The 72,089-nt window shown below is 40.8% G+C and overlaps 1 pseudogene; it reads right to left on the reverse strand.

Moving 5' to 3' along the window:
* Positions 1-21,340: 21,340 nt before the first annotated feature.
* On the reverse strand, positions 21,341-49,735 carry LOC127238290 (60 kDa heat shock protein, mitochondrial-like; annotated as a pseudogene).
* Positions 49,736-72,089: the final 22,354 nt, after the last annotated feature.

Raw genomic sequence — 72,089 nt, forward strand, 5'->3', positions numbered from 1 at the left:
TGCTTGACCCCCTAGCCACTCTGTTGGCTTTCACAGGTGTCCTGTAGAGGTGTGGAGAAGCAGAGTGCTTGAAGATTGCTGGAGACTCAGCCTAACATCAGACAATACCAAAGCTGTGGAAAACCAGCAGAAGAATCTGGAGCAGTTAATCTGTGAAACTCTTCAACGAAGGAGGTCTGCTGTGGACCAGGGATGGGGATGAAGGCAGACCCAGGAACATCGTAGACAGAGGCTTATTTTCTATGGATTAGCTGAGGACAGAATCGGTTTGCCTCAAGCCTGGCTGCTGCATTGTTGTTTGCCCTTGACTTTATCATAACTTCTACACATTAAATCATCTCTCACATAGGAGCAGGTTGTTCCCAGACTCAGGCTACAGTCAAGAGGAAGTCAGTATCTTTGTTCTGGGAAATGTTTCAGACAGTCTTGAAGGACTCTGATTTACCTCCCTCATGAGTTTGACCTTGGCTCAGAATTCATGTGGCAATGAGCCCTGGATTTCCTAAGGATTTCTCTGCCATGCTCCTTGTTCCCTGTTGTGTGTTGTATTCACAGCATATTTAATTCTCTGTTTGAGGAAAGCGAGAGAGGCTTTTTCCTGTTCATTGTCTACTTTGTGAACCACAGGGACACATTTTAGACTACTTTCTCTTTGAAACAACAGGTGCCGGAAAAGGCACATTCCCTTTAATACCAACTTAAAATCAGTAGAAATAAAGACTGGCTGCACAAAGGTTAATAATGCATTTCAAATTCATATGAAATATTTCCATTATTATTCACTTCTTCATTGTCAGTACCTTTATTAAATGGATAATTTTGGCTTTACCTTACGATTTCCTGAGTAAGTAAAATAACAATGGCACAAAACATAATTATCTTTTAAAAAGGTTTTCAAATGACAAGTTCATGTTTGCTAGCAACTGCATAGCTTTGTTTTATTATATTTTTAACATTACTGTGATCTGAGAGTTTGTAGACTATTCTAATCAACATAAATACACACATTTAAAATATGCATACATTGTTGAACTAGCTGGTCCAGTTCCATCAAGTTGATATCCCAAGGGACTTATTTCATCATTTAATTCTGGTTCTTCATTGGCAAACAGTCCCTGCAATGTGGGAGCTGTCAGAGAATGAACAGTGGCTCATGCTGTTCAGCTTCATGCATCTATTGGCAAATATTTGTTCCTTATTCATGCCATGGCAGAGGAGGAGCACGGCTTGCCTTATCTTATGTAAGAGTGTCTCTGCTGCCATGCTGAGAACAGATTGTAGACAGCAAGGGTGGAAGCAGGAAGGTCAGTTAGGAATCTGTTGAGCAAAACAAGCAAGAGATGAGTGGTTGTGGATCAGAATGTCAGGCCAGATGAGATGGGATCCTGATCAACTTTTGAAAGATGAGCCAGCCCCACAGGTATGAGAAAACCTGAAAAGTTGACAAATGTCAAGTCATCTGAAGAGGCAGTTAAAGGATTCTGTGGAGCCATCCATGGGACCAACCTGGGGGATGGGGAAAGTATATCTCCTTAGCTAACCAGAGGAAGTTTGCTTTGCTGTGGTGTTTATCAGCTTGCTGCTAATACAGTTAATCTTGACGCTGACTGAACATGAAAACCATGCAGAGACCTTTAAAGGACGCGATGTCTGAGCCCTACCATCCAAATTCCAACCTCATTTGTTTGGGTTTTGGCCTTTGGGCTATGGGACAGACACCTTCAGCAACCACGACTGAGAAGCCCCTGTTCCAACATTTTGAGGGCTAGTGTTAGCCCTCAAAGTAAGTAATGGCTTTTACATTTAAAATTCTTACTGTTCTACACCAGGCACGTAATACCTTCTGGATTTCTTTGAAGGATTATCTTCTGCTCCTTGCCTTAATGGCAGGGATGCCTTTCCTTCTGTCACTCAAAGCCATCACCCAGGATCTCTAGTCTCCCTCTCCTGGTTAAGACAGATGGTCACTTTGACTACAGTCCAACTGGTTGGACACCTAAATGTCAAAAACAGTGACTTGCTGGAGCAATGGCAGCTTTGGTATCATAGTTCTGCCCATGATTTTCCAACTATTTAATGATTCTTGAGTCCTGTTTCATGTTTCTCAACCCCTGAGAGTCCTTGGCCTTTATAATCAATTCTGAAGCTAGCTTCTGGTTGATTCTTCTTCTTCCCACCCTCAATCACATTGGTAAATTAAATTCCCTGCTACTTAAGTGAAGCCAGAACTTGTAGCCAAGGTCCCCATTGACATGGATGTTTAGGTGGCCCTCTTTTCTGCCTTTGTATCATGCCATTATTCCAGCCCATTCACTTGGCAACTGTACACTGTGATTCATTTGTTGGAAAAGAGCAAACAACAAGAATAATGGTCTATTGAACTCTGCTTATTCAATGGGGAATAGATAGCTATGAGCCGGTGCCAGGATCTTTCAGAAGTTATGACAATCGTTTACAAACTAGCACAGCTACCAATAACAGTAATTTTTAAAAATTATCTACTCCTAGAAAGTACAAAAATTTGATTTAACACTTTTTATATGCCAAGTGTTTGGTTGAAAAACAATGTGATATGTGTAAGATAAAGACTGATACTGGTGTGCTGGCAGGACACCAATTGCGGGGCACATCCTGGGTCTCCATAGCACAGTGCTAGCTGTGATTTCTGGGAAACAGAGTTCAGAGTGGAATTAAAAGTGTGATAGATTTGTTGGAGGAGTCTATCTGGGGATGCTAAAGGAAGGGATCACAGAGGAGTCAGGCCCTTCAGGTCAGGCTGCAAGCATGAAATGAGAGGGATAGCAAAAAGGATTTATTTTTAGCATCTCATGTTACACTGCAGTTCTGAGACTGTGCTAGTTAGGATTTTGTCAACATGACACAAGCTAGAGTTGTCTGGAAAGAGGGAACCTCAGCTGAGGAAATGCCTCAGCCTGTTTGAGGGGGCACACTCTTGATTGATGATTGATGTGGGATAGCTTAGCTCACTTAGGTGGGTGATCCTGAGTTGTGCAAAAAAACAGCAAGGTGGGCAAGCCATGGAGGACAAGCCAGTAAGCACATTTCTTTGTGTTCTCTGCTTCAGTTTCCGCCTTCAGCTTCCTGCTTGAGTTTCTGTACTGACTTATAAGGATATATCGCTAGATGGAACTGTGATGTGAAACAAACCTTTTCCTTCCCAAGTTACTTTTGCTTATGGTGTTTATCACAGAAATAGAAAGTTAAGACACCAGGCTGATGGGATCTTTAGTGTTGGGCTGGTAGCCCTTTGGAACTATCATTGACTGGCAGCTGCCCGGGAAGGTGTAGTCTCCATGTGAGCACTTGCATGATCACAAAAATGTTGCCACTGGACTGCCTTCCTGGTAGCAAATGGTTTCCTGAAATGACATGCATGCTGCACAGAAGACCTTGGGCGGTGAGGGAGGAGAAATTTACTCTTCTAGCTTCAAGGTCTCCCTCTCCCACTTGCCTTGACTATTATTGCAAATCTCACAGGGCAAGAATTGAATCCCGTGTGTGCTGTCACTCTGTTTTTGTGGGGCTTAGCAGGGAGTCTTTTAACCTGTTACTTAGGGAAGGTAATTTTTTTTCTGAAACATTGATGTGGTTTCCTTCCTTTGAGGAGGGGACAGAGGCGAGCTTCTGGGAAGATCCTGTTTTACCCTCTGAGGACTCCGGCCTTGCTGAAGGGCATTTGAGAGCTCTGGGCCCACCCTTGTCACCTGCTCAGGTCACTCTTTCTGCCCTCTCTTCTGGTGCACCAATTTGGGCTCTTTCTGTGGGAAAGAAATTTTTACCATTACCTTCATACATGCTTTAAAATTCCCTCTGGTCTCACACTCTTTGCCAGTCACTCTCCTTTTATTCTGCACCTTTTCAAACACACGAGCTGCCTCGTCATTCCTTGAGTTTCACGGTTCTGCAACCTACTTTAGGCTGACGTCTCTCACTGCTCTTTGGAATTCTGTGTGTCAGGGGCACCAAGGACTCTCTTAGTGGCTTTCCCTTCTTTGACCTCAGCCCCATCAAACACAGCAAGCGCCCCTTAAAACAAAACAAAACCATTTCTGTGCTTTCTATTCATCACACTGTTCTGGCTGCTGCCTCTTATGTTCTCTCTCTGCAGATTTTCCCTCAACCAAATCTAAATTTAAGTTAAATCTTGTTTGGGTTTTTGGATCCTAGATGAGTTTTTGTTTTGTTTTATTTTCTTTTGTTTTGTTTGAGACAGGGTTTCTCTGTACTGCTTTGGAGGCTGTCCTGGAACTAGTAGACCAGGCTGGCCTTGAGCTCACAGAGATCTGCCTGCCTCTGCCTCCCAAGTACTGGGATTAAAGGTGTGCTCCACCAGTGCCTGGCTGTAGATGAGGTTTTTTTTTTTTTTTTTTTTTTGCTTTGTTTTGTTTTGTTTGTTTTTTGTTTTTGTTTTGAACAGGTTTGGATTTGCACCCTGGCACTTTTTAATCAGAATGTATGGCCCCTTGGAGGAGAGGATGCCTTTTTCTATGTGGAATTTTCTGTGCTTTGGAGGTTTCCTCATCTCTGTTCCCCAACCAGTTTATTGCTGTCAGTCCTTTTGGTTGCTCTTGCTTCCAGAAGCAAACCCTGGAGAAAGAGTTTGTACAAAGAGGAAGAGATGCAGGAAAACTGGATGAAGATGAGGAGAATAAGACAAGATTGTGGAGAATCAAGGAAGAGTAATGAGTGGATCTGCTTTTACAGGTAAAACAAGGCCTACCTCCAGCAGTCACCAAGAAAGGGCTGTTCCAATACATGGTTGTCATATGTGTGTGGTTTTTAGGGTGTGTTAGTGTATGGTTGTTGGTGTGTTTGTGTTTCATTATTGGTGTGTGTGTGTGTGCTTGATAGTGTGTTCAACTTTTCTTTCTTTTTTTAAAGAATTTATCTATTTTTATTTTATGTGCGTTGGTGTTTGGCCTGCATGCATATCTGTATGACAATGTCAGATTTTGGAGCTACAGGCAGTTGTGAAGTGCCATGTGCATGCTGGGAATTGAACCTGGGTCTTTTGGAAGACCAGTCAGTGCTCTTAACTACTGAGCCATCTCTCCAGCCTCCCCACCATGGTGTGTTTGTGAATATGTGCTTGGTTATTGGTGTGTGTGTGTGTGTGTGTGTGTGTGTGTGAATCATAGTGGTGATGGTGTTTAATGTGAATGTGACAAATGTGAACTCCCAAGCACTTTCAGGAGCTTGTGCTTCTAGTCAATATAGTCCAGCAGCTCCAAAGAGATGCTGGAGACTGTAGCAGCTACAAGCTCTTCTGAGAATACACAATGAAACAAAACCACTCAGACACGGGAGCACAGCTGCCCAGCATTAATAATAAAGATTCCAGAGGCCCGGTGCAGAGCACAAGCAGGGCTGGCTCTGAGGGTCTCAGTGGGAGCTAGGGTGGCACAGGCTGGGTGGGAGTGTGAAGCAGAAGGAGGAGGGGCTGAGTTTCACTGATCCTGGAGTGGCTTCCTGTTGACCTGTTTTCTGGAAACTCACAGTGGGGTGCCCAAGAGAAACAGCTATAGGAACCCCAGGGTGGCTCCTGGTAACTGGTGCAGGGGAACACTTTTAGCCTCTGGTCCAGGAATTTCTTTCTGAAGTTGCTATGTACTTGACTTATCCTTAGACAGCTGGCCTGCAGCTGCCAATCAATGCATGTGTCTCCTCCCCTCAGCTGCCTGACAGGACCCCTGTGAGTATAGTAAAATTGCTGTGAATGAACTCATCCATGCATGAGTTCCCGACACTTCTGGCAATAACTAGAAATGATTGTTTTGCTGTGTTGTTGGTCATTTTACTTGTTTGCTCTTTTGGAGACTTGTTATTACTTATAAATGCTTGAACTTAGCTTGGCTTATTTCTAGCTAGCCTTTCTTAACTTAAAATTTCCTGTTGTCTTTTGCTCTGGGCCTTTTCCTGCTTCTGTAATCTTACTTTCACTCTTACTCCATGGCTGGCTGTGTGGCTGTGTGGCTGTGTGGCTGTGTGGCTGTGTGGCTGTGTGGTGTGTGGCTGTGTGGCTGTGTGGCTGTGTGGCTGTGTGGCTGTGTGGCTGTGTGGCTGTGTGGCTGTGTGGCTGTGTGGCTGTGTGGCTGTGTGGCTGTGTGGCTGTGTGGCTGTGTGGCTGTGTGGCTGCGTGACTGGCCCCTAACATCCTCCTCTCCTTGCTCTCTTGCTCTGTGATCCTCTTTTCTCTCATTTTCTCCTATTTATTTTCTCTGCCTGTTAGCCCTGCCCATCCTTGCTCCTGCCTTACTATTGGCCATTTAGCTCTCTATCAGATCAATAAGGTGTTTTAGACAGGCAAAGTAACACAGCTTCACAGAGTTAAACAAATGCAACACATCTTTGTGTCATTAAACAAATGATCCATGGCATAAACAAGTTAACACATTTAAAATAATATTCTACAACATTGCTGTGTCATTTGGGTTGAGGTTTTATAATTTTTTAAATCATGAACTTTATTTGATAGTTTTAAAATGGAAAAGAGAAATCCTCCTATTAAATAACAGGAAACTCACAAATAAAACATAATATTTATAAGTTTTAAAAGAGTGTTGAATACAGGCTGCATAGCAACACACGCCAGGCTCAGAGTAGAGCACAGTGGATGTGCTCTTGTGTAGAATATTGAAAGCAGATGGATAAAATAGGCATTCAATTCCAGTACATAAAGGTGACTACTTTTAATATTTAACTTTTATTTTTTAACATTTATTTTTCACCTACATTTTCTTATATGTTATAATAGATCTTTTTTTGTTTTTTTTTTTTTGTTTTGTCTTTTTGACTTTTTTTTTTTAATTTTTCATATCGATCCCAGTTCCCTCTTATCCTCCCATTCTCCCATTCAGTCCCTACCCCTCCACCCCCTCTCCCATTGGATTTTTTTGAGACAGGGTTTCCTCTTTCTTGCTTTGGAGCCTGTCTTGGAACTAGCTCTGTAGACCAGGCTGGCTTTGAACTCACAGAGATCTGCTTGCCTCTGCCTCCCAAGTGCTGGGATTAAAGGTGTGCCCCACCAATACCCAGTATAATAGAAGTTTTTTGTGATAATAAAATTTCTTTTATAGTCTTTCCTTCAAATAATGACCCATGTTTTCTCCTCTGCAGTGTGAGAAGGAGTGACCGACTCACCTTTTAATGGATAAATAGTGGTGGAACCAAGGGTATATATGATGTTGGGTATTATGTCACCAGAAGCCTGCTGCTGGGTTATTTGTCCTGTGAAAGCCGATTAACATGTTGCAGAGTGTGCTCGGGCCTCTTCATTAGCTGGACCTGTGGAGAGAGCCATGTGTTGACTGTCTGCAATCTAGGTAAGATAGCCGTTTTAGAAACAGATATTATAGGCACAGAAAAGATCTTAGGTGAACTCAGCCCTGGCCAATGTTCTGACCATGGCTTCCTGAAAAACCCCAACTACCCAATCCTTACCCATGGAAGAACGAGAGACAATGTCTTGTCTGGTGGTAATACTTGATGGAACAATAGATACCCAAGATAGTGGTATATCCTGTTACATTTTCAAAAGGTTCCACAAGTTTATTTACTCATTACAAATAGATAAGGCACTCTTTCACCTTGTCTTTTTCAGTTGATTTTAAAGATTAAAACATAATTTTGCCAGTGCAGAAATAAAATTGCTATAAATTCTAGCTTCATTCATTCTCCTTTGGTTAAGCTACAGTTGAAGGAATTTCGGTGTTAACTGGTTAGAGAGAGAGAGAGAGAGAGAGAGAGAGAGAGAGAGAGAGAGAGAGAGAGAGAAGAATTGGCATAAGGACTCCAGGGATGGAAAGCATTGGTTTAGAATTGCCCTTCATTGAGAGGAGGCCAAAGGGGAGAAAACGTCTTTCTACACTTGTTCTATCACTTACATAAATGTACTCATTTATCTTGACACTGTAAAGTGGGCCTTTTGCCTAAAATATGTCTACTAAGAATGGCAAAACTTCATGCAATCTTTTCTTTAGTAAACTCAATGACTACTGATAGAAAACTGTTTTGTTTTTGAGAAGGGACATTGGATGTTTATTCTGTTACATTTTCTTTCACATTTAAATATCTGATAACAATTCTTTCTGTTTTCCTCATTTTTAAAACTATTTTATGCATCAACCACAGTTTCCCCTTCCTCCTTTCCTCCCTGCCCCATGTATCCCTCCTCAGTCTCCACTCAGCTGGGTTACGGCCTCCCATGGGAATCTACAAAGCACGGCACATCAAGCTGAGGCAGGACCAAGCTCCTCTCCACTGATTTAAAATTGGTAATATTTCTTCAGGGTTATTACATTTTGTGAATTTGGGGAGACAGAATGGCTATTGTTATTGGCAGCTATTTTTTTTTTTATTAAAGCCAGTGGATGTCTCAGTTACTGTTCTCTTGCTGTGAAGAGATGTCATGATCAAGGCACCTTATAAAAGAAAGCATCTAACTAGGGCACCGACTGCAGTTTCAGAGGGTCAATCCATGATCATCATGGCAGGAAGCATGGTGGCAGACAGGTAGATATGGTACTAGGGCAGTAGCTGAGAGCTTACGTCTGGTCCATAAAGGTATGGCAGAAAGAAAATTTTGAAAGTGGGATGGGTATAGACTTTTAAAACCTCAAAGATTATGCCCAGTGACACATCTTCTCCAAACAAGGCCACACCTCCTCCAATCTCCAATCATCTCACGTCCTAATCTTTCCTAAACAATCCACCAACTGGGGCCCAATCATTCAAACATATGAGCCTATGGGGGCCACTTACAAACACCACGGTGGCTTTACTCCTCCATCTCTGAAGTAATTGACTACTATGATAGTTAATCTCTACTGGATTTGAAGTCACCTAAGAGTCACACGTCTGAGTATGTTTGTGCAGGCATTTCTGGAGAGGTTTAACTGAGTAGGTGCCACTATCCGATGGACTCGGGTCTCAGAATGAATAAGAAGGAGTTGAGTGCCAGCATCCATTACACTTTTCTGACTGGGTAAAATGTGACCAGCTGCCATGGCTTTCTTGCCATGATGGACTGTACCCCCAAGGCGTGACCCAAAGTCAATTCCTCCTGCTTCGAGTTGCTTTTATCAGCTGCTTGTCAAGAAAATGAGAAAAATAGCTAATCTAACGATAAATGTGCTGTGTCTCACAAAACTGTAAGCTACACCCAGCAGGTTTCAAAAGTCTTGGAGCAGAGAAAATACAAGCTTTTCTTTTTTCATAAATCATACAGGTCAAATGAAATGTTAGAACAGAATCAGTTCTGTATTGAGTTGACAGAGTCAGGTCTTACAATGACGTCACAACCTTTTACATACACCCTAGAAAGGAAGTGTGTCCACAGTGTCCACACCATGTGAAGCTAGCATGCACTGGGAGGAACTGATGAAGCCCCACCCCTGGGGAGGAGCTATTGTCAGTGGATGACCACTGTGGGGAGGGAGAATCAGTTTTCTTCTAGGATACAACTCCTGAAAGGCTATTCCTGTTCCTGCAGATGTTCCCATACCCATGAAGCCTAAGTGGACTCAGTGGGTTAAAAGGACATGAAGTTGGGGGGAAGGGGTGATGCTGGAGATGAAGAGGAACTGGAGGTGATGGGTGGAGTGGATTTGACTAAAGCACATTGTATGTTCGCACAAAATCCTCAAACAATGGAGCAAAGTTTTAAAAAAACACGAAGGGAATTCATGTATTATGTCACTGGGAAAGCTTTGAGAAAATACAAAGTCTGTAGTTTTTCAATACTCTCACCTGTGGAAACACAGGCTTCGTGATTTCTGCCTCCCCAGCTCCTTTCTCTCCCCATACTTTGAGCTTCCAGAGAGAGCCCTTGAGTACTTTAGGGCTGCTTGCTGAAGGGGGGCGGAGTCAGCACTCTGTATCACCCTAAAGTTTAACAACATGGACTAATTGATGTTTTACTCAGGACTCTTGAAAAGCAAGAGGATAATCCATACCCTCAAAATTATTTCTGTGTAGAGTGTCAATCAGGATGTTCCAATGCTTTGTTCCTATGGATTTATCTAGTAAAACTACTTTGAATAAAACCGTTTTATTTTCATCTAAATGTTCAAGTAAAAAAATTAACACCTCCAGCAACTACACATAGTGTCCATAAGGCCTTAAATGAAGTGTGTCCCCTTCTTAGTATTTTTTAAAAAAATATTTTATGTTTAAATCCAAATACTTTCATTTAAATCAATCTATCTGTTTATCTACCCATCGATCATCTACCCATCACACTTCATTTTGAGACAGATCTTACTGTGTAGTCCACCAATGTCACACTTGTGACCCTTCTCTTTCTATTTCCAATCTGGGACCACATGTCTGTGCCACCATACTCAGGTTATTTAAATACATTTTAATTCATTAGTTCTGTGTCTTAACTATGGGCCGAGCATTTTTACTGAAGAATTTCAAAACCCAAAATGCTTCAAAATCTCAACATTTTTGGAGCATCAGCATTGGCACATAAGAGGAAAATTCAACATCTGACCTCATGTGACCAATCTCCTTCAAAACCCCATCTGCACTAATGATGCTCTGTAAGGCCATCTTCTAAAGATGCTGTGTAAGACCATCTCCGAATGATATATAAGACCACTTTCAGGTGGGGGACATGAGGAGGATACAAAAGGTAAATGAACTTGGGTCCTAGCCTGAACACATATCATTGCTTATGTACAATTACTTTAAAACCTGAAAAAATATTCTAAATCCTAAACACTTCTATCCAGCACCTTAGATAAAGGATCCTCAGCCCATACGTATCTAAAGAAGATGGCATGTGAATTGTGTTGCATTTGTTCACCTGGAGAAACTATCTAATACCCATGGAGCAAGGTGTGACCAATGAAAGGCAAGTAAATAAATACAAAAATAAATAAAACCTTAAATAGTAGGGGGGGGGGGCTTGCCAGTTCTCATCACCATACCAGAACTGTAGTTATCTTTTTGAGAGCTTATTTTGATACATATTAGGGCCTCATAAACATTTTCTAAGAAATGCTCAGGATTTGCTTATTAAGAAAGTGCAATTTTAAGCCGGGCATTGGTGGTACACGCCTTTAATCCCAGCACTCAGGAGGCAAAGGCAGATGGATCTTTGTGAGTTCGAGTCCAGCCTGGTCTACAGAGCTAGTTCCAGGACAGGCTCCAAAGCAACACACAGAAACCCTGTATCAAAAAAAAAAAAAAAAAAAAAAAAAAAAAAAAGTGCAATTTTTTCTTGTCCCTGGATTTTACTATGTTTTGATTTTAGAAATAAATAGCTTGGCTGCGTTGTTTATTTCTGCTCTCATAAAAGAACTTGATCTCACAATGTAAGGAATGAGATCTGTATTTGACAGAAGCATGGGATCTTCTTAACCTTCTTAATCATTCCATTGTCACCGATTCCCTGCAGGTGACATTACTCTGTGCTGTAAATGTCCCTCTCCCTGCTCACTGGTTGTTGTTCTTGACTGCTGACCCTGTGTCTGACCTGTTTCTTGAGTTGTGTGATGTAAGCTGAAAGACACCCTGTATTACACAGTCATGACTTAGATAGCCTTGTTCCTTTCTGATTGCTGATGCTGGACCCAGGTGTCTGGCATCCAGTATCCTTCTGGAAGTGCTTCAGGCTTTCTTAATCCAGCAATAAGTGGAAACTGGACACCCAAACAGAATGCCTATCTTATGCATAGTTTAGCAAACACAGTTGCAAGACACCAACACTTTGAATTTTTAAATTTTTAATTATTTGCATGCATATATGTCTAGGAGTGTAGGGGATGTGCCTGTGAGTGAAGTTGAAGGTAGAGGACAGAAGAGGGAATCAGATCCCCTGGAGCTGGAATTACCTGATGTGCATAATGGGACTCAAACCTGGACCCAAACCTGGGTCCTCTTCAAAAGCAGTACATGCACTTAACTGTTGAGCCATCTCTCCAGTCCTAGGATTTGCCTTTTTAATCAGAAAAATATAACCTCATGATTATGAAACTTGAGTTATTAACAAATGGAAACCTATAGGGAAGGTGCATTCATCTGCTATTAACAATTTCGAGTTTTAAATTTGTTTCCACGCCAAGATTTGCTGACAAATACACAACATGAGGACCAACTAAATACATAGGTACTCAACAGGGAAAAGAGATTCATAGATGGATGGATGGGTGGGTGGATGGATGGATGGATGATGGGGAGATAGTCAGATGGGTGGATAAACAAAGCATCCTGACACTTAGCAAACAATGCATCCTGACACTTAGCAGTGCCTGTCCACAGACAGATTAAGCTGGAACCCATACAAAAGAAATAAAAATGCTTTTGTGTCTCCAAGAACCTGCCAACCACTTATCTTGAATGGCCAGATATATGCTACATTTTTATGCTTATAAAAGTAATTTTCTAAGAAAAATGATAAATTCATAGGAAAATCCCCTCGTTTGCTCTGACTGACTGACTCTGAGCAGAGGTCACTGTGGCCTTGTCTTCTGTGGCACTTGATACATTTAATACAGCACTACTCTAACTGTCATGAAGCCACAGACCAGTCCAACAGGAAGATTCGAGCAATAGAGGTGCAGTGACAAGCCTGAGTCCTCTTTCCCACTGCCCCTCCTCCCAGTTCTATTTCCTCTCATGTTGGGCATCACATGCTTTGTGTCTCCTTTTTGAAATCGTGGCTAGGAAGCAGCACTTTCTAGGATTGCACATGGATGGAATTACAACATAGGTGCTTTTTTTTGTCAACACAAAATGTCTTCACTCAGTGTTACTATGGTGAAAGCCAACCATACTGTCACTATCAGCAACATGTTTCTCAGTGTGAGATATTTCTGCAGGCCTCTGGCTAACACACACGGTTCTCTGTAACATGATGACTCTTTCTTCATGGCCAAGGGTCTGTTTAAATAGACTTTCCAGCCCTTCAAACACAATATATTCCTGTCTCTAAGAGTGAGGCTCTGAGTTCTAAGGAGTGGTTTGCATATTTTAATCATCAGAAATTGTATTTTAAAATATATATTTGATATCACAATCTAATATACAAAATAGACTCAAAACAGTATTTATTTTACTAAATACCTTGCATTCCGGTATTATCTATTCTATTTGAGTGTCTAAGCTGCAGGTGAGAACCCACTATTTTGAGTTTATGGTGCATGAGTGCAGAGACAGTCTGTCTACAAGCAAAGAACCTTTATCATATAGCAACACTTACAGGGGTTGTGGCAGAGGTTGAGTGCCCTCCAAAATGTGTCACCAACATTAGAGACAAAAACCTAACCCCCAAAACCTATAATGTCAATACTTTCTAAGAATGAAACTAGAGTTCCTACATAATGGATAGAAATATAAACAGAATTACATTGAAAGAAAGCTGAAGTTGCAGGGATTTCAAATAAAATTGTGTCAGGCTGTACAAGGGGCCTTCTGTGGTGGTTCTAATTTGCCATGGTTTGGATGACTCCAACAGCCAATATATTTGAATACCTGGTCCCTAGCTTAGGCACTGTTCTATAAGGTTGGAGAACTTTGGGGCCAATTTTCTGGCCTCTCTCTTTTTCCTGTCCTGGTGGAGATATGATCAAGCAATTGGCATACACTCCTGTACCACAGAACTGCTATTCTGTACCCTGATGGCAGACTGTGTCTCTTAAAAACACAAGCCAAAATGACCCTCCTTTAAGTTGCTGCTTGTCAAGCATTTGGTCATAGTAATGAGAAAATAATACATAATTTGCAGATGATGGTTTCATATTGCTTTATCTAAAAGATACCCGCTTAATAGCAGACTAACAGACACTAACAGCATCAGGGTTCTATAAACTCGAAGTCAAAAGATAAGACATGCCTGTAGCCCCAGTTCTAATGAGTGACAGCAGGAGAGCCATGAGTTTAGAGACCAGCCTATTCTACACAAAATTTTAAGTCAAGCTGGGCTATGAGATCCTGCCTCAAGAGGAGTTTTAAAAGACCTTTTAGTTTTAGCAGGAAACAAAAAATGACTACAGCTCCTCAATACATCATCCAGTCTACTCAGAAACTGAGAGCCAAAGGCAAGTTGTGCCTAAAACACTCTAGGCTTAGTGAGACCCACCCACTTCTTTTCATCTACTTCCACTAAGCAATGGAGAATTTAGACATTAGCCTCCCTTCTGTGTCTTCCTAAGGAGGCAAGAACATACTATCCAGCTAATCCAAATGTTTCATCTGCTTGCCAGCTACATTTCTCATTGTAAATAATAGACAGGGGTCTTGATTAATACGTGCCAGTCTCATGGGCTTGATTACACGATCCTTTCTGTGCTGAATGAAAAGCCAAGGTTGCAGAAGCAATGAAGCAAGCCTGGAGTCAGACAGCATTTGCTGAGTGATGGCACTCCGGAGAGAGCTGGCATGGGCAGCCAGCCAGCCTGTCTCAAAGAAATCCCTCACTCAACTCTATCACTTAGCTTGTAACAACTTACTCCAAGGTTGATACTTGACAAACACAATGAAAATCTATTGGTTTCCAAGAGGGAGGCGTTGGCTGGCATTTCTCTCATGAGCTAGAGTGAAGGACTGTTATTGAGGCTTTTGAGTCACCATTGTACCAGCCTTATGTAAAGAAGGTGCCACAGTTTTTGTCACACAGCCTGAGAGCTACATTGCACCTCGTATTTCCAACTAATTTCTGGGCTTAATTTTTTGTTGTTGTTGTTTGGTTTGATGTCGTTTATTTGCCCTGAAATGCTCTGTGGCACACACATTCAATGGTCACAATCTGGATAAATGTTCTCTACTCAGGAGCTGTACGTGCAGAGAGAACAAATAATTGCAAATCACTGTTAGAAATAGTGCTATATATAACATAAAGTCAGACCAACTCAGCTGGGGTGACGTTACTCTTAAACAGGCTCAGTTCCTGAGGAAGATGAGGCAGGAGGATCACTTAAAACCCGGGAGTTTGAGACAAGTTGAGCAACATAGCAAGATTCCCTTGTCAAATTAAACAAATAAAAATCTAAAACACAAAAAGACTTCACAGAGATCACTGGAGGAAGGCTGTGAAGATAACTGGAGGTCACCAAGCAGGCTGGTGGAGAATGGCCAGGTCAGGATAGCACACAGGGGTCTGGGTTATATAAGCAGTCATGGCAGCTCTAATGAAACATATTTGTCTTTAAATATCTGCTTTAATTTTGAGTAAATAGCTTTGTGATCAGATTTGCACTTTTTCAATAACCCTCCAGGCAAAATGGTGACTGAAATGAAGTGGTGAATTAGTGACCTGGAGACAGGGTCAGATAAGGTTAGTTAATATTGAGAACAGGATACTTGCAAGGGTGGGAGCTGTTTAGAAGTTAACACACAGAAAACAGAGAGCTGATTTTTTTTTTTTATTATTATTCATCATGCTTGTAATGTGCTATTGTGTTTTCTAACAAAACTGAAGTTACAGCTGATATTAACTCTTGCATCAGGACACACAAATATTCCTGACGATGAGAGAGAAATCTTTTTTTTGCTGAAAACATCACATTTATAGCTCATTTTAAAAGATGATTTGTTGCTTCATTAAGCCAAAACCTGTGCCTCCTGGCTCCCTAGACAATCTCTCAGCTGGTTGATTTTTGAGCCAACCCTAAATTAGTTGAGAGTACATTAGGGTCAGCATTTCCAACACAAAATTTGGGGTCAGGATAGTACCTGAGACTAGCAGGTGTGTTCTATCACCCCACCCCCACCCCACACACCTACCCCATGGCCTCTACTCTATATGCATGGCCCTTGAGCCTTTGCTTCTCTGGGGGAGTAATTACCTAAGTTTGGATTGTTTCCCTATTGTGAGTGTTATCTTAATTGGGAAGTGGAAAACTTTGTAGCTTTCTCCTATCTCTCACTATTGAATGGATGGGTTTTCTTCAACCTGTACAGCTTTCCCCTTGCTACTGTAACACCACATCTGCCATCACATAAAGCTTTGGAACACCAACAGCATCTGAAGTTGGGTCACAGCCCTCTGATTATCCTAATCTTCCCTTTTGATTTATTTATTGGAGACAAGTTATAATGCACATGAGTTCGGTAGCTCTCTTCTGGACATGTCTGCCTGATCTTATTTTTATGGTTTCAGACTTCTCACTGAAGCTCACTGTTATACATGTATTATGTGACACTATTGCTGGGGAGACATCGACCAGTGTATACTCACCCCAAATAGGGAACTGACCAAAGTAATGAGACCACCAAAGTCTAACTTTATGGACCAATGAGTCTTATTGATGTTATTTACAGGAATATGAGTATATATTTACAGGAATATGTGTATATATTCCTGTAAATAGGACCAAACTGCACTGACCAAAAGCAGCTTGGGGAGCAAAGGGTTTATTTCATTTTACTACCAAGTGCCCCACAGGCTCACCTAGAGACCAGTCTTATGGAAGCATTTTCTCAATTGTGGTTCTTTCATCTCAGATAACTCTGGCTTGTGTCAAGTTCATAAGAAAATAAAACCAACAGGGGCAGTGGATGAATGTTTAATCATGGGAACAGAAATGACTCGAAGACAGTAGTATCACCGAAGCCTATTCCGACAAGGGTGACAGCTTATGAAAACTGGAAACCTGCAGCACACTGTACAACCTGAAGGCAGCTTTGCAGGTTGGAGAGTATCCTTTCTAGGTTACTCAGTTGATGCCTTAATTAGGGCTTCTACTATTGTGATGAAACACCATGACCAAATAGCAAGCTGGGGAAGAAAGGGTTACACTTTCAGATTGTTGTTCATCACTGAAGGAAGTCAGGACCAGAACTCAAACAGGGCAGGATCCTGGAGGCAGAAGCTAAGTAGAGGCCATGAAGGGTTACTGCTAACTGGCTTGCTTAACCTGTTTTCTTATAGAATTCAGGACTGCCTGCCTACAGATGGCATCACTCACCATGGGCTGGGCCCTCTCCTGTTGATCACTAGTTTTAAAAATGCCTTACAACTGGATCTCATGGATATATTCTCTCAATTGAGGTTCCTTCCTCTCAAATGACTCTAGCTTGTGTCAAGACAACACACAAAAGAGAGAGTACAGTTGGTCTGAGACACTTTCAGGGAGCTTAGCTGGTCTCTGCTTCTTCCAGGCAGCTCAGTTGATCTGAGAGTGTTTCTCATCTGTCATTACTGCATATCTATGCGTAGAGTGAAGAATCTAATGAATCTGGTCAGTTTCAGGGACTTCCTGAAACCATTGAGTTGTGCACTCTCTGAGCTTGATGAGCTAACCTACAAGATGAAATGTTTTACCTATGGAGCTTTCTGTTGTTTCATTCAATCTTTCTTTCAAGGTGGAAGGTTTTAATATTTGAAGAAACTTCTACACAACACCACCTTGGTTCTAACTATGCACACTGATTCTGCTTATAATTCAAGGAATGGTGCTAATGGTGGTCCTTCTGATGTCTTAGAACCATTTCATATAAGACTCAGTAGGAAAAGTGAATTTTTATAGTAGTTTGGCTTATAGTTCCACTTCCAAGGGACTCCCTCATGTGGATTGACATGGTTTTGTTAGTACTTTTATATCACAGCAATAATTTTGTTAACAGTTTCACAAAAGACTCAGTGGAGAATGTGAATTTTTGCAGTAGAGTGGCTATATGAGCTAAGGGACCATTTCTAAGCCCGTATTCAGGCTGAATGGTCGCTACCATTTGGCAGAAGTGATCAGCTTGGTTAGTGGCTTGGTGTTTCCATTCTACCATGTGTGTCCCTGCCCTAGTGGCTTTTTGTGCTTTCTTATGCTATGATGAATGGCTTCCAGGTAATAGACAATGAATGTTGTCAGTTTTCTTAAACAAATAGGCTCAGAATTGGCAGGATACAAATTTCCTTCACTTTGTTGAAAAATGTGGTCCCAGATTCAGCCTTGATTCAGGAGCTGGGGAATGTAACTCTGCTGCTTGAGGAGAGGAAGTGACAAGGACTCTGGATCTCCCAACAGATCCATTTCAGTAACCCTCTTCCTGTTCCCCTGTCTTCTAATCTTTAGGATAAAATATCATTGCTATCTTTCCATTATGTATATTATATTGAGTCAAGCCTTGTCGGTAAATAACATCATTTCCTTTGACAACATGCTTTATAGTCATACTAGGAATGGAGGCAGTGGAGCTTATAGATAGAAAGGATCTAGTTTCTTCCCCTGTGACTTAATTCTCACCTACTCCCCAACTCAGTATCTCACCCCAAACTTAATTTAATACTTTTGTATATTAAGTTTATCATAATGGATAGAGCAAGATTTTTCATCCTGTTTTTATTTAACCTTATACAATGATACAACACAGTGCCTTGGTAACTTCTTTACATGTTACAACTTATCTTTGGTTGACATTGAGCTTTTTGCCCTCAAGGCTACCTTGTCTGATGACCTGTGGATATAGCAAGGACTTAGAAAACTAAATTCTGAGCTCAGTTTGTGTCCCTAGTAATAAGTTTGGGTTTAAGCTGGGTGTGGTGGCCCATTCCTATAATCACAACACTTTGGAGTTAAAGGATCAGGGGTTCAAACGCATCCTTAGCTAGTAGTTAGTTCAAAGCCTGCCTGAGCTGTATGATAACCTTTCTAAAATAGAAAAGGAAAAACAAACAAACAGACAATCAAACAGTTGTCCACTAAGCTTCCATTTTGTTGTATGCAAGCTACTTTTCCAGCCTGCTACTGGTCAACATGGAGTTGATGACTGAGCCCTTAAGTTTTTCATATTAGTAATTGGTACAAAGGTTAATCAGGGTGGGCACAGGACACTATGATCTGCTACTGGGAATCTGGGATGCTACAGGGTGCTCACTCAACTCTTTGTCTTCCTTGCTTACAAGTCATCACCCATCACTGGCCCCAGAAGCATATTCCATCAGCTTCTCTCAGTTTCTGCTGAACTCCAGACACATTGTGTAGTTTGCAGATACCAGATCAGCAACCCTTGGCCTTGGTGAAGTAAGAAATACAGCCTAACAATTCTGCCATTTTCTCTCTGAAAATGTGTTCCAACTACTTCTGCTTCATTTAAAAAAATGGACAAATCATGTGGCCTGAAGTCTACAGTTTGGTGAATCTTGACAGAATTATGTCTATACCTTTGAAACCACTTCTCTTGGCAACCTTGCCTGCCCACAACCACAGCTCTCCAGGTGCCATATATTGCCTTCCTAGAACTTTGACTGGTAAGCATCATGTGGGGGTTTAAGTAAATAGAATCACATTGTGTGTGCCTTTGTATTGGGATTTCTTCACTCTGTGTTATGCTTTGAAACCCACCTATGCTGTCACTTTGTAGACGTTTTCCTATTCATCCTCACAAAGTCTTCTGCAGTAGGCCCAGAAAATATCCCTGCTGGGATCTTTTCTAGTTTGGGGCTGGTTAAATAAGTGTTCTCTAAGTAGCACATGCAGGCTTGGGAATAGACATAGGTTTTTTGTTTGTTTTTGTTTTAATTTCAGGTGCATACATACCAGAACTGGTTATCCACTTTTGTGTATTTTTAGTTTTTTCTTTTTCCTTAATCTAAAATCTTCCTGCTTCAGATTGACATGCTTCTCACCATTTTATGGTTTCTAAAAACTGAAATTATACCCTACTTTCAAAATAGCAAAATTTATCCACCTCCAGCCTTCTGTGTGTCTTTATATTCCTCAAAAACTTCCCAATTACATTGATTTCAATTCTTAGAAAATAATTCACTGACTTAGAGAGTTTATTCCATGTTAGCTAGCTGCTTTTCAGGCAAATATTGCTGAGCATTTAAAATGTGTGTCAGAAAGCATATATATATATATGTATATATATATATATATGTATACACACACACACATATATATATATATGCATATACACACACACACACTTAATATGAAAACAATATGAAAACCAAATTTCTTGACAATGTTATAAGGTGGTCAATTTTAATGTATGCCCATGTATATGTAACATAAATATTATTATTATTATATAGCCTAGATTGGCCTTGAACTCATGACCCTCCTGCCTCAGCCTCCTTAGTGCCAATATTAATAGATGAAGGATCAGAGCACAAAAAGAAGTTACTAGCTACATTTAGACTGCTGGAAGCTAAGTTTTGAAGCCTTATGTTTCTAAAACTGAGGTTCAAACTATTTTGACCAGAGAAGATGAACAATAATAAATAACCAGATTTACAATGTGGTGAGTATGAGACAACAGATTACTCTGAGTTGGGAAAATGGGGGGTTTTATGTGCTACTGAGCTGAAATCTATGGGTTTGAAAAACCTTCATGAACTGGACATAAAGCTTAAATGGAAGGGCACCATGAGTAATGGCCCAGTCACAGGAACAGACCATTGGGCTGCTCCTGGAAGAGGCCTATAAACAGATATGAGCTCAAAGAGGAGAGGCATGCTATTATGTGCAAGAAAAGCAGTGCCCCCCCCCAGTACCCACCAGTGAATACCAGATTGTGCATCAAAAGTCAACTCAGTGACAAGCCCAGTGGATGCTGGGAAATGTTCAGGCTGTGCTAATACGTGACTTTTAAAAGGAGAAGATGGTACAGGAAAGAAAACAAATGTGGAATTTGCTATGCTGAAACAACCAGCATCCCAACTAACCAATCAACCAACTAACTTCCAAAGTATTTAACCATTGCAATCAGATACCAAATCCCTGTTATGTGAGGGACAAAGTTTATTCTGGAAAAGTCAGGCAAGCTTTGCTGAGCATTAGAAAAATTTAAATAATTTTTATATTACGTAGTAGTTTTGGCTCATCTTGCAATGACTTCTTAAAAAAAACCAAAAACCAAAACAAAACAAAATGCTGTTCTCCTTGCAGGCAGTGCTTATTCTGCTCTGGTCTCTATCATTTTTTTTTTTAACTTTAAACACAATTTTATTACACAGAAGTTGTCACATAATTGGACACTTCTCTACTTTGTACACAATTATTCTCACTCTCCACAGAAAGGTTGCTTCTGAACTTCTCATCTGGTGACACAAGGGCTACAATCCTGACTAACAGAATAGTAGAACTGGCTCAGGGATTTAAGTTGAAAGCAGGACACTGGTATATGGCTCTTGCACCCAGTATCAAAAATGTACAAATGTATTTATTCAAAAATACAAAATAAATTATCTGGGCATGGACAATGATAGCAGTGAATTATATATTGTAAATGCAAACCAGTAACTGATGGTTATAGTGACCAGCCAGGCTTCTCTTCATTTTCTTCAGGTGACTTCTCTGAAGTTATTGCTGAGGAATCTGCCTTGAACTTCCTCTCATGGTTCACTGATAAGGGCAAAGTACTATCCTAGGAGTTAGAACATGGCACCTCCCATCATACCCACTTCCATCCTATCCATTTCATCCAATCCAGGGTCCTTCTCTTCTTTAGGAATTTCTGTCACTATGCTTCTGCTGTAGTTAGCAAGGAGGTCACCCCAGAAGCATTCAGGAAAGCAGTTCTTGCAACCTTTGTTGGATCAATGATTCCATTTCCACCATGTTTGCAAAATCTCTAAGTGTAGCACCAACTTTCAAGGAACTGCAGAATTTTCTCAGCTATCAAAGATCCTTCAACACCTGCATTCTTAACAATAGTCATTGAAGGAATTTTGAGTGCTCTTTTAATAATTCCTGTACCTGTTTTCTGATCTTCATTAGAATACTTTAATGCATCCAAGGCTGGATTGCACTGAAGCAGAGCACAGTCTGCTCCTGGAACAATGCCTTTTTCAACAGCTGCTCTTGTAGCATTGGAAGCATCTATAATTCTGTCTTTCTTCTCATTCACTTCAACATCACTTGTTCCTCCAATCTTCAACACAGCTCCTCCATCTGAAAGTTTAGTGAGTTTCTCATTCGGGTTTTTCTTTTCATATTCACTACTTGTGATGTCTAGCTGCTCAATGATTTCTTGAATGCATTTCTCAATTTGAGCTTTGTCACCCTTTCCTTTCAAAAGCATGGCATCATCTTTGGTGACAATGACCTCTTTTCTTAAATCATGAGCTTGAACATCCTCAAGATACAGATTCAACCTCTTTTCTCCAAATACCTCACCACCAGTAGCAATAACCATATCTTTAAGTTTGTTCTTCCTGTTGTCCCCAAACCCTGGCACTTTGACTTCTACAACCTGAAGACCAACTTTTAGCCTCAAAGCCACTGTGCTTAGAGCCTCTCCATTAGCATCTTCAGCAATTATGACCAAGGGCTTCTAATGAGCATTAGCAATTTCAGTGGCAATGGACTGACACTAGAAATTTTCTTTTCACTCAATAGAACATAGGCATTTTGCAACTCACAATTTTGACCTTTTGATATGTCAATAAAATATGGGAAAATATATTCTCTGTCAAACTTCATGCCTTCAATAATTTCTAATTCATCATTCGAGGTTTATCCATCCTTCACCGTGATGACAATCTTTTCACTGCATCAGAAATGATGTTTTCGATGTCTTTGTCTCCATTTGCAGACATTGTAGCACCCTGAGCAATGTCTTCAGGGGTTGTCACAGGCTTAAGTTGTTTTTCTAGTTCTTCAGCAATTACAGCATCCATAGCCAACATCACACCTCTCTGGATTTCTACTGGATTAGCCCCTTTGCTAATCTTCTCAAAGCCATCCTTAACAATAGAACATGCCAGAACAGTAGCAGTGGTGGCGCTACCCCCACCAGCCTCTTTATTTGTGTTATTGGCAACATATTGAATATGTTGTATTTTTGTATTTGTTCTTTAAATCACTTGACTTTGCAACAGTGACCCCATCTTTTGTTACTTTGGGACTTCCCCAACTCTGTTCAATAATTACCGCTCCTCCTTTTGGCCCCATTTAAACAGCTAGAGCATCAGCTAAAAGGTCTACACCTTGAAGCATTAAGGCTCAAATAAGCCACACCGATCTTTATATCTTTGGTGAGATGAGGAACGCTCAGGACATTGGTCTTGTCTGCCAAAGGACTGGGTAGTTGAAGCATTTCTGTGTGCCAGTGGTGGGAGGTGAAGCACGTGAGTGAGGAGTCTCTATTACTTCTATGCATGGAATCAAATTCGTACTGTTTGGAGATAGCACCAATCATAATGATTTTAGAGACTCACCCTTGATTCTTTCATGGGTCTGGGTTATGTTCTATTGCTGACTGTGTAAGGGACACCATTGTTATCCCCCATTCTGTTCTGCTTCTGGCTTTGAGACATTATCAAACCAATTGGTTAGAACATTTGAGTTTAATGGGCATGTAGTTCCATTTCTTAGGAAAACACCTGCTTCTTAAAGTATTTGTATCTTTATACCTATTTGGACTTTGGACTTCTTTGTAGGAAGCCAATTGCAAGGCTCAGTGAAGACTGTGACATTGACTTAGGCAGCAGCAATGAGAACTTTGTGATGACAGATGGCTTCCTTAGCATTAACTCCATTTCTTCCATGATTATGTTGTAAATTGGGGGTGACTCCCTAGCCTCTTCTGATAAGAACTTTGGGATCAAGGAGGTGAATGTGGATCCCTCGAAGGTGCTCTGAAGTGGTGCCTACAGGAAAGCGAGCTGTAACATCACACAAGTTAATAATTGTAAGGAGCCTCTAGGCTTGGCAGTGGAATTAAATGCTTAACAATAATTCAAAAATGGCTTACAGGAACTTAAAAGTGTGAATCATTTAGTAAGGCTGGAATTATGCTCCTGACATATATGCATGACACACGAGAGCACTTACCTGAGAATTTATTACCGGTTTCTGAGCAAACAAAGCCTGACCTACATTTGACTACAGTCAGCTGTCTCTGGTTAGTCCTGTGGGCTCGTTTTTATTAATGTCACTATTGTTAATGTGGTATAACATTGTCATTACTGAACGACGCGGCGGGAAAAGCTGCAGCTGTTATTTCTCCTTCTGAACCTAGTGAGTCATTAAATTTGAGATTGGGGGAATATGCATTGTAAAGATTATTCAAATTTTGATTGAGAAATAGGACTACTGGGAAAATGTAGATACATAAAGTAAAACTTTGAATTAATAGAGTTTCTTTCTTTGTAAATCTTGAATGTTCAAAATTGTTCCTTATGTTTAATTTAAAATCCAATGTCAAGGAAATAGAAGGTGAATTGAGGGAAATGAAGGAACAATATTAATTAGATAGCAATACTTTTTTCAGATGGAAAAGCAATGTATTGTTAGTGGGAAAAAAACAGGAACATAATTTTGCTTCTAAAGATCATAAAATTTTTTCCCAAAAATTCTAATATTAAGAAGGGTATTTTTTTCCAATGAGTCATAAATAGCTCTTTTCTTTTCAATATACATGAGAATTTAAATTTTTTTTTGTAGCTGCTTCCACTTGTTTTATAAATTCTCTTCTTTGGTCACCAATTGTGCTCTGTGGCGGGCATGATCCATTAGATTTCAACCTTAGGCAAAACACCTTGGTGGGCCTCAGCCACTAACATGGGCATACCAGCTGATGAATTCGTCTTATGTGGACATAAACCCAGTGTTATATTGCTAGATCATACAGTAGTTCTAATCTTAGGTTTTAAAGGAATACACGCTGCTTCCATTAAGGCTTTTGTGAACACAGTCCACCAATGGCGTGTTCTAATGTACCATCTAACAACAGTGTGCCTGTGTCCTAATGCACAACCTACCAGTGCCGTGTACTCCACTAACAGCATGTACTAATATATATTCCACCAGTGGTGTGGATGGGCTCTCCTTCCTCTGCATCCTAGTTAACATTTGTTAACATGCACACACACACACACACACACACACACACACACACCTGCACACATGCAGAGTCACACACAGACACACATGCATGCACACACACACAAGCACGCACGCACGCGCGCACACACACACACACACACACACACACACACACACACACACACACACCAGCATGCATGGATTTCAGAGGACAAGCAGTATCATTTCTCTCCTTTTGTCAAATTTGTCTGTCTGGAGGATTGAACTCAGGTGTCAGGCCTGGTGTAATATACCTTTTCCTGGCAGGTTACCTTATGGAATCTTTTCTTAATGTAAAACTATTATTATGTTTTTACATACCATATATTTTGATCACATCCTTTCTCATCCCCCAACTCCTCCAAGATAATCCCTTTCTCTCTCCCCACCCAACTTAATTTCCCTTTTCTCCCTGAAAAGACAAAAACCCTCCAAAAACAACAACTACAACAATAAAGAAAGATCAAAACAAACAAAAAGTCAATTAGACAAAAAACAAAAAACAAAAACAAAAACAAAAACCCCCCAAAACAAAACAAAACAAAAAACCCAAAAAACCAAACCCAACAAAAAGCACATGTCAGCCCCACAAAAGAAAACCCCCTACAATGGAGCATGTTTTGTTGGCTATCTATGCTTGTGCATGGACCTCTATGAGTTGGTACAGTCTCTGTGAGTTCATACATGCCTCAGTTCTGCTGTGCCTGCAAGGTACTGTCTTTTCCGAATCTACCACCTTTGTCTTGCAATCTTCTCATCTCCTCTTCAGAGAAGATATTTTTGTCTAATTGATGATGCCATTCTTACTGGGCTGAGGTAATATTTCATTACTGTTTTGACTTACATTTTCCTGGTGGTTAGTTGCCATTTTTAAAAATACTAATTGGTTAACAAAGGTTTGATAATTATAAGAAAAAAAATCTCAGCAGAAATGTCTGAGGAAAATATTCTCAATGTGTAAATGTCTCAGTCAGAGTTGCTATTACTGTGATGAAACACCGTGACCCATAGGAAAGGGTTTATTAGGCTAACACTTCCATGTCACTGTTTATCATTAAAGGAAATCAGGAAAAGAACTCAAACAAGGCAGGAACTTGGAGGCAGGAGGTGATGCAGAAGCCATGGTGTGTGTGTGTGTGTGTGTGTGTGTGTGTGTGTGTGTGTGTGTGTGCTGCTTACTGGCTTATTCCCCATGAATTGCTCAACCTGCTTTCTTATAGAACCTAGGACCACCAGCCCAGGGATGGCACTACCCACAATGAGCTGGACCCTCCCATATCAACCACTAATTAAGAAAATGTTCTATAGGCTTCCCTATAGCCTGATCTTATGGAGACATTCTCCTCTAAATTGGGGTTCCCTCTTCTCAGATGACTCTAGCCTATGTCAAGTTAACATGAAACTAGCCAGCACAGCAATATTCTCAAAACTACATCTTTGATGTTTTTCAGTCTTCTAGTATTGCTGCCAACTTCATGTCTTCTAACTTTTGTTTTGAGTGTTAGGCTCATTGTTCATTTGGTTATGGAACCAAAGTCACAGCTGTTGGGCATGTGAAATGAAATCAGGGGAATTAACAAGGGGAAAGAGCCACATTACAGCCACAGAAACCATGTCTCAGAGTTAGGGATGGGGATTCTGGCTTTTCATGTGAGCATCAGTTAAGAGCCATGCTGGAGCAGAGCTCAGGTCTCCTGAATGAAGCTCTGCATTTCCAAGTGATAAAGACCCATCTGTCTTGGTTAGGGTTTCTATTGCTGTGAAGAGACACCATGATCACAGCAACTTTTCTAATGAAAACATTTAAGTGGCTCACTTACAGTTTCAGAGGTTAGTCCTTTATCATCATGGTAGGGAGCATGGTGTGCAGGCAGACATGGTACTGGAGAGGTAGATGAGAGTCCTACATCTTGCAGGCTATAAGAAGTCGACTGACACACCGGGCTGCATCCTGAGCACAGGAGACCTTAAAGCCTACCCACAGTGGCACACTTCCCCCTCGTCAAAGCCATACCCACTCCAACAAATCCACACTTCCTAATAGTGCTAATTATGGGGGCCAATTATATCCAAACTACCACACCATCACTGTAAGCAGCCAGCCAACATTTGCTGTCACTAAGTGCCCCAGTTGACTTCATACTAACAACACATTCAAGGTGGATACTATGACTATCCACATTTTATAGACAAGGGAAGGAAATGCATAGAGGACTGGGACTTTCATTATTTTTTCGCCTTTTTTTTTTTTTTTTTCTGTGACACATTAAGTGGAAGGAAGGGGGCACTGCCGAGAGAAGAGGTTCGCTTCTCTGTTTGGTTCTCATTGCTGTTTGTTTTCTTTAACTCAGTGATGTGCATATGTGGGGACATTTGATGGTGCGCTGCCTTCGCTATGCATCTGAGTGGACAAACTCTCAACAACTTTGTTGTCCCAGCCTGAGCCAGGGAGCCTGTCTGGCCCACACACTGCATGCTTTTGACCTTCCATCCAAAGTGACACTCTGACTCCTTTTGCATGCTCCACTGACCTCTGCTGGCCTTTGCCTCAGAAGCTTGCTTCTTGTAGGTCTCTTTAGGGACACTGTGTGAGCTGGGCTTTAACTTACACTGGTGCCATGACTCTCTGCAGGTCCCACTAACCAGCTATGGCTTCCTAGTACCCTCAGGAGCTGATGGCTGCCTAGCAACCCTGAAACACCCTGGTTCAGGCAACCCAGCAGACTTCCTCACCCATCTTTCCCCTTTCTTCATAGCTTTCCCTTGGTCAAAGAAATCTCTTGGAGTTTTCTATCTACCCTTATGGTTACTTTCCTATCATAGATAAATCATTTTTTATGTTAAACTTGATTTTAATCACTGTGGGATTGTTCCCTGATTGGACCTAGATTACCACAGTCCCCAGCTTCCAAACAGAAACTATTCTACATCTTTTGGAACTTCTTTCTGAGAGGGGAATTGACACATGTCCATCTATCATCCCTTCTCTTTGTGCTCAGAAAGAAAAACTTTTATCTCTAATAACTGATTGATTGAATATCACATCACTTCATAAATACATTCATTGGTGACTTGTCTGTTTATTGTTTATTGAGTTAGGGTCTCACTACATAGCCTTGGCTGGCATGGAGCTCAGTATGCACACCAGGCTGGCCTGGAACTGTTGGAGATCTGCCTGCCTCAGATTCCTGAGTACTAGGATTAAAAAGTGTGATTAAGAAGTATGTCACCACTTCCAGTAGGTAGTGTATTTATTATAGTTTGGATCTGAAATGTTTTCCCAAGGCCTCATGTTTGACTGCTAGCCTATGGCAATATTTACAGGTGTTGCAATCTTCTGGAGATGGAGCCTAGTGGAAAAAGTGATTGTCATTGGGGACATGTCAACAAAGGGCATGGTGGCACCTTGTTACCTATTTGCTTCCTGGTTGTCTTTACAATTGTTTATCTCAGGTATTTCATCATAGCAACTAGAAGCTGACAGACTGGAAGCACAGTATTTCATGCATGATGCCAGAACACAGAAGATGGACTAAGTCAACCTCTGTCATGATGAGCTTCAGGTCTGTAAAAGAGTGCATGTGATAACTATTGAAAAATGAACATAATTCTCCGGGAGCACAATGGCAGAGTGACCCATCCTACCCAAGTAATTCAGAGCAGCAGTAGTTGGGATGGGTCTCATGAATTTGCCCATCTTAACATTATGTGAAAATCTTGTTGCATAGGTGGCTATGTGTTTAATTATATGATCACAGATTAAAAGTCTGATTGCCTTTCACTATGGAGAGGCAGTTTGTAAACTTGCTCATAGAAGGAGCATATACAAAGGGAAAGCACAGTGTCATCATTGTGCTGATGGTCAGAGGCCAGGATCATCTTAGTTTTATAGTAAGCCTCCCTGGGAACAGAGTAAATTCTGTGGAACAAAGCATCTCTGTCTATCATTAGAGGCCATTGGATTACATTCTTCTTTTTATGTGGACAGCAATTTAACAGAATGTATTGGGAGAGTAGATGCCAGATTTGCAAAACCTAAACAAGAGGCAATTTGAATATGATTTTTAGAGAGTGTTTGACAATGTGAAGCTAGAAGACAGAAGACCCCTTGGAGGTCTCAGAATACAGTTGTTTGGTTTTCTTTGTTTTTGTTTTTGTTTTTGTTTTGTTTTGTTTTTTAATCTGGGGTTGGTATTCCACTGTTTAGCTTGTGTCTTTAAGAAATGTTTATAATCAAACATTGTTGGCTCTGCAATGTTGCTTTATATTTTCTGAGCAAATGACAAAGTCAGACTTGCTGAGAGCTCTGATAATTTGGAGCTTCCTGATCATACCGGAGACTCTAGGAGGATGCTATTAGGGATCAAATGTAAGGTGTGTGTGTGTGTGTGTGTGTGTGTGTGTGTGAGAGAGAGAGAGAGAGAGAGAGAGAGAGAGTGTTGATCATCAGGCCTTGTGTCTTGACCATTCTCCAGAGGTTAGATAAGAGAGCTAAAAATATATATTCTCAATTAATATCAACAACAAGGAACAAGGTATCTGGAATCTCTTTTATTCATTTAGCTGCACAGAGTTACAGAGTTTGATATTATTCTGTGTCTATGCTATTATACCAGAGGTGGCAAAATGGGCTTTTCAGAAGATTTAAGCTTTCAGTCTGTAACAGCTTACTTCTGTGATTGGCAAAGGACCTTTGAGTGGATTTATCCTACCTGAAATCTAGCTCCAGCATTTAACATTTGTGAAAGCTTTGAAAGTTTACTTAAACTCTCTAAAATAAGACTGGTGATAGTGGCGTTTACATTGTTGTTTTGAAATGAATGACATATATCAAGAGTTATTATAATGTCCAAGAAAAAGAGAGTGTTAAAGCTTATTACAAGTGTTACACCAAATAACCTCTAGATACAATACGGCAGACAAGAAGGGTACGTGTAACCTTCAACTGATAACTTACTAAATGTTTGTCTTTGGAATAGCCCCGTGATTATCTTTGAATCCTTTGGATCTGTTTTCTTTGTGAAAGTAAACTCATTACATCTGCTTTCCATCCTTATAACGTTGTCACAAGAATGAAATGAGAATGTGAATGTGTGACTACTCTGCTTGTCATGGACTAACAGAACTTACTGCTGGGAGTTGACTTTTTCTTTTAATTGTCTTTGTTCCCTTCCTTTAGTATCCTAGTGCATAGAGGGGGTTTGGAATAAGCATAGCAAGAAGACAGAAACTTCCTTACCATATGGTATGTCTTGCCCACAGCACAGTCTGCTGGCTCCTTTTGAAGCATCTCTGATTCTGTCTAGTTCTTTGCCTCTTTTTCTACTATCTCAGTTAAAGACACCAGGCCACCATGCATTGTTGAGAAACAACTCTTTATTGGCATCCTGCTTCTGTTCCATCCCCTTCCAAGTCATTGTCCATTCAATTTCCAGAGTTCCTCTCCTGTTTAAAGTCCTCTTATTGTTTTCTAGCAGTGTATCCGAATTCCTGTCATGGTTCCTGCTTCCCTCCCTATTCTCATCTTCCTCGACTTCTGTGTTGCTTCATGAGCCTGCCTTCTCTACAAGAAGGTCAAACTCAGCCAGGTGATGGTGGCACACTTGGGAGGCAGAGACAGGCAGATCTAGTTCTAGGACAGTCTCCAAAGCTACACAGATAAACGCTGCCTTGAAAAACAAAACAAAAAACAAACAAAAAAGAAGATCAAGCATTTCATTGACTTAAGAGCATTGACTTTGTTATCTTAAACTTGGACTTTGCTTCCTCTTCATGGCTTCCCCTAACCCTCCTGCAGCTGACATATTTATTGTTCTGAGTTCTCCCTAGAGAGTGACTCTTTGTTCCTGGCCTTTTGTTACATATTTAAATTTTGTCTGTAGCTTTTTATCACCAACTGGTATTTTCCTTGAAGCTTAACCATATTATTCAGAGTTCTCTAGAGTTACAGAATTTTTGGACTGAATCTCTCTCTCTCTCTCTCTCTCTCTCTCTCTCTCACACACACACACACACACACACACACACACTATTTATTGTAATTATTTACAGGCTGCAGTCCAGAAATGGCTATTTGTGAATGGAAAGTTCAAGAATCTAGTAGTTGCTCAGTTCCATGAGGCTGGGTATCTCAGCTGGTCTTCCATTTATGCTGGAATCTGGAAGAAGTATGCTCTAATGCCAAAGAAGGAATGGATGGGCTGGTAAGGTGAGACAAGCAGGCAATGAACAAAGGAACCCTTTCATGTCCTTATATAGGCTTCTCGTTGAAGGTGTGGTCCAGATTAAAGGTGTGTCTTCTGGCCTCAAGGTCTGGATCAAAATCCTGTGTCTTCCAGCTTCAAGGTCTGGATCAAAGGCATGTTGTCTTCTTGCCTCAAGATCCATATCATAGGTGTACCCTTCATTTCTGGATTATAGTGCATTCCAGATATAGTCAAGTAGACAATCAAGAATACCCATCACATGAACCTTGATTCTCCCATTCTTGACTTATTTTTGGGACCTGAAAAACTCCTGTTATATAATGGAAAAGTAAATGAAATGTATCTTTGAAAGGAATTAATATTTGCAAGGAAATGTCTTACAATTATTACCATTATTATGTTTTATATGTGGCAGATGCTAAGGAGCCAAAGCGCTCCCCTGAGACAGAGATTCAAAAATTGGAGCATCTTCGTCTATCCATCTCATGGAACTTAGGAAAACTCGAAACGTCTGGAACTCTAGAGAAAGTTTATTGACAGAATTAAGATCTGGAGAAAAACTTAGTGGAGAGAAAAGCTTAGAGCTTTCTTAGAAGCAGAACCACTAGCTGATGTAAAAATGCCTCAAAACAAGCAGCCGAGTGTTCCCAATGTGGTGGTGAATATTCATAATAATCACAGATTATTCACAACAATCTGCTAAATATTCATACATGACAACAGCATGAGAGAGTCTCAGAGCCATGACAGTAAATGCAAAAACCAGAGAAAAGCCAGGTACAAGTGATTCTGCTTACAGGAAGTCGATGAGCAGCAGAAGCAATCGATGGTGGCTAAGGCAATTACCTATTACCTTGATGGGGTATTGATTAGGGAAGGAGCTCATGAGAGCTTTGTAGACTGATGAGGATATTCCACGTCTTTAAAAATCCTTAACTTTAAGAAAGAATTATTAATTAATTTGTTGTTTTCTGTATGAGTATTTACCTGATGGTATGTAAGTATGTATACTATATACATGTCTGATGTCCTTGAAGGCTAGAGGAGGGCTCTGGATCCCCTGGAACTGGAGTTAGAGTTGTGAACTGCCTGGTAAGGCTGTTGGGAACTGAACCTGAGTCCTCTGAAAGTGTGGTGGTTTGGATAAGATTGGGCCCACAGGTTCATATATTTAAATACTTGGTCTCCAGTTAGTGGAACTGTTTGTGAAGGATTAGGAGCCTTGTTGGAGGAGGTGTGTCTCTGGGGTTGGGTTTTGAGGTTTTCAAAAGCCCATGCCAGGTCCAGTTTCTTGCTCTTTCTGCCTGTATCTTACAGATTTGTGAGCTCTCAGCTACTCCTTCAGTACCATGCCTGTCTGCCTGCTGCCATGCTCCCTCCCCACCATGATAACAACGGACTAACCCTCTGAAACTGTAAACAACCCCCAATTAGATGAATTCTCTTGTAAATTGCTTTGGTCATGATATCTCTTCACAGCACTAGGATAGTGACTAAGACATGGTAACTGATCATAATTGTGGAGCCTTCTTTTCAGATCCAAGCAATGTACTGTATCTTGTCAGGAGAGTAAGTCATGCGGGTGTCTGATGTAAAAATATTTCTCCCGCCATGTTTACTATAAATCAACATTATATTTGAAAGCTTCAGGAATTAAGTCATTATTTTTTTAAGACTAAGGAAAGGGATGATGGGAGAAAGAGGCATGAGAATGATTAGGCTGTGGACAGTCATTTCCAGGATTTCCTCAGAGAAACCACCATCCCTGGGTTCTGTGGGCAGGTGGGATAAGCCAGGATTAGACTTTGTTTGAAACTTCACCCACATCTCATCTAACACCCACTCATGGGTAACCAAAGAAAACTGAAGAGTCCCAACACCATTCCAGTCAACATCTCACATCGAAACAAGCAAGCGCAAGAGGTTCTGAGCTAGGGAGTTGTAAAGCAACAGTGTGGACTGACGCACATCAAACGCAAACTTTTAGGTGCAGTCACAATGAGGAAACTAGGGCAGGGGCTGCTTTATGTAGATTTTAAACAGGGAAGTTTAAAAATTCTTATATGTAGTTCTTGAAGAAGCTTCCACCACCGTAGGAAGTAATCAAGGAAAAAGCCCTCAGGATTTAGCTCACCCCCTTTGGAGAGAAATCCATGTTTGTCTCTAGTTTCAAAAATGTAATGTCTTTCTCAAGTACCGTCTTCCTCTGAACTCTGTGTAGGGAAGACCGTGGGAATAAGGTTCCTTGGCAGGAGACGTGACCTTGTGAGGCTCCCATAACCATTTAATTAGATGAAATAGCTGAACTAGGAGATCTTGTCTTAGGTGACTTTTGTTCTCTATAACTTATGGGGCAAATATTTTTTCTTAGTAGGGTGGAACTAACTTTTCTTCCTTTGGCCTCAACCAGTTTGGCAATATATTTTTTTCTGGTTTATTTTATTTTTGGAGATTCAAGGAGGTGTGGCTGAAAAGCCAGTCCGAACATCAATCCCTTTTTTCATTTCTGCATGTGAAGTTTGCATTTCCAGGAGCCCAAATAGCTGTCCTTTCAAAGAATGCCATGCCCAGGCTTCTGTTTGAAGACTTGAGGCTGGATTAAAGAGCTAGCCTGAGAAGCACCGCTTGTTTCTTTAGTTTTACAAAGCAAAACATCTTGTCTCGTTTGTAGTCTATAGCTTCCAGAGCCAGGAAGTATTACACAAAGTGATACTTTAATTTTTGTTTGAACATTCTTTTTTTTTAAATTAGAAAATTTTATTTTTGTCTTCAATTCTATGTATTCATGTATGGCTATGTGCATGAGTGCAGGTGCCTGCAGAGGCCAGAAGAGGGCATCAGGTAACCTGAGTTAGAGTTAGGTGGTTGTGAGCAACCTGGTCCTGGGGCTGGGAGCTAAACCTGGATCTTTCTGAAAAGCAGAGTGGATGCTGAAGCTCTAAATCATCTCTTCATCACTCATCTGAACAATCTCTTGTCTGTGCTTTGTCCCCTCTGTCTCAGTCACTTTCTGTTGCTGTGATGAACAGCATGACCAACACAAATAAGAAAGCGAGAGTTTATTTGGGTTTATGGTTCCACAGGGACGAGTTCCATGGTGGGAAGGTGTGGCAGAAAATAGACATGCTGGCAGAAACAGGTAGCTGAGAGATCGCATGTCTAACCATAGACAGAAAGCAGAGGGATCTCAAACTTGCAGTGGGGTGAGCCTAGGAACTCTCAAAGCTTGCCCTAGTGGTGTAGTTCTTTCTTCCAGAAAGGCCAAACACCTCACCAAAAAGTGACACCAACTGCGGACCAAGTATTCAAATGCAGGGGCCTGTAGGGGACATGTCTCATTCTAACCCATAACTGCCAACGTTTCTCCTGACTTCCCCAGCTGTGTTTTTAAGTAGATATGTATTATTATCAAGAAGATGCCTGTGCCTTCGGATTGTGACTACTGCATAGAGAACAGGCAGAACACTTCAAGGGCAGGAAATGGGCATGCAGGTAGGACACATCGTGATAATCTGTGAGTTGGGTTAAAGGCAAGGAGTGGCCTCAGACTGCTGCAGTGTTAATATATCAACTTTCACGAGCTTTTGCTGCAGGTGGCTTCTTAAAGGGAGGCATCCTGGAGGGGGATGATGAAATAGGAGCATGGCAGTATGCAAATGAGTGGGTGTGGCTGGTGTTGTCAGGTGAGGCCATGGTCTCATTTTTATGGTGCCACTGGAAAGTGGCTATGACCTTCTCCTATTATATAAAAGTTATTATTCTTGGGAGAAAACTATTATTTATCATCCCTTTTTATACTTAGTATTGAAGTGAGTGAGTTAATGGCCTTTTAACTTTTCTTGTCTATGGGAACCCCCTTGGAAGCAATTTAGATGGCCTCGTTCTAGAAAAGAGAGGGAATTACCATTTTTCAAAGATTGCCAGTGACACAATTTCCCTGAAAACCCTAGCCATCCTTCCTATGATCACCTGGTCACCTGAATGACCAGGAGGCCTACAAGTATCAGAGGCGAACAGAACATGGGGATTGTGAATAACTCACTTTCCTCATCACAGGGCTTCAAGTGATGTTTGAAACTTTTCATATTCATGAGCTTGGTGAAGCTGCACTTGTGACTAGTCCCCAATCACATTGTAGAGATGGAGGTAGGGAGATGATATTCTGGGTAAATTTAGAGTCCCCTTGAGATACAGATAGTCTGTCCTAGGTGTTCTTCCCTGCCTAGTTTTACCCTTTTCATCTTGTATCCTCCCCTTTAGTCCTGTTTTTGGACAGTTCGGTCAAGAACTAAGTGTCAGTTTCACTCACCTGTATGAGGACAGTGATTCCCACTGCTGACAGCTGTGGTGAAAATTAAATGCGATAACAAGGCTTAGGGACTTCACTAAACTTTCAATATACTTTGGGCTCTTTTGGCTTTTTGTCTACTTGACACAAACTACAGTAATCTTGGAAAAGGGAACCACATTGGGGGAATTGTTTCTATCGACTGGTGCATAAGGCAGGCTTGGGCCATTTTCTTAATTAATGATTGATGAGGGAGGAGGGTCCAGCTCACACTAAGTGTGCTAACGCTGGGAAGATTGTCCTGGGTTGTACTTCTATGATTATGCTGCATTTCCTGCTTCCAGACATCTGCCTTGAGCTCCTTCTTCGACTTCTCTTGATGAAGACCAGAACTAGATGTTGAGTGATCCCCTCCATTGCCTTACTTACGGTGTCTCTCACTGAGCCGGAAGCTTGTTCTCTCAGTGAGACTGACAGGTCCAGGAGCTCCTGGGACCTCCCTGCCTTTGTTCTTCAGTGCTGTGAGTATAGCCATATCTAGTTTTGCACATTGGTGCTGGAGATCCAAATTCTGGTGGTCACACCTGTAGAAGTTCTCTTTCTGAGCCATCTCCAGGTCCCTAGACACTATATTCATTCTTTGAGGATTCCATATCTGTATACTATGTATTTTTACCACACTCACTCCCTCCCCTCTCCTTAACTCCTTCCAGATCCAAGCTTCATCTTCTCCTATTTTATGTCCTCTATTTTTTATAGCCCCTGACATTCACTCTGTGTTACCCATATACTCACAGGTGTGGGCCATCCACTGGAATATAGTCGATTTAGTAGGCACCACACCCTTAAAGAAAACCGACTCTTCCTTCTCCAAAAGCCATCACCTGCCAATATCTCCTTAGCATGGGGTGGAGGCTTGTGTGCTCCTATCTCCCCCATGGTGAGGCTGACTGGCTTAGTCATATGCAGGCCTTATGCAGGCAACCACAGCTGTTGAGTTCATGAATATAGTCCTGCCACATCCAGCAAACACTGTTTAGATGTTTTCCCTGATGTCTGACTTTTAAAATCTTTCCACTCCCCTGTCCATGGTAGTTTCTGAGCCATGCATGGAGGGGTATTATATAGATGCCCCATTTTGTAGCTGAACATTCACAGACATATTAATTTTTAAACTTGTTTATTTTAACTTTTTAATAATTTTACATACCAACAACAGCTCCCCTTCCTTTCCCTCCTTCCAACCCCTGCACACCTCCCTCCACCCCATCCACTCTCAAGAAGGGTAAGGCCTCCCATGGGGAGTCAACTGAGCCTGGCATATCCAATTGAGGCAGGACCAAGTCCCACTGCATCAGGTCTGGGCAAGGCATCCTACCATAGGGAACGGGCTCCAAAAAGCCAGTTCACGCACCACGGATAAATCCTGGTCCCACTGCCAGGGGTCCCACAACACACCAAACCACAGAACTGTCACCCACATTCAGAGGGCCCACCCCTCCCCAGGAATGCACAGGGATGACCTCAGCAAAAACACATTATTCCTTATGTGGTTCTGCATTAACTGCTACCCACTACACAAGAAAACTTCTCTGATGAAGCCCAAGAGTGGCATTAGCATGCATGTAGAGAAATGCAAACTTAGAGTAAAGTTTAATACTACGTCTGTTTATCAAAATAATAGCAACAGGCTTACCCCCCTCCCCAGGGCCTACTAGCTCCCCAGCCGTTAAGTTCTGGCCAGATTAACAGCATCAGTCATGTGTTTCCTTCTGTGAAGCAGGCCTTACATCCAATCAGAAAGGGGTTGTTTATTCCCGTAACATGCATGCCACTATCGTACTTGTGGGCCTATCTTTCATTCCTGTTGCTGTAGCTTTCAGTGTTCACAGCTGGGTAAGACTGCTGAAGACTTTTCTTCTCCAGCATTGTGCACAGCATCTTCCAGATCTTCAAAAGTTATAGGCTTAAAGATTGTATCACCTTACCATCGACCACGTGGCCAACATCTGAACCCCCATCCCCACCCGGGTAGTCACTAAGAGCAAAGGCAGAGGGGGGGGGGCTGGGGCTGCACTGCTCTGCACTTCATAGAATTGCATCCCCGTGTTTGTGGCTGCTTGTGTGCAGGCAGCAGCAGGAACATGGACTTCTTCTTTAGGCCACTACCACCCTCATGAGTCATTTCTGGAAACATACTGTAGCACTTTCACTTACCACTATTCCAATGGCCAAGTACAGTTCCCAATGGACATTACCCAGGGTAGTCCACTAAATTGTCACGCCACGACTTGCCATGTGCAATATAAATTCCTAAAATTCCTAACATTTGATTTTCCAGTTCTTTGGCCAGTCCCTGCCTGCAACGCTGCTTTGAGGGCCTTGTTAGATTTCAAGCATTGTTCCTCATGATATTTCTACTGACCCAGAGGATGACACCATTAATGTGGTGACCCACTGGTTGATTGGCCCCAGGGGAAGCCCAGTAGGTTTGTTTTAAACCGTTGTAAGAGCCCCTATTTGGAATTTCCGAACACTGGGAATATTTCAGGAATAAGAGATAGAACCAAGAAAACAGGCAGAAAATTAAGTGACAAACACCTAACTTTATGCTCAGCTAACCTATCCCAGCTCTCGAGGACTGAACAGTCTCTCCCACTCTTAGCTCATATCACCACTGCGTGGGAGCTTCCTACACCTCAGTGTGGGTTGAAAATGAGATGTTTGGAGTAGATGTGCCTTCAGAGAGCAATTTTCAAAGCAGTAATTCTTATTAAGAGGGGAATACAACAGGGGAAAAGTCCCTGGTCTCTAACTGTTTGCATTTTTCTTTCCAAGTCAATCTGTCTGTCACCAGCTATAAATGGTGATTAATAAAGAGGATGGTTATTGTTTGCATCTTTCTGAGTCAATAGATATTGTTTCTTACTAATAAGATGGGCTGTGCAGATTTATTTGTTCCTACTGTTTGGTGCAGATTTGTTAAACACATTCTATTATTTGGTGAAATTGGTTTTGATGAGAGAGGCACATATTTTATATCTTGCTCTAATTTGTAGCAGATGTCAGCATGAAGACTGTGTGGACAACAGCAAGAACCAACCACATCACACAATGTACCCTGCAGAGCCTACTGTGCACTAAATACGGACTGACATTAGCATCAGTTCACAGAAGCTGATAATAAGCTTCCTTTTAACTCTAGTTAAATTTCACATATTGGGCTTTGCACATTGTACTTAGAAGGTGAAATTTTGTTTTGTTTTCTAGTTTCCTTGTTGCTGTCTGGAAATCGACTTTACTGAGGACCTTGTTCCAATCCAGCCACAAGGAGGCGCTCAAGCATCAAATTAAAATTAACACAAACTAATATTCAGCACTGCCCTGCTTTTGATAAGTATTAAAGCAATATTTATTTAAAGACAGAGGCAAAGTGATTTGTAGGTTTTTGCTAAAATTAATGCCACTCTGGGAGCTCATGTTGACATGTCGTAAGTATCAGTGATTTAAATAAATATGGTAATACAGGCGTCATCTTTTCCGCGCCCAGAACCAGAGGGATGTTTGCCCATGAGACCTGCTGTGCTGAATTACAGCTTGCTAAGCTGCCTTTTCTGTGGAGGATAAACTGTATTTTTTTCCATGGCCTCTGAGGACCTGAACCTTCCGGTGGCCATGCCCTGTCCTGACTCATGTCAGTCCAGTCTCTCCAGACCCCTGCTGCTGTGGTCACATTAGCAAGGTCCTAGGATGAATTCGTACTTGCCTCTGGTGCTTCGGGTTTCTATTTTCCCCACCCTTTGTCCAGATCTATGACTGTTTGTCATCTCCTCATCCTCTGAAGTTCATATTCTGTGTCACCCTCCAGATATGGAAACTGTCCAAAAGTTTGTCCTCAGCCCTGATTGAGCTGCGGTAGAGTACTTGCTTACCAAATTCAAAGCCATGGCTTGGATCCCAGCATTAAAAAAACAACCTAGGGGTAAAATCACCTGGCAGATTTCTAGGACTGAGGAGGGGGTTCAGTGGTAGAGCACTTACCTAGTATGCATGAGGCCTTTAGGCTCCAGCCCTAATATATATATATATATATATATATATATATATATATATATATATATAGCAGTTACTGTGTCAAAAATTGTTTCATGTGGCATTCTTTTCCTGTCTCTTAATATATGTATTCTATTCCCACTGCTCCAGTGAGCAGGAAAGCAAGTGCTATACAGCGAAGCCTAAAGATCAGCAGGGCAGGTCAGCCAGGGCTTGTTAAACAAAGATGCTGGCAAAGCATGCCAGCATCTTCCAGTGCTGCCCCTGATATTTGACCTCTGAGGATCCAAGCTTGCTTCAGGAGCAGCAGATGCTGACCTGTGGGGGGCACTGGTACCACAGTTTGGAGGTGTCGACCCTCCCATCTGACAGCTCAATCACAGCTGCCCTCATCCCTTCCAAAGGTGTTGAGCGTTTTTCCTCCTTAAGGAGTGGCTCTTTGAGTAGCAGACCCCAAATGACCAGATCTCATGCTGATGAAGACACAGGACCACTGAAAACCATGGTCCAAAGTCCATTAAGACCGTGGCTCCTGAGTGACACACAGTACATTTTAATTTTCATTTGGATTTCATACATTTTTTTTTCTTTTTCTCAGCAATGGCCAATAATAGTTATTCAACATCACCACTTTTCTTCTACTTCTCAGGCACTCTTTCAGAGCTGTACATTTATTTATTAGAAAAAAAAAAAAGGACTTACTTCTGGAAATGTAGTCATGGATAGTTCCTTGAGGAATTGTACTGATGCTTTCCCAAGAAGCAAGAAGCAAGCAGACACACTATTTGGAGGCCCCATTCCAAACCACTCTTGCATTTTATAAAGTTTACAAGACACTAAAAGAAAGCCCCCCGCCTCTGTGTGTGTGTATGTGTGTGTGTATGAGAGTGTGTGTATTGTTACTCTCCAGATCACTTTGTCAAGATGTGGTAATGGAAAACATTCTTTCTGCGTGAATTGAGAATAAAACAAAACACAAAAAACAAAACCCAACTACAACTGAGAAAGACAAGTGCATCCTTCTCACTGGCCTCAGCTTCATCGGGGGCCAGAAACGCCCAGATGCCACATGATTTATCAACAAGGACTGCTACAGTCACCCTTTGGATGGTGTTTCAGCCTGTATCACTGGAGTAGATCACTGATGAATGTGTCTGCCCATATGTATACATTTATGAGTGACTTGCATAATGCAAACATATCCATGACTTCTGGCAGTACCACAGAGCCTAGTGTGGTGGCTCATGTGATCATGAGTTCAAGGCCAGCCTGGCTTAACGAGTGAGAGGGACTCACCCCCTCCCCAAGGCAGTGTGATGTGATGGAGCTTATGACTTTAATGTCACTGTCACGTTTCCTTTGCTTCAGGTTGTTAAAGAAAAACTTGTTTATAATGCTCACCGTTGATGGTGGACTAGCCACTAGCCACTAGTGGAAAAAGCCAGAGGAGTCTTGTCAATAGTGGGGGAAATTTGGCTGAAGTCTAACTCTAACCATGTCTAAATGGACCTCTAGTGCGGGTCTGGGGGACTGGTGGCTGAAGAGTGCTAAGGATGGGGATTTTTGGCTCACTGACTTGAAAGCATTACTGCTGACAGCAGCCTGGGTGACAAGATGTTGATAGGGGCTATGTATTGAGGGTGAGGGTTTATTCTTATCTTAGCAGTATTCTTGCTCAAACTGGCTTCTGCAGTGACAGAGAGATTGAACCCGGATGAGCAGAAGACATAGTGGAGGCTGTCCAAGGTTTTTGTCAAAAAGAGTTTTCTAAATATTATCGTTAAATGTACATGAATTGTACAAACTAATGTTGTTAGCTGTGACATCTCTATACATCCACACACCATGGATTGATTTTGTCTAACCAGTCTTCTTCTACACTCACCCACCATGCCTTGGTTGTTAGTGACCCCTCTTCTGATTTATTTCTTGGATTTCACACACAGGACAGGTTATCTGATTCTTCCCTTTCTATGTCTGGCCCAGGTAGCTCAACACAGCATCCCCAGATTCACTTTTTTTTTTTTCCTAATTACAGGATTTCTTTTTCTCTATTGGATAGTTTCCCACTATGTATATATGCTATGTTTTCTTTAGAAATCTGTTAACATGTGCCTGATTTCATAGCTTAGCTATTTGAATAGTGCTGCAGTACTAAGTAATGTATACTGTTATCTATTCTGTATGCTGACTTTACTATCTATCTGTCTGTCTATCATCTATATCCATCATTGATCTATTCTATCTATCTATCTATCTATCTATCTATCTATCTATCTACCTACCTACCTACCTATCTATCATCTATCTATTAAAAATCTTTGAACTGTTTTGAGTTGGTTTTTGTTTCAGGTGAGAGTTAAGGGTCATATTAATTATTTTCTCATTGCTGCATCACAATATCTGAGAAAAAGATCTTAGGGAGGAAGTGTCTATTTTGGATCACAGTTTGAATTTATAGTCCTTCACGGCTAGGAAGGTAGGGCAGCAGAAGCATAGAGTTGCTGGTCATATTGCAGGAACATTCAGGAAGCAGACAGCAATAAACATATACTCTTTATTAGCTTTCTCCTTTTCAAGTAGGACACAATCCTGGTGTTTACATGTACAGGGGTCTTCTCACCTCAGCCCAATCTAGTTGATTCCTCCAGATATGATGAGAGGCTTATCACTCCTATGACTCAAAATCGTGTTGACAGTCAAGATTAACCATCAAGGGTTAAAATTCAGTTATCTGCATATGGATATCCAGTTTTTCCAGACCTATTTATGAAAGGCTGTTCTTTCTAACACACACACACACACACACACACACACACACACACACACACACACATTGTAACTATGTGGATTTATTTTTGGCTTCTCTGTAAATTGGTTTATATTGTATGGTCTGTTTTTATTTTTGTTCCATGCTATTTTGTTACAATGACTCTGGGGCATTTCTTGAAATCAGGTATAATTATCATTTTTGCTGAAGATATCTTGCAGAAGTGGGTCTTTGTGCTTCCATTTGAATTTTAGGATTGATTCCCCACCCCCGCCGTATTTTTTGAAGCAGTGTATTGACATTTTGATGGGTGTGGTATTGAATCTGTGAATTTCTTTGAGTAGCTTGGACATTTTAATGATGTTCCAATGCATAAAATTTGGAAGCCTTTCTATCTTTTATTGCCTCTTCAATTTCTTTGTTTAGTGCTTTAGTCATTACAGAAACCTTTAATTTCCTTAGATAAGCTTATTAATATGTGTTTTGCTTTCCTAAGGATATTATGACTGTAATTTGTTTCATGACATCTTTTGGCAAATTTTATTAAGAGTGTATAGAAAAGCTACTGAATATTTTATGCTTATTTTGTATCCTGCTACTTTACTGAACTTATTTATTTATGCAAATAATCTTTTGGGTTTACTATGCATAGCATCAAATCATCTGCAAAGAGGGATAGGTTGGCTTCCTTTTTCGCTATTCACATACCTTTTATTTTTGTTGCCTAATTGCTCCAAATAACATTTACAATAGAAACTGAATATAAGTATTGAACTGACACCTTTGTCTTGTTCCTGGTCTTAGAGGAGACACTTTCATGTCCTCCTCTATTTGTAATAGTTAGGGCTTATCATATGTATACAATATTTGGTTCACAGATTTTTATAAGAATTGATAATTAATTTTAATATTTTTACATTTATTTAGATGATTATATTTCATCCTTCATTTTAATCTATTTATGCAATGTATTGAGTTTATTGACTTTGTATGTTGAACTATCTTTGCATTCTTGTAATGAAACAACTTGACCACGTTGTGTAACCATTTTGATGTGCTGTTCAATTGAATTTACTAGTATTTTAAAGAGATTTTCTTGTACATACATTTCTATGTATTTTTAGGGTTATTTGTCTCTAGCTTCCCTCTTTCATTGTTTCAGGTTTTGGCAGGAAGAGTTTGTAAGAGGTTTCAGTTTTAATTGTGTGGACTAGTTGGGGAAGCATAAGTGTTAGCTCTTTGAGAATTTCATGAGATTCAGCAGAGACATCGTCTGGTCCTGGAAGTTTCTTTTGGGGCGAAGTTTTAAATTACCAATTCAACCACAGAATTGAATGTCATCTGTTTAGATTTTTAATATCTATGCATTCCTATTTTGGAAGGTCATAAGTGTCCCCATATTTCAGATTTTCCACTTGGTTAGCCTAAAGTTTTTTATTGTCCCGAATTCTCTCTTAAATTTCAGTGATTTTGATTGAAGTTAACATTTTCTATTGCCATTTTTATTAATTTTACTTATGTTTTCATGGAAGCAATTCTTTGTTTTATTGATTGGAGGAATTACTTTTTAAAATTATTTCATTTAGTTTTGTTCTGATCTTTATTTTGTGTTTGCCTGGTCTTTTTCTGTGACCTCAACACTCATCATTAGGTTATGTGAAGTGTTGCTATTTTGTTAGTGTAAAGACTCATTGTTAACTTCTCTCCTACTGCCACTTTTGCAAGACCCCAGAAGTTTTGGTATGCTGAATTTCCATTTACCTTCACTACAAGAAATGCTCTTTGCTTTTCTGACTTCTTCAGTATACCAAAGCATGTTTCTGAGTCTCCACATATTTGGATAATTCCTATTTTTTGATAAGATTTTTTATTTAAATTTGAAACAAACTTGTTTTACATGTCAATCCCATACCCCCCCACCAATCTCCATCCCATCTCCTTTCGGCTCCCCAGGGAGGGTGAGCCATTCCATGGGGGAATCTTCAAAGTCTGTCATATCATTTGGAGCAGGACCTAGGCTGAGAGAGTATCCCTCTATGTGAAATTGGCTCAGAAAGTCCATTATTATACAAGGGATAAATACTGATCCACTACTAGAGACCTCATAGACTGTCAGTCTCCCTAACACCCACATTCAGGGTATCTGGATTGGTCTTATGCTGGTTTCCCAGCTATCAGACTGGGGTCCATGAGCTCCCCCTTGTTCAGGTCAGCTGTCTCTGTGGGTTTCTTCAGCCTGGTCTTGACCCCTTTTCTCATCACTCCTCCCTCTCTATAATTGGATTCCAGGAGTTTAGTTCAGTGTTTAGCTCTGGGTGTCTGCTTCTGCTTCCATCAGCTACTAGATGAGGGCTCTTGGGTGGCAATAAGGTAGTCATCTATCTCATTATCAGAGAAGGACATTTAAGGTAGCCTCTCCAGTATTGCTTAGGTTGTTGGTTGGGGTCAACCTTGTAGAGCTCTGGATTTTTCTTGAAACTTATAGTGGCTTCCTCTATTATGGTATCTCTTTTCTTGCTCTTCTCTATTCTTTCCCGGACGCAATGTTCCTGCTCCCTCATGCCCAACTCTCCCCTCCTCTACTTCCCTTCTTTTTCTCCTAACTTCCTCTTCCCTCCACCAAATCTCCCAATATGCTTGGGAAATCTTATCCCTTTCCCCTTCTCCGGAGGACCATGTATGTCTCTCTTAGGGTCCTCTTTTTTTCCCTAGCTTTTCTAGTGGTATGCATTGTAGGCTGGTAATCCTTTATACTATGTCTAAAATCAATATGTGAGTGAGTACATACTGTGTTTGTCTTTTTGTGACTGGGTTACCTCACTCAGGATGGTTTCTTCTAGTTCCATTTATTTGCCTGAGAATTTCAAGATTCAAGATCAAGTACTCCATTGTGTAAATGTACTACAATTTTCCCATCCATTCTTCAGTTGAGCGGCATTTAGTTTGCTTCCAGGTTCTGGCTATTACAAATAATGCTGCTATGGACATAGTTGAACAGATGTCCTTATTGTATGAATTTGCATCTTTTGGGTATATGCCTAAGAGTGGAATTACTGGGTATTGACTGACTCCCATTTTCCTCAGGAACTACCATACTGATTTCCAAAGTGGCCATACAAGTTTGCAATTCTACCAGCAGTGGAGGAGTGTTATTCTTTTTCCACATCCTCTCCAGCATAAACAGTCTTTAGTGGTTTTGATTGTAGTCATTCTGACAGAAGTAAAATGGTATCTCAGAATTGTTTTGATTTGCATTTTCCCCGATGGTTAAGGATGTTGAGTACTTTCTTAAGTGTCTTTCAGCCATTTTAGATTTCTCTATTGAGAATTCTCTATTAATTTCTGTACCCCACCTTTTAATTGGATTATTTGGTGTTTTGGTAACTAGCTTCTTGAGTTCTTTGTATATTTTGGAAATCAGCCCTCTGTCAGATGTGGGGTTGGTGAATATCTTTTCCCATTCTGTGTGCTGTCATTTTGTCATGTTGACTGTGTCCTTTGCCTTACAGAATCTTCTCAGTTTCAGGAGGTCCGATTTATTAATTGTTGATTTCAGTGTTTGTGCTACTGGTGTAATGTTTAGGAAGTGGTCACCTGTACCGATTTGTTCAAAGGTACTTCCCATTTTCTCTTCTAGGAGGTTCAGTGTGGCTGGATATATGTAGAGGTCCTTTTCCATTTGGACTTAAGTTTTGTACATGGAGATAGATATGGATCTATCTGCAATCATCTACATGCCAGAATCCCGTTATGCCAACACCATTTGTTGAAGATGCTTTCTTTTTTCCATTGTATAATTTTAGCTTCTTTGTCAAAAGTCAGGTATTTTATATGTGTGGGTTAATATCAGGGTTTTCAGTTTGATTCTATTGGTCTTCTTGTCTATTTTTGAACCAATACCAAGCTGTTTGCAGGACTATGGCTCTATAATAGAACATGAAATCGGGGATGGTGATGCCTCTGGAAGTTCCTTTATTGTACAGGGTTGTTTTTGGCTATCCTGTGTCATTTGTTTTTTCATATAAATTTGAATATTGTTCTTTCAAGGCCTGTGAAGAATTGTGCTAGGATTTTGATGAAGAATTCATTGAATCTGTATATTGCTTTTGGCAAGATTTCTTCCTTCTTTCCTTCCTTCCTTCCTTCCTTCCTTACTTCCTTACTTCCTTACTTCCTTCCTTCCTTCCTTCCTTCCTTCCTTCCTTCCTTCCTTTCTTTCTTGACCCAGGAGTGGTGAAATTGCCCATTGTTCAATTTCCATGAGTTTGTAGGGTTTGTGAAATTTATGATGTTGAATTCTAATTTTAAAGCATGGTGGTTTGATAAGAAAGAGGGAGTATTCAAAGTTTTTGTACCTATTTAGGTTTGCTATATTGCTGAGTATGTGGTTGATTTTAGAGAATGTTTCATGTGGTGCTGAGAAGAAGGTATAATCTTTTGTGTTTGGATGGAATGTCCTACAAATTCCTGATAAACCCAATTGGGTCATAACTTCTGTAAGTCCATTGTTTCCTTGTTAAGTTTCTGTCAGATGGACCTGTCTTGTGCTGAGAGTGGAGTGTTGAAATCTCCCACTATAAGTGTGTGAGTTTTTACGTTAGATTTGAGTTTTAGTAATGTTTCTTCTATGAATGTGGGTGCCTTTGTATTTGGGGCATAGATGTTCAGAATTGAGACTTCATCTTAATGGATTTCTCCTGTGATGAGTAAGAAATGATCTTCATCGCTTTTGATTGATTTTAAAGTCTAATTTGTTAGATATTAGGATGGATAGATACACTTGCTTGCTTCTTGGCTCCATTTGATTGGAAAATCTTTTCTGAACCCTTAACTCTGAGGCAACATCTGTCTTTGAATTGAGGTGTGTTTCTTGTATGCAGCAGAAGGATGGATTCTGTTTTGGTATCCATTCTGTTAGCATGTGCCTTTTTATAGGTGAGTTAAGACCATTAATATTTAGGAATATTAATGACCATTGATTATTAATTCTTGTTCATTTTGAATTTATTTTTGTTGGTGGTATTGTGTGTGGATTTCCATCCAGTTTTCTTTTGGCTGTTGGCAAACTGGGATTATCTACTGCCTATGTTTTTATGGGTGTAGTTAACTTCTTTGGGTTGGAGTTTTGCTTCCAGAATTTTTTGTAGGGCTGGATTAGTGGATATATATTGTTTAAATCTTGTTTTGCCATGGAATATTTTGGTTTCTCCATCCATAGTGATTGAAAGCTTTGCTGTGGATAGTAGTCTGGGATGGCATCTGTGATCTCCTAATGTGGTTGTAATATCTATCCAGGACCTTCTGGGCTTCAGAGTTTGTATGGAGAAGTAAGGTGTAATTCTGATAGGTTTGCCTTTATATGTTACTTGGACTTTTTTTTCTTTGCTTCTCTGATGATTCTTTTTTATTCTGTATGTTTGGTGTTTTTATTGTTATGTGCAAGGGGACTTTTTTGTGGTTCACTCTATTTGGTGTTCTGTAGGCGTTTTGTACTTTCACTGGCTTGTCTTTCTTTAGGTTGGGAAAGTTTTCTTCTATGACTTTGTTGAATATATTTTTTGCACATTTGAGCTGATTTTCTTCAGCTTCTTCTATAGCTATTATTCTTGGGTTTGGCATTTTCATGGTGTCCCATATTTACTGAACATTTTGTGCTAGGAATGTGTTGGACTTAAGATTTCTTTGGTCAATGAACCTATTTCTCCTAGTGTTATCTTCAGTGTCTGAGATTCTCCCATTTCTTGTATTCAGTTTGTTATACTTGCATCTATAGTTCCTGATAGCTTGTCTAGATTTTCTATTTCCAGCATTCCCTCAGAGTGTTTTTTTTTTTCCTCTATTTCAGCTTTCCAAACCTTGCACTGTTTGAATTGTTTCTTGCAATTTTTGTTTTGTCTTTTCCTCCATTTCTTGAATTTTTTGTTTTTGTTTTTTTTTTTCTTCCATTTCCTTTAGGGACGTTCTCATTACCTCTTTGAGGGTCTTTATCATTGTAATAAAGTTGTTTTAAGGGTTGGTCTCTTCTGCTTCATCTATGTTGGGATGTTCAGGTCTTGCTGGTGTGGAGACCCCAGACTCTGGTGGTATCATATTGATTTTTATATTGTTGGCTGTGTTCTTATGCTATTGTCTACAAATTCCTTCTTCCAGTGGGGTCTCTACCTCTCCTAATAGGACCAAAGTTCTCTTCTGGTGGGTGCAAGCAGGTCCAATACTCCAGTGGTTCTCGTCTTCCTGTGGGTGGTGATGGGATTCCTCCAGAGAGAGGGTAGAGGTGGGACCAGGACGCTGGCAGACTCTGGATGTGCTGGTCTGCTAGAATGGGCTCTCTTGCAACCAGTCCCCATTCCTCTAGAGGCTCTGAGCAGAGCACCAGAAGGAGGGCTCCACCTGTGGGTGAAGGAGGGACCAGGATGCTGGCAGGCTCTGGATGGGCTGGTCTGCTGAGAGTGGCTCCCCACAGTGTATGTGCAGTCCCCAGCCTCAGGAGGCTCCGAGCAGGGCCCTGGAAGGCAGGCCAGGGACAGGCCCAAGCTTATCTCCTACCATGGTTGGAGGTGGGACCAGGACACATGCAGACTCCAGACATGTAGGTCTGCCAGTACGGGCTCCCCTGCAAGCAGTCCCCAGTTCTCAGGAGGCTCCCGGAACAGCCATTTCTAATTTATTTTAAAAATATGGATTTCCAGATTAATTTGTTGTTATCAGAAAAGACATAGAATAAGATTTTCCTTTGAGACAGGATTTCACTATGCAGCCCTGGCTGGCATGAAATTCTCTGTGTAAGCTAGTCTGGCCTTGAAATCACAGAGATCTACCTGTGTCTTCCTCCCAAATACTGGGATTAAATGTGTGTGTCACCATGAACAGCCTAGAGTATTACCCTTTTTTAAATTTTTTGAGTATGTCTTTAATTGATTGGATTGATTAGAAATTATTTTCTGGTTTTACGTGCCCTATTTTAAGCAGTTTTCCATGCACTGATGAAAATCTGATGAAAATTATATATTTTATGATTGTTAGGTAGAATGTTCCAAAAATGTCTGCTAGTTCATTTGATAATGTAGCTTAACTCTGATGTTTCTTTGCTGATTTAAAAAAGGATTCATTTTATTTTTATTTACATATGCTGATTTTGTTTTTGTTTGGATGTCTATTAGTGCAATCCTTTCACTGCATCCAGCTCTCTCTTTAATAGTTTTTTTTTTTTTTTTTTTGCTTTATAAAATTAAATACTCCAGTTGTTGAGCTAGCTTTTCATCACTGTGACCAAAAATACTTAACAAACAAGGAGAATATGTTTATTTTGGGTCACAGTTTCAGAGTGTTCAGTTCATAGTTGTGTGACTCCCTGTGCTTAGGCAGTAGTATGTCAAGGTTGTAAAACTGATTGGTGGAGCAGTTTTCATCACCTCTTTGTGAATGGACAGTAGAGAAAAAGAATTCAGGAAGAGGTCAGTACACCATAGAGTCCTCAGCTGCCATCAATTGCTAATAGCTCTGCAGGAGGGGCACTTTGGGACATTCATCCTTGTGCATGCAGACCGTCTAGCTTAATTTTGCACAAATCTTGTGCATGAGGCCACAGCTCCTGCAAGTTCATGTGTGCAACAGCTTCCTCATGCTGTTTTTCTACAGTCATCTTCGCCCCTTACAGTCTCTCTGCCCATACTCTGCAATGATTCCTGGGCCCTGTGAAGAAATGGGCTGACATAGATATCCCATTTAGGGCTGAGCACTCCCCAGTCTCTATGCTCTCCATTTGTGGGGCTCCATATTAATAGCCATTTTTTTTTTAATAAAAGAAACTTTTCTGATGAGTATTGAGAGATGCAGCAATCTATGGGTATAAAGATAAGTAAAAACAAAATAAAAACCCTGGCATGGAGGCAGGAGAAGGCGAACACTTACACATCATTGGCGGGAATGCAAACTGGTGTAGCCATTGTAGAAATCAGTAAACTGTATCATCCAGCTATACCACTTAGGCATATAACTGAAGAACTCTACATCCTATTGTAGACATACTTGTTCATTCATATTTATTGCTTCTCTATGGCCAGTCAATGGGGAGCATCCTCAGTGTCCATCATGTGATGAAAATATGGCACATATACACAATGGAATTTTACTCAACTGTAAAGAAAGGTGCAATTATGAAATTTGCAAATGAATAGAGCTGAGATAATGTCCTTGGTGAGGTAACCAAGACCCAGACCCAGAAATGCTGCATATTCTCTCTTGTGGTAACATTTCCCTGGGCTGAAGAAGCTATGAGTGCTCAGCACTCAGTCTGTTCTGTGGGAGTTTGAAAGAGTACTGAGAGAAATGCAGATGATGTAGGCCTGCTTTGTGAAGCTTCAGAGGAAAGTCTGACCGTCCCTTAAAGACTGTATTGGGGCTGTTTGTGTGATATTTTGAATTGAGAATAAGTGGTTCTGGCCAGCTAGGGCTAAAGAATCAGTTGTGATTACAAAGGGACCACTACCACTGAAGTGAAACCTTGTTTTACTGGGACAATTTACACTGATAAGCTGGGTCTGAGAAATCAGCTATTATTAATAGGAAACCAGCATCATTAGGGTGAAATCTTCTTTTTTTTTTTTTTTTTCATTTACCATTTCTTTTCTTCTTTCTTTTTTTTTTTTTGCATATAGAGTATTTTTTATTTAATTTTATATAACAAAGTCCAATTAAATGAAAACAAACATTTATACACAATATTTGGGAATTTGGGCGTCGTTCTTTCCAAACTACTTCCTGCTGGTAAGGGGCGCTGTCTTGGGGGATTCGAAGAAGATTCAGATATCCTAGCTGTAGTCTGTAGGGCTGTTTTGTCCAGCTGTTTGGAATGTAGGATCAGCTTGTACTCTGTTTCAGGCGGTCTGGTGTGATCAAACCACATTAGTCTGGAAGGAATCCACATCTTTTCATTTTCTGTGGAAACAAAAATAGAAATACTTTTCCCCAGTAACTTGTTCTTCAACTTAAATTTTGGAGTCAAAGCGTTTTTTTTTTTTTTTTTTTTTTTTTTTTATTATTATTTTACATGTTGATCCCAGTTCCCTCTCCCTCCCTCCCTCCCTCCCCCCAAGCCCTCCCTCCCTCCTTCCCTCCCTTTTGCCCTCTCTACCCTCTCCCATGCACTCTAAACACCCTCCCCTCCCAACCCCCCACCACAATACAATATGTAGGGGAATGCCATCCAGTTGGGGTCATGTAGATCTGACAGGTCCTGTGAAGTAGGGACTAGGGCTTCTCTCCTATCTCTAGAATAAGGCAGTTATCCCTCCATGGGGGATATGTTTGCAAAGTCCTTTTGTGCACCAGGGATACATCCTGGCTCCACTGTCTGAGGTCTCTTAGACTGTTCAGACCTTCTGGCTGAGACCCATATTCAGGGGAGTCCGAGTCAGACCTCTGTTGGCTTCCCAGCTATCAGTCTAGTGGCCCTTAGCTCCTCCTTGTTCAGGTAAGCTGTCTCTATGTACTTCTACCGCATGGTCTTGTCCTCTCCATCTGCTTCTGGGTTCTAGTTTGACTCAGTGTTTATGTATGGGTGTTTGCTCCTGTTTTCAACAGGCATTAGTTGAGGACTCCATGGAGAAGTTAGTTGTTGATCTCACTCTCCGGGAAGGGCATTTATGATAGCCTTTCCACGGAAGCTGAGATTGTTAGTTGGGAGCAGTCTTGTAGTTCCCTCGACCTTTCTTTGTGTTCAACTTTCTCTTCAAACCAATATTGGCTCCCTCTTTTATGTTCTCTCTCTCTGTCTCTGTCTCTCTCTCTCTTTCCTATTTTCCATTCCTAACCAGGCTCAATCCTCCTAGTCACACATGCCTTCCTCTCCTCCCTCTCATTTTCTCCTACTTCTCTCTCCATTAGCTGTCCTCACCCACTATACCTGAGGTCTGGGGGACTTGTCCCTTCCCAGTTCTGTGAGGGACTTTATATGAATCTCTTAGAATACAACTTGTATCCTAGTTCCTCTGGTGATGTGAATTATAGGCTGGTGATCATTTGATCTAGGTCTAAAATCCATATATGAGTGAGTACATACTGTGTTCCTCTTTTTGTGACTGGGTTACCTCATTCAGGATGGTTTCTTCAAGTGCCATCCACTTGCCTGCGAATTTCAAGATACCATTATTTTTTTCTGCAGAGTAGTATTCCATTGTGTAGATGTGCCACATCTTCATTAACCATTCTTCAATTGAAGGGCATCTAGGTTGCTTCCAGGTTCTTGCTATTACAAATAGTGCTGCTATGAACATAGTTGAACAGATGTCTTTGTTGCATTGATGTGAATCCTTTGGGTATATGCCTAAGAGGGGGATTGCCGGGTCCTGTGGTAAACTAATTCCCATTTTCCTGAGGAACCGCCATACTGATCTCCAAAGTGGCTGTATGAGTTTGCACTCCCACCAGCAGTGGAGGAGTGTTCCACTTTCTCCACATCCTCTCCAACATAAGTCATCACTGGTGTTTCTAATTTTAGCCATTCTGGCAGGGGTAAGATGGTATCTCAAAGTTGTTTTGATTTGCATTTCCCTGATAGCTAAGGATGTGGAGCATTTTCTTAAGTGTCTTTCAGCCTTTTTGATTTCCTCCATTGAGAATTCTTTCTTCAGTTCTGTACCCCATTTTTTAATAGGGTTATTTGGTGTTTTGTTGACTAGTTTCTTGAGTTCTTTGTATATTTTGGAGATCAGCCCTTTGTCGGATATAGGATTAGTGAAAATCTTTTCCCAGTCAGTGGGCTGCCGTTTGGTCTTGTCAACTGTGTCCTTTGCCTTACAGAAGCTTCTAAGTTTGAAGAGGTCCCATTTATTAATTGTTTCTTTCAGTGTCTGTGCCCCTGGAGTTATGTTCAAGAAGCGGTCTCCTATACCAATTTGTTCAAGGGTACCTCCTACTTTCTCTTCTAAGAGGTTCAATGTGGCTGGATTGATGTTGAGGTCTTTGATCCATTTGGACTTGAGTTTTGTGCATGGCGACAGACATGGGTCTATCTGCAGTCTTCTACACACCCTCATCCAATTGTGCCAGCACCATTTGTTGAAGATGTTGTCTTTGCCCCATTGTATCATTTTAGCTGTTTTGTCGAAAATCAGGTGTTCATAGGTGCATGGATTAATATCAGGATTTTCAATTCGATTCCATTGGTCTACCTGTCTATTTTTATGCCAATACCAGGCTGTTTTCAGAACTATAGCTCTGTAGTAGAGCTTTAAGTCAGGAATGGTGATGCCTCCTGATGTTCTTTTATTGTATAGGGTTGTTTTGGCTATCCTGGGTCTTTTGTTTTTCCATATAAAGTTAATTATTATCCTTTCAAGGTCGGTGAAGAATTGTGGTGGGATTTTAATGGGGATTGCATTGAATCTGTAGATTGCTTTTGGTAAGATTGCCATTTTTACTATGTTTATCCTACCTATCCAAGAGCATGGGAGGTCTTTCCATTTTCTGGTATCTTCTTTAATTTCTTTCTTTAGAGTCACAAAGTTCTTATTATATAGATCTTTTACTTGTTTGGTAAGCGTTACACCAAGATACTTTATGTTGCTTGTGGCTATTGTAAAGGGTGATGTTTCTCTGATTTCTTTCTCTGCCTCTTTGTCGTCTGAAAAAAATAGGGCTACTGATTTTTTTGAGTTTATCTTGTATCCTGCTAGTTTGCTGAAGGTGTTTATCAGCTGTAGGAGTTCCCTGGTAGAGTTTATTGGGTCGCTTATGTAAACTATCATATCATCTGCAAATAGAGACAGTTTGACTTCTTCCTTTCCAATTTGGATGCCCTTGATCTCCTTTTGTTGTCTTATAGCATTAGCTAGAACTTCTAGTACGATATTGAAGAGATATGGAGAGAGAGGACAGCCTTGTCTTGTTCCTGATTTTAGAGGAATTGGCTTAAGTTTCTCTCCATTCAGTTTGATGTTGGCAGTTGGTTTGCTGTATATTGCTCTTATTATGTTTAGGTATGTTCCTGTTATCCCTGACCTCTCTAATACCTTTATCATGAAAGGGTGTTGAATTTTATCGAAGGCTTTTTCTGCATCTAGGGAGATAATCATATGGTTTTTCTTTTTCAGTTTGTTTATATGGTGGATCACGTTGATAGATTTTCGTATGTTAAACCATCCCTGCAATCCAGGTATGAAGCCTACTTGATCATGGTGGATGATTTCTCTGATGTATTTTTGAATTCGGTTTGCCATTATTTTATTGAGTATTTTTGCATCGATGTTCATCAGGGATATTGGTCTGTAGTTTTCTTTCTTAGTTGTGTCTTTGTGAGGTTTGGGTACCAAAGTTATTGTGGCCTCATAAAAAGAGATTGGCAATAAACCTTCTGTTTCTATCTTGTGGAACAGTTTGAGGAGTAGTGGTATTAGTTCTTCCTTGAATGTCTGGTAGAATTCTGCACTGAATCCATCTGGCCCTGGATTTTTTTTTCGTTGGAAGGCTTTCGATGACTGCTTCTATTTCATTTCGGGTTATAGGTCTATTTAAGTTGTTTGTCTGTTCTTGATTTAATTTTGGTAAGTGATAGTTATCCAGAAACTTGTCCATTTCCTTTGAATTTTCAATTTTTGTGGAATACAGATTTTCGAAGTATGACCTGAAAATTGTCTGGATTTCCTCTGTGTCTGTTGTTATGTTCCCCATTTCATTTCTGATTTTGTTAATTTGCATGTTCTGTCTCTGCTTTTTCGTTAATTTGGATAAAGGTTTATCAATCTTGTTGATTTTCTCAAAAAACCAACTCTTTGTTGCATTGATTTTTTGTATTGTTTTCCTGGTTTCTATTTTGTTGATTTCAGCCCTCAAGTTGATTATTTCCTGGCGTCTGCTCCTGCGGGTGAATTCGCTTCTCTCTGTTCTAAGGTTTTCAGTTGCGCTGTTAATTCATTTATGTGACTATCCTCTGTTTTCTTCATATGGGCACTTAGTGCAATGAACTTCCCTCGTAGCACTGCTTTCAAGGTGTCCCATAAGTTCGGGTATGTTGTATCCTCATTCTCGTTGAATATTAGAAAGTCTTTAATTTCTTTCTTTATTTCTTCTTTGACCCAGGAGTGGTGCAATTGCACATTGTTCAGTTTCCATGAGTTTGCAGGTTTTCTGCTATTTGTATTGTTGTTGAATTCCAATTTTAAAGCATGGTGGTCCGATAAGATACAGGGGACTATATCTATTCTCTTGTATCTGTTGAGGTTTGTTATGTCTCCTAGTATGTGGTCGATTTTAGAGAAGGTTCCATGTGGAGCAGAGAAGAAGGTATATTCTTTTGTCTTTGGATGGAATGTTCTATAGATGTCTGTTAGCCCCAGTTGAGACATAACTTCTGTTAATTCTTTTGTTTCTTTGTTGAGTTTCTGATTTGTGGTCCTGTCTAGTGTTGAGAGTGGTGTATTGAAGTCTCCCACTATAAGTGTGTGAGGTTTTATATGAGCTTTGAGTTTTAGTAGTGTTTCTTTTACGAATGTGGGTGGCTTTGTATTAGGGGCATAGATGTTCAGAATTGAGACTTTGTGTTGATGGATTTCTCCTGAGATGAATATGAAATGACCATCTTCATCTCTTTTGACTAGTTTTGGTTTGAAGTCTAGCTTGTTAGATATTAGGATAGCTACGCCTGCTTGCTTCTTATTTCCATTTGATTGGAAAATCTTTTCCCAACCCTTTACCCTGAGGTAATGTCTATCTTTGGAGCTAAGATGTGTTTCTTGTATGCAGCAGAAGGATGGATTCTGTCTTCGTATCCATTCTGTTAATCTGTGTCTTTTTATAGGTGAGTTAAGACCATTAATGTTGAGGGTGAGTAAGGACCATTGATTGTTGATGGTTGTTTGATTTAGGTTTGTTGTTGGCAGTGGTATTGTGAATATATTTGTTCTGCTTCACCCTAGGTTTCTGGTGTAGTTGGATTATCTGTTGCCTACATTTTTGTGGGCGTAGTTACCTTCCTTGGGTTGGAATTTTCCTTCCGATACTTTCTGTAGGGCTGGATTTGTAGATACATATTGGGAAAATCTGGTTTTGTCATTGAATATCTTGTTCTCTCCATCTATATTGACTGAGAGTTTTGCTGGATATAGTAGCCTAGGCTGGCATCCGTGTTCTCTTAATACTTTTAGAACATCTATCCAGGACCTTCTGGCCTTGAGGGTTTCCATGGAGAAGTCAGGTGTAATTTTGATAGGTCTGCCTTTATATGTTACCTGTCCTTTTTCCTTCGCTGCTCTTAATATTTTTTCTTTATTCTGTATGCTAGGTGTTTTGATTATTATATGTCGAGGGGTCTTTTTTCTTTGGTCCAGCCTATTTGGGGTTCGGTATGCTTCTTGTACTTTCATGGGCATGTCCTTCTTCAGATTTGGAAAGTTTTCCTCGATGATTTTGTTGAATATGTTTTCAGCACCTTTGAGCTGGGCTTCCTCACCTTCCTCTATGCCTATTATTCTTAGGTTTGGCCTTTTCATGGTGTCCCACATTTCCTGGATATTGTGTGTTAAGGATTTGTTGGATTTATGGTTTTCTTTGGTCGATGAATCTATTTCTTCTAGTTTATCTTCTGCGCCTGAGATTCTCTCTTCCATCTCTTGAATTCTATTGGTTATGCTTGTGTCCGTGGTTTCCGATTTTTTGCCCAGCTTTTCAATTTCCAGCTTTCCCCCCCTTTGGTGTGCCCTTTTTTTTTTTTTTTTTTTTTTTAAAATTTAACCCTTTCCCTCCACCTTGTTAATTTTTTTTTTTTTTTTCTTTCTCCTTTTTTTAAAATTTTTATCTCTCTCCCCTTTTTTTTTTTTTTTTTTTTTTTTTTTTTTTTTTTTTTTTTTTTTTTTTTTTTTTTTTTTTTTTTTTTTTTTTTTTTTTTTTGTGATTTTTAAGTCATACCCTTCTGCTTCCTCTGCTTTGTTGTTGTGTTCCATTCTAGTTGGTGTAGATTCCCTAGATTCTGGTGGTGTCATGTTTGTCTTTCTGTTGTTAGGTGTTCTCTTGTATTGCCTTCTTCCCATAGTTTCTTCCTGTAGGTGTTGGTGGTGTCTCTTCCCTCTCTCTATGGTCCTTCCCAGATGGGCTTATGTGGATCAAAGATTCAATGTCTGTATCTCTGTGTGGTCCAAGCTCTCTAGGAGGCTTCTCTCTGGCCAATAGCCGGGAGAAGAGGACGAGGGCTGGACTGGAACTTGAGAAGGTTTTGCAGGGTAGTGGGATCTCACTGGAAACTGGCGCTCTCCAGCTGAGACCTCGTTCTTTGGCAGGGCCCGGATTTGGGGGTCAAGGATCTTGCCTGCAGGAACTCCAAGTGGACCCGCAGAGATAGGCGGATCTCTGGGAGGGGCCTGGGACTCCAGCAGAGGACTGGAGGCGGGGTCAGGGACCAAGCCGGTGGAAATTACAGGTGGTCCCACGTGGATAGTCAGGTCTCCTTTGTTCGGAGTTGCTCCGAGAGGTCTCCGAAGTAGGGTGGACTGTTGGCTCCACCCTCTGTCCCAGTGCTCAACCAGAGCGGCAGGACCGTAGGTGGGGTAGGGCACAGGGTGGGGGGGTAGGCTGGAGGTTGGGATGGGTGGGGGTGTATCAGAGCTCCAAGGGTGCTCTCAAAGGGGACCGGAGACAGGAGCAGCAGGATCAGGGGCCAATCCAGGGAGTTCAGGCGGGGGGAGGGGGGTAAAGAGGTTGAAGGGGACAGGCAGCCCCGATTGGGCCCAGACTCACCTCTGGCCAATAGCCGGCAGAAGAGGACGAGGGCTGGGCTGGAACTTGAGAAGGTTTTGCAGGGTAGTGGGATCTCACTGGAAACTGGCGCTCTCCAGCTGAGACCTCGTTCTTTTGCAGGGGCCCGGATTTGGGGGTCAAGGATCTTGCCTGCAGGAACTCCAAGTGGCTAGGGTGAAATCTTCTGCGATTATTTCTTCAGGGTCAATTCACAGAAGCTGTGGTCCAGAGGGAGTCAAGGCCGCATCTCATGCTGGCAGCCAAACTTGGTAACGTGTAAGAATCTTTCACATGCTATGGATTTGGGCAGCATGGAAGCTGCAGGATTGAAGATGCCATGGAGAACAGCTGAAGCTTGCCACTTTGTGACAGGGTTGGAATTCCTGAAGAGTAGCTAGGGGAGACCATTGGTGAAAATGCAGTCTCGAAATCCAGAAATGAAGGGGTAGAAAGAGGCTGAGATTTGGCACCATGTGTCAGGGTTTGAGGCCATGAATAGGCCAAAAGAAGCTGTAGGTGGAGATGCAGCCTCAGATTTGGTGGAAAGTCCAGCATTTTGGAGATGCTAGCACTGTGGGATGACCACTAGTGCAGCAGCAGGTATATTGGAACTACCTTGAGTGTACAAGACAAGCTCTGTGTGATATGGATGGCAGAGCCATGGAAAATGGTTGCGCAAACCCTTTGGAGCTCAGAAGACCATGAGTGAGTCCCAGAGGACTGGCACTGAGCTTTTTACCTTGTTGGACTTTGGTTTTGCTTTGCTTTGGTTGGGACTGTTGCCCTGGTTGTTTGTAGCAAAGAAGTATGTAATTTATTTTGATTGTACAGGAAGCCTCAGTTATGAGATTTTGGATATTTTGGAGTGGCACTGGATATTTTTTTGAGAAGTGCTGGATATTTTAGGGAGACTTGGATTTGTCAAAGAGATTTTGAATATTTTAAAATGATTTGTACTTTCAAGTGCTGAAAAGTTTTAAAGACTGGGGATTTTAAGAGTTGGAATGTTTTATATTGTCACATTAACTTTGTAACAAAAAAGGGAAAAGTTAGAGTTTAACAGTGATGTCTTTGTGTGTCAAGTGGACAAGTAGTCAATGTCCCTCTTTTAGTCAACTTGACATAATTTGAATTATTTATGGAGAGGGACACCAGTTGAGAAAATGCTTCCATCCAGATTGCCAATAGGCAAGAATGTAGGTTATTTTCTTAGTTAATGATTGATGGGTGGGGCCATTATGAGTGGTGCCACCCTATGTAGGTGGTTCTAAGTTGTATAAGAAAGCAGTCTGAGAGCTAAATAAAGAGAAAGCCAGCAAGCATCATTCTTCCTTGGTTTCTGATTCAACTCTTGTCTCCAGATTTCTGCCTTCGGTTTCTATCCTGAGTTTCCTCAGTGATGGAGAGTGACTTGTATATAAGCTGCAATATCTTCTTTCTTCCCCAAGTTGATTTTGTTTAATCACAACAATAGGAATAGAAGCTTAGCTGACACATCTCTCATATGTGGTTGTTAGCTTTGAACCCTTGGATATCTGTATTTAAATTAGAATAGAAGTCAGAAAAGTAGTAAGGGGCCATAGTGGAGGATGTTCAGAGAATAGAATGAAGGGGTAAAGGTGAATGATAGGGTCAAAAGGGCTGAGTGGGGAGACATGAGACAGTATGATAGAGGAGGGAACATAGGAAAGAAATTACTAACACTAAAGACCTTTGAAAAAGTCATAGTGAAACCTACTATTGCAGAAACTTCCTTAAAATATACATATGCAACGGGAGTTTAAATGGAGTTATCATATATACATATTTAACGGGGGATAATCTCTACCCTGGACCAAATGGGCTATGAATAAAAAGTCCAGTTTCATATTTAGGGTACCTCTTTTTAAGTTGTTAGTCAGTGGAGTCCAATAGATCCACAAGATATTATACACTATTGCCATTTCCTCAGTTACTTTCCAGAACACCTTACCAGGTAGTAAAACACTATTGTTGCAGATTCCACATATGTGAGTCATGAAGCTGATACTTTCCTGGAAGTTTTATCCCCTATGGTTAGCTTTCATATTGCCTAAAGAGATGCAATGCATGCTACCTGTCAGTCTGCAGAATCATGGTCCATAACACACTGGTTAAGTCCAATTTGACTTTGGGTTAGTTATATGACTGAACTTGGGGCCATAAGTTGTACCCTCAAGGAGTCAAGTTCAGCCACCTGTCTTCAAAAGCCACTTAGAAAACCTACGTGTGGAGTGGGAGGTAGTGGGATGGAAGGGTGGTCAGGGGCATGGGAGGGTGGAAGAGAGGAAAGGAGGGAGAGATGGAGAGGGAACTGGGATAGATATGTAAAATAAGAAAAATAAATAAAGGAAGAAAGCCAAATCAATAGTAAACACCAGATCAATAATAAAAAGCAGAAAAAGAAATTTATTTAAAGCAACCACAATTAGACAAGGAGATCCAATGACTCGTCCCCCCCCCCCCCACAACATACAAGTCAAACTTCAGGGTCTTGAAGTGAATTTGAATAGAGTCTTGAAAGTTTAGAGAATCAGGAATGTGTGCATCTAAGTAGTCCTAGTCAAAGTTTGGCCTTACCCACTGTTGAGCCATTATTTTCTGAGTTGTTTTGTCACATCCTTTGTGGCGGTTGGATAAGTTGTTAGAATTGTCTAACATCTCTTTCAGGGAGGTCAGTTCTTCCTCTGGCTGGTGCCTTTTCCTTCTCCCAGGATGAGGTTCCTGAGGGATTCCTATCTTTCAAGCAGTCAGACTAGAACACACAGTAAGTGTCTCTTTAGAATACCAATCTGCCAGGCCAGTTATATTACACATCATCATTGGGATATTAGCTAACTGATATATTCTTGGGCAGTTATCTCTCTGACAGTGTTTCTTAGGGTTTCTATTACTATGATGAAACAGCATGACCAAAAGTAAGATGAGAAATAAAAAGTTATTTGGCTTACACAAACCATATCACTGTTTATTATCGAAGGAAGTCAGGAGCGGAACTAAAAAGGCAGGAAACTGGAGGCAGGAGCTGATACAGAGGCCATGGAGGGGTGCTGCTTACTGGCTTGCTCCCCATGCCTTTCTCAGGGGTGGCCCAACCCACAATGGGCTGGATCCTGACATTTTCTCAATTGGAGCTCCCTTATAACAGCCATCAGCTTACAAATAGTGACAGTGAGACCTATTAATTATAAAAGCTTGGTCATTAGCCTAGGTTGGCCCCATTAGCTTTTATTACTTAAATTAACCCGTTTATATTAATCCATGTTCTGTCACGTGGCATTACATCTCTTCCATCTTGTACCTCCTCTTTCCTCTCTATGTCTAGCTGGTGACTCTGTCCTTTTTCTTTCCAGCATTCTCTCTCTCAGCCTGGAAGTTCCACCTGTACCTCTAGCCAAGCTATTGTCTGTTCAGCTTTTTATTATACCAGTTACAATACATCTTTACATAGTGTACAACGTGCCCTCCTTTCTGGTGACTTTATCTTGGGTCAAGTTGACATAAACTTAGCCAGTACACAGTGATAGCTTTTTATGTAGTTTTAGACATACTTTTTAAAAAATGATTTTTAAAAAATTTAAATTAGAAACAATCTTGTTTTACATGCCAATCCTATTTCCCTCTCTCTTCCCTCCTCCCCTTCTCCCCACTGACCCTGTAACCCATCCCCTTTCTGATCCCCAGTAAGGGTGAGACCTTCCATGGGGGATCTTCAAAGTCTGTCACATCATTTGGAGCAGGGCCTAGGGCCTAAGGCCTCCCCAATGTGTCTAAGCTGAGACAGTATCCATCTATGTGGAATAGTCTCCCAAAGTCCATTTGTATACTAGGGTTAAATATTGATTCACTACCAGAGGCCCCACAGACTGTCCAGTCCTCCTAACTGACACCCACATTCAGAGGGTCTGGGTTGGTCCTATGCTGGTTTCCCAGCTATCAGTCTGGGGTCAATGAGTTCCCCCTTGTTCATGTCAGCTGTTTTTGTGGGTTTCTCTAGCCTAGTCTTGATCTGGATATGGTTCTAGAAGCTAGTTTTAAATTTTAGTAATTCTGCAGTTCTAGGGACCAAGAGCTCAATGATGATGTCATCTGGGCGTATTTATGACAATGTGGTTAATGATGGCTCTGCTGCTGCTGCTCCTTGAACTTTTGGTAATGATTGTCTTCATGCTTTCAGACAGTTGTAGATATTATCAGCATTTGGTACAATTACCCATATGAAATGCCAAGGAACTCAGATTATCTGACAGACACTGTCATGGTTTGGTAACCTGATGACAGCTTACAGTATTGCTCCATTTCTAAGGAAGCCGAGTAAACATTGTTCTTGGTCTCTCACTAGGCTGGAGAAGATAATGGGAGTTTATTTTTAATGTTTGCTGTATAACACTATTCCCAGAGATATGTGAATATTTATACACAACTTTTAGGGATCTGAGAGTAAGTCAAAGTAATGATACCACCATAGTCCAAGTTTCTGAACAATGAGTTTTATTGGGTAACTGACAAGGTTATGGATGAGGGGTTACTTACAGGAGCAGGAACAATTCACATGTACCTGCATTATCAAAAGACAATCTCATCATGAGTGACAATTAATGATAATGAAAATTGAAAACACAGAGCTTACTGTACAACTTAGAGGCAGCTGGAGAGGTTGGAGAACATCTCTTACAGGCAGCTCAACTTGTTTGAGAGTCTCTCAGCAGTCCCTAATGATTATATAATCTGAGAGGGGCCTAGTACATCAGGTAAGTAGGAAAGTGACCTAGTACATAAGGTAAGCTTCAGGGACTTCCTGAAACTTTTGAGTTGTTTATTTCAAGAGCTTCCTTCCAAGGCAGGATGTTTTGTCTCTGAGGAAACTGCTAGGCAATACTGTGTATGTATCTTTGCACATGTTTGTACACACAAGCTCATGTACACATGCATATTGCAGGAAGGCTGTGGGAGACCTCTAGTTATTTCATTGCATGTGTGAAAGCCATCCTTAACTAAGTCAATCTAGTTACAATTGGCCCAGATATTGGAAGCGTGGCTACACTCGGACAAAGAGTTCCAATGACCTCTTCAAGTTCATCTTCAGGAACCTGAGGATGGGTAGAAGTTTGTTCATACTATCTAAGAAATCTTCTTCGACTAATTTTCATGATTTTGCAGGAAACAAACAAAACACTTCTAGGCTTCATTCAACCTTTTAAAAAAAACTAATAAAGACCCTTTGAAAAAAAATTCCTATGAAAACAACTATACACAAACTCACATATAAAAATAATTTAAATTGAGTTATCTAGTGGTCAGACCACCCTACAAGATGACATTGAAATCCAGATAATGATGGATCAGTGTTGGATAGGTCACACCTGGACTAGGACTACTCATATGTGACATCTGTCTTATTTAGGGTTACTACTGCTGTGATAAAACACTATCACCTGAGAAACTTAAGGAGGAAAGGGTTTATTTGCCTTAAACTACCATAGCATTGTTCATCATTAATAGAAGTCAAGATAGGAGCTAAAGCAGGGCAGGAACGTAGGGGCAGAAGTTGACACAGAGGCCATGGAGAGGTACTGCTTACTGACATGCTCAGCCTTCCCTGTTTTCTTATACAGCACAGTCTACCCTTCCCAGGGATGGCCCCACACATAATGGGTTGGGTCCTGTAGTGTTTTGAAAGAAGATGAACCCCATAGGGATTGGCACTACAAGGAAGTATGTTTTTGTTGGAGAAGATGTGGTTTGTTGGAGGAAGTGCATCACTGTGAGAACAGGATTTGAGGTCTCTTTTACTCAAACTATGTTCAGTGTGGTATAGAGTTCACTTGTTGTTGCCTGCAGGTCAAGATGTAGAACCCTCAACTCCTTCTCCAGTATCATGTCTGTCTGTAAGCCACTGTGTTTTCTACCATAAAGATAATGGACTAAACATCTGAAACTGTAAGTCAGCCCTAATTAAATGTTTTCCTTTGTAAGAGTTACCATGGTCATGGTGTTTTTTTCATAGCAATAGAAACCCTAACCAACATAGGCCCTCCAAAACCTCCTTACAGGCTTGCCTACAACTCAATTCTTATGGAGGCATTTTCTTAAGTGAGGTTCCCTCCTTTTAGATGACGTTAGCTTGTGCCAAATTGACATAAAACTATCCAGCACAATATCCCTGACTCCATATTCATTGGGTCCCTGAAAAAATTGAGAGGGTTACTTTATCTTTATGTTCTAATATGGCCACAGAGAACACATCTCCCTTTTCTGCCTTTGCTGCTCATTTGGGTGCCTTAATTGGCTTCTTGAGGACAGGTAGATCCTAGGGCCCAAGTTCAGTTTCATAACAAACCCAAAGTCATATGGCTTTAAATGATATATTTATTGTGAAATCAGTGAAAAAGTACCATATCATTTGTTTTCTTTGAGGATGAAATATTGAGACTTGATGACTTAATTGGATAGAGTATTCCACACATGTGGTAACCTCACCAGGAGTGTCCAGATTCCACTATAGACTCAGTCTGCTTCCTCCCCTTCTTCCTTCCCCCCTCATCCTCTCTGTACTGTGTCTTTTTCCAAAAGTTCTCACTCTTTGGGTCGTGCTGACCATAAATCTGTGATTTGCCTTCCCCTGCCTTCCAAGTGCCTGGGATTAGGGGCATGAGCTGCCACACTTGGATAATCCTATTCTAAATGAGAACTGATTATGTTTGTATTTGCTTTGCTGCTGTCTCCATCAAAATGATGGAGCAGTAAGGTCTCTGTTAGATTCCCTTTGCGTTATAGGAGCATACTTTTATGTTTAATACTTTGCAGATAAATATTTAACAACCCCCTTTTCCCTTTTGAATGAGAATTTGCCCTGTGGCTAATTCTGTAGCTCAGTTCCCTTGGTGAATTGATGATGACAGAGTGGCAACTGTATTTCTAGACAGCATTGCTTGTGCAAATAAGTGACTTTTGATAGGCAAATTGCATCAAGAGTAGAAGAGCTATAAGGAGCTATAAATACTTGATAGGGAAGCGGTCTTTTGGGCTTTCCCCCAGAGTGGAACCTCTTTCATCTGTGTATGTGCCATGAAGGGATAGTGGAAGCTATGGATTTTATGGGTTGCAGTTTTAGGTCAGAGTAGACCATATTTGCCTGATGTGAGTCTCCTCACATCTAAGCTACTAGACTGCTACAAGAGTCTTACAGAAACAGAGTGCCCGAGACTGTCTTGGAAAGCTCTGGACTTTTGTTTATAGCCTGTAGACAAGCATAAGAGTGACCTATATTCCTAGTTTACTATATGTTGCTGTGATAAATAAATACTAATGAAAAGCAACCTGGGGAAAGAAAGGGATTTATTTAGCTTACAGGTTATATAGTCCATCATCAAAGGAAACCCGGGCAGGAGCTCATGGCAGGGATCTCGGGGAAGGAACAGAAACATAGACTGTGGAAGAATTCTGCCTACTGCCTTGCTTTCCACGGCTTGTTTGGCTTCTTTCCTTCTACAACACAGCACCCTTCTCCCTGGCCCAGAAGTGTGATGGTTGGGCCCTTCCATCACAATCATTAATTAAGAAAATGCCCTATAGACATACTGTCTTAGGTAAGGATTCTATTGTTATGATAAAACATCATGACAAAAAGAAACTAGGGAAGTGAAGGATTTATTTGGCTTACATATCTTGGATCATAGTCTTGGATCATAGTCTATTGCAGGAAGCTAGGACAGGCACTCAAGACAGGAATTTGGAGGCAAGAACTGAATCAGAACTCATGGAGGAATGCTGCTTATTGGTCTGTTCTCTCTGGCTCAGTTAGCCTGGTTCCTTATACAATCCTGGGGTACTTGCCAAGGGCTAGCACCACCCACAGTGGACTGGGTCTTCTCATAGCAATCATTAATCAGGAAATGCCTCAACTGACTTCCTACAGGATGTATTATAGAGGAATATTCTCAACTAAATTCCCTCCTCAGATACTTCTAGATTTGTGTGAGTTTGACAAAAACCAACCAGCACACATGGCCATAGGCCAACCTGAGTGAGATAATTCCTCTATCGAGGGTAATTTTCCCAAGTGACTCTGGCTTGTACCAAGTTGATAAAAATTAATAATCATGAATATGGAAATATTATGAATTTTAATGCTTAGTTGCAATTAAGAATATCATGAATGGGTAGGGTAGATTTGGTGTTCCTTCCAAGAAACCAGGTGGGACATGTTTTTGTTATTACCAGGATGTCTCCAAGATAGACATATAGCTATACATTTGTACATGAGTACAAGTTGTACACTATGACATGACTTCTTAAATTCTTCCTACTAATGCCCATCAGCTTTTGATACAGAATCAATGATATAAAATACACATTAAATGTTTACTGATAATAAATCATGAAGAAATTTGCTTTAAAAATGGTTTTATTTTTTTCTGAATGTTTGGAGCTTTTTTTCTTCTTTTTAAATTTTATTTATTTAATTTAGGAACAACCTTATTTTACATATCGATCCCAGTTCCCTCTCCCTTCCATTCTCTATGTCCACCCACTAACCCCCCAATACCAACCTAAAAATTGTTTTAGATACAGATAATTTTGCTATTTATTGAAGAGGGAAGCAAATTTGCAAGGCAATGATATAGATGTGCCTGTTGGCTTACACACTAATACACTAATTTGATATCTATATGCTGAAAAATGATGGAAGAAAATATTGCAAATCATTATGTTTCTACTTTGTGTGTATAGTTAAAACCGCTGTGTGTCTAGTGCACAGAGCACATAATGTGTGTTCAGAACCAAGACTGAAATGAGGCCACATGATACAGCATGGCGAGTGCTGCCAGAAAGACCACCTTCCATTCATTCCATTTGATTTTGAATTAATGTTTGGTTATTTTTTAGAATTTTTTGCTGTCAAATATTGTGAGATCCTCTCATGCAATTATGACCCTATATTGGGGTCACAGCCTAAAGAATGAGAAGCTTTGTACTGTGATGTTGCGTATGCTGACTTGTGAAGTCCAGATGCTAGTAGTAAGGTAGTAGACAAAAGTGCTTTTCAGCCATCTTGCTTGTCCAACAGCCCTAACTGGTGCCTGTGGAAAAGATGAAGATGGGTCTTCTAGGAAGACCATTATAGCCTTTGAAGGTGACTATGCTTCTGCCAACACTGTTCCAGGGTGACTTTCCTCTATTAAGTTTAAAGAAGATTCCCACATGGGGTGCTCAGGAAATATGAGGCCAGTCAGAATGGGAGAGGAAATAACTGGGAGCTTGTGATTCATGATAGACAGGCTTCAGACACAGCGGGCATTCTTTAGGGAAAATGTGGGGAAGTCTTACTTCCCTATAATGAATATTGCTTCTGGATAATATGTTGCTCTGGATAGGAACATCCTGAAGCTCAAGCAAGGCTGTTTGAATTTGTTTCATCTTGAAACTGTGCAAATTTGCACTGGTTGCATTGTGGGTCAGCCTTCCTGGGAAAGAAGCAGGTGTGATCACAGTTCCTTTAGACTTCCATCTTAGTAGCTTGTTGACCTGATGGACAGTCTACTTGTTCTGCAATTTGTCCTCTAAACAAAACAGAAGCCATCTTCATCAGATCACTTGTGTCTGCCTGCAAGAGTTCATTACCATTTGGATTGTTGACTGTTGACATTCTCTCATAGGAGTGGGGGTGGGATGTGTGTATGTGTGTGTGTGGAGTGGGCCACTGGCTTCGCTATTGAGATTCCAGCTACTCCTTTTAGTCATTCTGTGCAATTCTTATCTACTTTCACATGGCCTCAGGGTCTCAGGAGCTACTGAGTATATAGTCTAGGGAGGTTTAGTAGAAGAGGGGCTCCATATATGGGGTTGGGGGGAAGACATCATTCATTCCCAGTAGAGATTTTCCAACATGGCTGCTGCTTTTACATGCTGTTACAAGTAATTTCTCATCCATGTATTGTAATTGAGTTCACTAAACTTACTACTTTTCCAGGGTGATCTTTGGTGAAATATAGTTTAGTTTTTCATTGGGACCATTTGTGGGGATTAGATGTTACATCTTCCTGGGAAAGGATTTTTCAAAACAGTGCCTCCTTACCCTTGTTTCCAGTAGGATTCCTATAATTCCTCTGGTGTGGAGGTGTGGGTTCCCCAAACAATCCCAGGAGCATCTTTCATGAGAGTAGACATGTGGCCACCTAAAGCAGCAGCTGTTGATTTTGAAACTCATAGTCTGTGACTGGAGGCTTGGCTTCTCAAAGGAGAACTAGGAAAAGCTGGGGTCCTAGGAAGGACAGGGCATGACGGGAAGGTTAAGCAGCAGATTCTGCTGCAGCATCCCTGAACATCTACGGGGAAGAGGAAAAATTAGTTTTCGTATCCTCATTTACTGTTTCTTACTTTCTTTTATTTTTGAAATTAAAATATACCACTTCCTCCTTTCCCTTCCTCCCTCTAACCCTTCCCATGTAACACCCCCCAACCATTTCTTAAATTCATGGCTTCTGGCCTCTTGTTATATATATAGATACAACCTACTCAGTATAAAGAATGTTACTTGTATGTATATAATTTCAGGGATGACCACTTTGTTTTGAATAACCAATTGGTGTGCTTTACTCTGGGGAAGACTTTCTCCAGCTCTCAGCATTCCTCAGCTACCTGGAGTTTTTGGTCTAGGTCGGGGCTCTGTGAGATTTCTCCCTTTCACATCAGGTTGCCTGTTGGTGTCATTGTTGTTCAGGTTTTCTTTAGGCAGCCATATTGTGATTTCATGGGTGTAGGTTCTTTGATATTTCTAGGAGACATGGTCTCACAGAAAACTTCCTGCCCCTCTGATTTGTATATTTCCACTATTTTCTTCACTGTTCCTTGAAACTTAGGTATAGAAGTTATTTTGTAGATGTATCAGTTGGGTCTTAGAATAACACAGTCACGTGTATTTTGGTTGGCCTTGGGTTTTCAAGAAGTTTCTGTTGAGGAGTGAGAGCTACACGTACCTGTGGGTATAAGGAAATTATTTAACATGCAATTAGGAATTATCCTCATTTAGTAAAGTGGTAGTCATAGGCTCTCCTTCGAGATCCATGACTTCACTAGCCCCAGGTAGTTAATTAGGTTTCTAGTACCAGACACGATTTCTCTGTTGTTAAGTGGACATTATAACATCTTTAGGGTTATCATGCCATGCTGGTTATTTTTGTATTTCATAGGCATCATAACTGTACACAGACAGTGGTTTCTTCCTTCCCTTGGAAGCTTGAATAGCACCTTCTGGTACCATAAAAGTTAATCTGCAGGGAGGAGGCCTTGAAGTCATATCCAACTCAGATCATGTGGATCCTGTGTGTGAAGTAATCCTGTCTTTAGCAATAGGGACTTGCCTTTAACCTCTGGGAGGCAACCAATTGCCTCAGCAATAGTCTGCAATGTTTTGAGAGTCTCTTGGACAACACTAACCAACAATTTATAAGAGGCTTCTCATGCCTGGTATTGGGGCTTTTGTTAGATGGTCTATAGATATTGGGAGAGCATTGTCAGCTTATGTGGGAAAATTTCATTTATGCTATATATGTATATACATAGGCTTCTATGTATTATATAATTTTAGGTAAATAGAAAATATGTTTCCTTATGAAATTTTTATACATTTTTAATGATTTTATCCTCTTATGTTTAAGTCACAAAAAGTGCAAAGTCAAAGACAAGAGCAAAAGAAGGGCTTTAATATAGAGGTGGGAATGGATAGAAGAGTAAATTCCACAACAAAGATGGGAATCTAGTTTAGACACATCAATCTCCAGGATCCAACACTTGAGAATTCTAATGTCTGAGGCTGCAGTACCAAGTAGAACAAACTTATGCACAATCTATCAGTTGGGAATTGTCTTAGTCAGGGTTCTGTTGCTGTGAAGAGACACCATGACCATTGTAACTCTTAAAAAGGAAAGCATTTAATTAGGACTGGTGTACAGTTTCACAAGTTTAGTCCATCATCAGCATGGCAGGAAGTATGGTGGTGGTGTGCAGGGAAACATGGTGCTGGAGAGGGACTGAGTTCTGGATCTGGATCCACAGGCAGCAGGAAGAGAGAGACACTGGGCCTGGAGTACACATTTGAAACCCAAAAGAAAGCCTACTTCCAATGACATCCTCCAACAAGGCCACACATCCTAATCCTTGTCAAGTGATGCCTCTCCCTAATGACCAGGCATTCAAATATATGAGCTTATGGAGGCCATTCCTATTCAAACCACCCCAGGGACCATGTTAAAATGCAAGTCTCCTTCTCAGCTCTGGCAGCGGCCTGCAGGTCTACATTTCTGATAAACTGGCAGGTGATGGAAACAGGTTAGCTTCCTGTATGGCCTGTAGATGCTCCAGTTCTTAAAGAAAGGTGTGAGCATCTGCAGCCCCAAGCACCCTGCACAGAGTAAGATAGTGGTCTTGAACAGCACAGGGCAGGGAGCGCTCAACAAAGGTTCTGTTCCAAGCCAGGCTTCTGGGCAGGTTGTGTAACCCTGCAATGCTAAATGCTGGCAATTTCCCTTTGTGCTCCTGCAGCAGTTGAAAGCACATTATGCTGTGAAATGAATTACACACAGTGAGATAATCACAGGCCTCAATGCCATCGGGCAGCTCCCCCTGGATTGAATTTGCATAGGAGACAGGCAAAAAAAAAAAAAAAAAAAAAAAAAAAAAAAAGGCAAACAGCATGAAACCAGAAATATTTTCAAGTGGGCCATAAAAGGGTGTTTGGGAAAGTTAATTTTCAAATATGTGCTCTCTCACTGTGCTGGTCAGGTTCCCCAGATTCCCAGAGCACATCTCTCCTGTTTCATTCTCCCCAAGCCTGGATTAGGAGAGCATCCATTTGTCAAACAGCAAATTCAAACACATGTTTTAACTTGCTGACTTGAATTATCATAGCATGGTCATAATCAGGCCCAGTTTATGATGAGTAGCCCAATTGTCTTCTAAATTGACTTGCTGTTTTATGTTAGAAAAATGAACAGTAATACTTCTGAAAGATTTTTAATTTGAGCACATAACTAAAATAACAGTAGAATCCTAGAGGGACACTGTGATATTTCCCTTTAGTTGTCAACTAGACACAAGTCGGAATCGCCTAAGAAGAGTTGTCATGGAGGATTGTACAGATCAGGGCTGTCCTGATGATTTTCACCATTGTGGGGTGATCCAGCCTGAAAGTGGGCAGCACCACCCTTGGTTTGGGGTCCATGTGTGTAAAAGTAAAGAAAGCCAGCTGAGCAGTAAGCATGCCCATTTCTGTCTGTTTTTGAGTGTGGATGTGACCAGCACTCTTAAGCTTCTGCCGCTGTGACAGACTTCAACCTGGAACCAGGAGTGGAAATAAACCCTTCCTTCAAGTGGCTTTTGGTCAGGGAGTTTTTAACACAGCAGCAGAAAGGAAATGGGGATGTCTATACATTTTCAGAAAGTAGGAAATATAATTAGGACCTGGTTTAGAGCTGATGACATAGACAAACATATGTGGACAATAGTTGTTTACAATGCCCATGTAGTCCTAGCTAGCAATCAGGCAGAGGCCAAGACAGGAGAAATGCAATAGTTTTGAGCCAACCTGATTTACACAGACAGTTCCAGACCAGCCAGGGCTGTCTATTGAAATTCCACATCAAAAGAAAAGAAAAAAAAAAAAAAAAAAAAAGAGAAAAATAATTGACTAATCAAATTTCATATCTGAAGCTAAGTTTTTGATAGTATGCTATAGCTTCTGAAAAGGTTTTAAGATAGGTGCAAATATGAAACCAACTTTTCTTTTCATCATTTTATCTTTTGCCACTTAAATGGTAAATATGGTGCACATGAGATGGTACAATCAAATAAACTGCTCACCCAACCTCACCTGACTTGGTCTGGTATCTGTTTAGTTTTGAGGAGAATGAGTGGATATGATACCAGGACCTTACCAGGCATTCATGACTGCCTGGCACAGTGGTGCAGTGTGGAGATGAACCAAATTGGAGGAAAGGTCTCCACTTCCCAGCCCCAAGCTTATGATGGGTTGATATCTAGATTCAGCTCTTTTTCAATTGATTTTTCTCATTCAATATAAATAAAAAGACAAAGCTCTCAGAGTTTATATCCTGAAGCTACAACTTGCAAAATTTTTTGCAAATAAGCTTAAACAATGTCATGGTGTGCTGTCTTCATGACTAGATAAGTTACACTCACAAGGAGGCCCTGCCCTCCCTACTCATGCCTGCTGTGGGTGTTCTTTCCCTGGA

Source organism: Phodopus roborovskii, unplaced genomic scaffold (genome assembly GCF_943737965.1).
Source record: "Phodopus roborovskii unplaced genomic scaffold, PHOROB, whole genome shotgun sequence".
In the NCBI taxonomy this organism is placed as follows: domain Eukaryota; kingdom Metazoa; phylum Chordata; class Mammalia; order Rodentia; family Cricetidae; genus Phodopus; species Phodopus roborovskii.